Genomic DNA, 72089 nt, shown 5'->3' on the forward strand with positions numbered 1-72089 from the left:
GACTGTTTGAGACAACACTCCCATGGAGGAAAGTGCGCATGGTGACAGTTGTATTCAATCCCGAGGCAATATCTGTGTTTCATCCACACTTTGAAGGTACACAGATTACAGAATGCCTCCAGATGTGCATCGGAAACTACCACTGGCCTTCCAGGGAACGATCAAATCGTAGACTACTTGAGACAATACTCCCATGGAGGAAAGTGCGCATTGTGACTGTTGTATTCAATCCCGATGCAATTTCTGTGTTTCTACAACACCCTGATAGTCGACAGATTACAGAATGCCTCCAGATGTGCACCTGAAACTACTACTGGTCTTCCAGGGAACGATCAAAGCGTAGACTGTTTGAGACATAACTCCCATGGAGGAAAGTGGGCGTGGTAACTGTTGTAATTAATCTCTATGCAATATCTGTGTTTCAACAACACTCTTATAGTCCACAGATTACAGAATGCCTCCAGATGTGCATCGGAAGCTACTACTGGTCTTCCAGGGAACGATCAAAGCGTAGACTGTTTGAGACATTACTCCCATGGATGAAAGTGCGCATTGTGACTGTTGTATTCAATCCCAATGGAATTTCTGTGTTTCATCAATACTCTGAAAGTCCACTGACTACAGAATGCCTCCAGATGTGCCTCGGAAACTACTACTGGTCTTCAGTGAACGATCAAAGCGATGACAGTTTGAGACTTTATTCCCATCTAGGAAAGTGCGCATGGTGACTGTTGTATTCAATCCCGAGGCAATTTCTGTGTTTCAACAACACTTTGAAGGTCCACAGATTACAGAATGCCTCCAGATGTGCATCGGAAACTACTACTGGTCTTCCAGGGAACGATCAAATCGTAGACTATTTGAGGCATTACTCCCATGGAGGAAAGTGCGCATGGTGACTGTTGTACTCAATCCCGATGCAATTTCTGTGTTTCATCAACACTTCGAAGGACCACAGATTACAGAATGCCTCCAGATGTGCATCGGAACTACTACAGGTCTTTCAGGGAGCGATCAAAGCGTAGACTGTTTGAGACATTACTCCCACGGAGGAACGTGCGCATTGTGACTGTTGTATTCAATCCCGATGCAATTTCTGTGTTTCATCAACACTCTGATAGTCCACAGATTACAGAATGCATCCAGATGTGCATCGGAAAGTACTACTGGTCTTCCAGGAAACTATCAAAGCGTAGACTGTTTGAGACATTACTCCCATGGAGGAAAGTGCGCATGGTGACTGTTGTATTCAATACCGATGCAATGTCTGTGTTTCAACAACACTCTAATTGTCCACAGATTACAGAATGCCTCCAGATGTGCATCGGAATCTACTACTGGTCTTCCAGGGAACGGTCAAAGCGTAAACTGTTTGAGACTTTACTCAAATGGAGAAAAGTGCGCATGGTAAATTTTGTATTCAATGCCGAAGCAATATCTGTGTTTTATCAACACTTGAAGGTCCACAGATTACAGAATGCCTCCAGATGCACAACGGAAACTGCTACTGGTCTTCCAGGGATCGATCAAAGCGTAGACAGTTTGAGACATAACTCCCATGGAGGAAAGTGCGCTTGGTAACTCTTGTATTCAATCTCTATGCAATTTCTGTGTTTCAACAACACTCTGATAGTCCACAGATTACAGTAAACCTCCAGATGTGCATCGGATACTACTACTGGTCTTCCAGGAAACGATCAAAGGGTAGACTTTTTGAGAAATTACTCACATGGAGGAAAGTGCGCATGGTGTCTTTTGTATTCAGTACCGATGCAGTTTCTGTGTTTCAACAACACTCTGATAGTCCACAGATTACAGTAAACATCCAGATGTGCATCGGAAACTACTACTGGTCTTCCAGGGAACGAAAAAAGCGTAGTCTGTTTAAGACATTACTCCCATGGATGAAAGTGCGCATGGTGACTGTTGTATCCAATACCGATGCAATTTCAGTGTTTCAACAACACTCTGATAGTCCACAGATTACAGAATGCCTCTAGATGTGCATCGGAACCTACTACTGGTCTTCCAGGGAACGAAAAAAGCGTAGTCTGTTTGAGACGTTACTCGCATGGAGAAATGTTCGCACGGTGACTGTTGTATTCAATCCCGAGGCAATTTCTGTGTTCCATCAACACTTTGAAGGTCCACAGATTACAGAATGCCTCCAGATGTGCATCGGAAACTACCACTGGTCTTCTAGGGAACGATCAAAGCGTAGACCCTTTGATACATTGCTCCTATGGAGGAAAGTTGCATGGATACTGTTGTATTCAGTCCCGATGCAATTTCTGTGGTTCACCAACTTTCTGATAGTCCACAGATTACAGAATGCCTCCAGATGTGCATCGGAAACTACTACTTGTCTTCCAGGGAACGATCAAAGCGTAGACAGTTTGAGACATTACTCCCATGGAGGAAAGTGCGCATGGTGACAGTTGTATTTCATCCCGAGGCAATTTCTGTGTTTCATCAACACTCTGATAGTCCACTGATTACAGAATGCCTCCAGATGCGCCTCGGAAACTGCTACTGGTCTTCAGGGAACGATCAAAGCGATGACAGTTTGAGACATTACTCCCATGGGGGAATTAGCGCATGGTGACTGTTGTATTCAATCCCGATGCAATTTCTGTGTTTCATCAACTCCCTGATAGTCTACAGATTACAGAAAACCTCCAGATGTGCATTGGAAACTACTACTGGTCTTCCAGGGAACGATCAAAACGTAGACTGTTTGAGACATTACTCCCATGGAGAAAAGTGCGCATGTTGACAGTTGTATTCAATCCCGAGGCAATTTCTGTGTTTCATCCACACTTTGAAGGTCCACAGATTACAGAATGCCTCCAGATGTGCATCGGAAACTACCACTGCTCTGCCAGGGAACGATCAAATCTTAGACTATTTGAGACATTACTTCCATGGAGGAAAGTGCGCATGGTGACTGTTGTATTCAATCCCGATGCAATTTCTGTGTTTCATCAACACCCTGACAGTCCACAGATTACAGAATTCCTCCAGATGTGCATCGGAAACTACTACTGGTCTTCCAGGGAACGATCAAAACGTAGACTGTTTCAGACATTACTCCCATGGAGGAAAGTGCGCATGGTGACTGTTGTATTCATCCCGATGCAATTTCTGTGTTTCATCAACACTATGATAGTTCACAGATTACAGAAAACCTCCAGATGTGCATCGGAAACTACTACTGGACTTCAGGGAACGATCAAAGCGATGACAGTTTGAGACTTAATTCCCATCTAGGAAAGTGCGCATGGTGGCAGTTGTATTCAATCCCGAGGCAATTTCTGTGTTTCATCAACACTTTGAAGGTCCACAGATTACAGAATGCCTCCAGATGTGCATCGGAAACTACTACTGGTCCTCCAATGAACGATCAAATCGTAGACTATTTGAGGCATTATTCCCATGGAGGAAAGAGCACATTGTGACTGTTGTATTCAATCCCGATGCAGTTTCTGTGTTTCAACAACACTCTGATATTCCACAGATTACAGAATGCCTCCAGATGTGCATCGGAAACTACTACTGGTCTTCCAGGAAACGATCAAAGCGTAGACTGTTTGAGACATTACTCCTATGGAGGAAAGTGCGCATGGTGACTGTTGTATCCAATACCGATGCAATTTCTGTGTTTCAACAACACTCTGATAGTCCACAGATTACAGAATGCCTCCAGATGTGCATCGGAACCTACTACTGGTCTTCCAGGGAACGAAAAAAGCGTAGTCTGTTTGAGACGTTACTCGCATGGAGAAATGTTCGCACGGTGACTGTTGTATTCAATCCCGAGGCAATTTCTGTGTTCCATCAACACTTTGAAGGTCCACAGATTACAGAATGCCTCCAGATGTGCATCGGAAACTACCACTGGTCTTCTAGGGAACGATCAAAGCGTAGACCCTTTGATACATTGCTCCTATGGAGGAAAGTTGCATGGATACTGTTGTATTCAGTCCCGATGCAATTTCTGTGGTTCACCAACTTTCTGATAGTCCACAGATTACAGAATGCCTCCAGATGTGCATCGGAAACTACTACTTGTCTTCCAGGGAAAGATCAAAGCGTAGACAGTTTGAGACATTACTCCCATGGAGGAAAGTGCGCATGGTGACAGTTGTATTTCATCCCGAGGCAATTTCTGTGTTTCATCAACACTCTGATAGTCCACTGATTACAGAATGCCTCCAGATGTGCCTCGGAAACTGCTACTGGTCTTCAGGGAACGATCAAAGCGATGACAGTTTGAGACATTATTCCCATGGGGGAATGAGCGCATGGTGACTGTTGTATTCAATCCCGATGCAATTTCTGTGTTTCATCAACTCCCTGATAGTCTACAGATTACAGAAAGCCTCCAGATGTGCATTGGAAACTACTACTGGTCTTCCAGGGAACGATCAAAACGTAGACTGTTTGAGACATTACTCCCATGGAGAAAAGTGCGCATGTTGACAGTTGTATTCAATCCCGAGGCAATTTCTGTGTTTCATCCACACTTTGAAGGTCCACAGATTACAGAATGCCTCCAGATGTGCATCGGAAACTACCACTGGTCTTCCAGGGAACGATCAAATCTTAGACTATTTGAGACATTACTTCCATGGAGGAAAGTGCGCATGGTGACTGTTGTATTCAATCCCGATGCAATTTCTGTGTTTCTTCAACACCCTGATAGTCCACAGATTACAGAATGCCTCCAGATGTGCATCGGACACTACTACTGGTCTTCCAGGGAACGATCAAAACGTAGACTGTTTGAGACATTACTCCCATGGAGGAAAGTGCGCATGGTGACAGTTGTATTCAATCCCGGGGCAATTTCTGTGTTTCATCCACACTTTCAAGGTTCACAGATTACAGAATGCCTCCAGATGTGCATCGGAAACTACTACTGGTCTTCCAGGGAACGATCAAAGCGTAGACTTTTTGAGAAATTACTCCCATGGAGGAAAGTGCGTATGATGTCTGTTGTATTCAGTACCGATGCAGTTTCTGTGTTTCAACAACACTCTGATATTCCACAGATTACAGAATGCCTCCAGATGTGCATCGGAAACTACTACTGGTCTTCATGGGAACGATCAAAGCGTAGACTGTTTGAGACATTACTCCTATGGAGGAAAGTGAACATGGTGACTGTTGTATCCAATACCGATGCAATTTCTGTGTTTCAACAACACTCTGATAGTCCACAGATTACAGAATGCCTCCAGATGTGCATCGGAAACTACCACTGGTCTTCTAGGGAACGATCAAAGCGTAGACCCTTTGATACATTGCTCCTATGGAGGATAGTTCACATGGATACTGTTGTATTCAATCCCGATGCAATTTCTGTGGTTCACCAACTTTCTGATAGTCCACAGATTACAGAATGCCTCCAGATGTGCATCGGAAACTACTACTTGTCTTCCAGGGAACGATCAAAGCGTAGACTGTTTGAGACATTACTCCCATGGAGGAAAGTGCGCATGGTGACAGTTGTATTTCATCCCGAGGCAATTTCTGTGTTTCATCAACACTTTGAAGGTCCACAGATTACAGAATGCCTCCAGATGTGCATCGGAAACTACTACAGGTCTTCCAGGGAACGATCAAAGCGTAGACTGTTTGAGACATAACTCCCTTGGATGAAAGTGGGCGTGGTAACTGTTGTAATTAATCTCTATGCAATATCTGTGTTTCAACAACACTCTAATAGTCCACAAATTACAGAATGCCTCCAGATGTGCATCGGAAGCTACTACTGGTCTTCCAGGGAACGATCAAAGCGTAGACTGTTTGAGTCATTACTCCCATGGATGAAAGTGCGCATGGTGACTGTTGTATTCAATCCCGATGGAATTTCTGTGTTTCATCAAGACTCTGATAGTCCACTGATTACAGAATGCCTCCAGATGTGCCTCGGAAACTACTACTGGACTTCAGGGAACGATCAAAGCGATGACAGTTTGAGATTTATTTCCCATCTAGGAAAGTGCGCATGGTGGCATTTGTATTCAATCCCAAGGCAATTTCTGTGTTTCATCAACACTTTGAAGGTCCACAGATTACAGAATGCCTCCAGATGTGCATCGGAAACTACTACTGGTCTTCCAGGGAACGATCAAAGCGTAGACTTTTTGAGAAATTACTCCCATGGAGGAAAGTGCGTATGATGTCTGTTGTATTCAGTACCGATGCAGTTTCTGTGTTTCAACAACACTCTGATATTCCACAGATTACAGAATGCCTCCAGATGTGCATCGGAAACTACTACTGGTCTTCATGGGAACGATCAAAGCGTAGACAGTTTGAGACATTACTCCTATGGAGGAAAGTGAACATGGTGACTGTTGTATCCAATACCGATGCAATTTCTGTGTTTCAACAACACTCTGATAGTCCACAGATTACAGAATGCCTCCAGATGTGCATCGGAACCTACTACTGGTCTTCCAGGGAACGAAAAAAGCGTAATCTGTTTGAGACATTACTCCCATGGAGAAATGTGCGCACGGTGACTGTTGTATTCAATCACGAGGCAATTTCTGTGTTTCATCAACACTTTGAAGGTCCACAGATTACAGAATGCTTCCAGATGTGCATCGGAAACTACCACTGGTCTTCTAGGGAACGATCAAAGCGTAGACCCTTTGATACATTGCTCCTGTGGAGGATAGTTCACATGGATACTGTTGTATTCAATCCCGATGCAATTTCTGTGGTTCACCAACTTTCTGATAGTCCACAGATTACAGAATGCCTCCAGATGTGCATCGGAAACTACTACTTGTCTTCCAGGGAACGATCAAAGCGTAGACTGTTTGAGACATTACTCCCATGGAGGAAAGTGCACATGGTGACAGTTGTATTTCATCCCGAGGCAATTTCTGTGTTTCATCAACACTTTGAAGGTCCACAGATTACAGAATGCCTCCAGATGTGCATCGGAAACTACTACAGGTCTTCCAGGGAACGATCAAAGCGTAGACTGTTTGAGACATAACTCCCTTGGATGAAAGTGGGCGTGGTAACTGTTGTAATTAATCTCTATGCAATATCTGTGTTTCAACAACACTCTAATAGTCCACAAATTACAGAATGCCTCCAGATGTGCATCGGAAGCTACTACTGGTCTTCCAGGGAACGATCAAAGCGTAGACTGTTTGAGTCATTACTCCCATGGATGAAAGTGCGCATGGTGACTGTTGTATTCAATCCCGATGGAATTTCTGTGTTTCATCAAGACTCTGATAGTCCACTGATTACAGAATGCCTCCAGATGTGCCTCGGAAACTACTACTGGACTTCAGGGAACGATCAAAGCGATGACAGTTTGAGACTTAATTCCCATCTAGGAAAGTGCGCATGGTGGCAGTTGTATTCAATCCCGAGGCAATTTCTGTGTTTCATCAACACTTTGAAGGTCCACAGATTACAGAATGCCTCCAGATGTGCATCGGAAACTACTACTGGTCTTCCAATGAACGATCAAATCGTAGACTATTTGAGGCATTATTCCCATGGAGGAAAGAGCACATTGTGACTGTTGTATTCAATCCCGATGCAGTTTCTGTGTTTCAACAACACTCTGATATTCCACAGATTACAGAATGCCTCCAGATGTGCATCGGAAACTACTACTGGTCTTCCAGGAAACGATCAAAGCGTAGACTGTTTGAGACATTACTCCTATGGAGGAAAGTGCGCATGGTGACTGTTGTATCCAATACCGATGCAATTTCTGTGTTTCAACAACACTCTGATAGTCCACAGATTACAGAATGCCTCCAGATGTGCATCGGAACCTACTACTGGTCTTCCAGGGAACGAAAAAAGCGTAGTCTGTTTGAGACGTTACTCGCATGGAGAAATGTTCGCACGGTGACTGTTGTATTCAATCCCGAGGCAATTTCTGTGTTCCATCAACACTTTGAAGGTCCACAGATTACAGAATGCCTCCAGATGTGCATCGGAAACTACCACTGGTCTTCTAGGGAACGATCAAAGCGTAGACCCTTTGATACATTGCTCCTATGGAGGAAAGTTGCATGGATACTGTTGTATTCAGTCCCGATGCAATTTCTGTGGTTCACCAACTTTCTGATAGTCCACAGATTACAGAATGCCTCCAGATGAGCATCGGAAACTACTACTTGTCTTCCAGGGAAAGATCAAAGCGTAGACAGTTTGGGACATTACTCCCATGGAGGAAAATGCGCATGGTGACAGTTGTATTTCATCCCGAGGCAATTTCTGTGTTTCATCAACACTCTGATAGTCCACTGATTACAGAATGCCTCCAGATGTGCCTCGGAAACTGCTACTGCTCTTCAGGGAACGATAAAAGCGATGACAGTTTGAGACATTATTCCCATGGGGGAATGAGCGCATGGTGACTGTTGTATTCAATCCCGATGGAATTTCTGTGTTTCATCAACACTCTGATAGTCCACTGATTACAGAATGCCTCCAGATGTGCCTCGGAAACTACTACTGGTCTTCAGGGAACGATCAAAGCGATGACAGTTTGAGACTTTATTCCCATCTAGGAAAGTGCGCATGGTGACTGTTGTATTCAATCCCGAGGCAATTTCTGTGTTTCATCAAGACTTTGAAGGTCCACAGATTACAGAATGCCTCCAGATGTGCATAGGAAACTACTACTGGTCTTCTAGGGAACGATCAAAGCGTAGACCCTTTGAGACATTACTCCTATGGAGGAAAGTTGCATGGATACTGTTGTATTCAATCCCGATGCAATTTCTGTGGTTCACCAACTTTCTGATAGTCCACAGATTACATAATGCCTCCAGATGTGCATCGGAAACTACTACTTGTCTTCCAGGGAACGATCAAATCTTAGACTGTTTGAGACATTACTCCAATGGAGGAAAGTGCGCATGGCGACAGTTGTATTTAATCCCGAGGCAATTTCTGTGTTTCATCAACACTTTGAAGGTCCACAGATTACAGGATGCCTCCAGATGTGCATCGGAAACTACTACAGGTCTTCCAGGGAACGATCAAAGCGTAGACTACTTGAGACATTATTCCCATGGATGAAACTGCGCATGATGACTGTTGTATTCAATCCCAATGCAATTTCTGTGTTTCATCAACACTCTGATAGTCCACTGATTACAGAATGCCTCCTGATGTGCCTCGGAAACTACTACTGGTCTTCAGGGAACGATCAAAGCGATGACAGTTTGTGACATTACTCCCATGGACTAATGAGCGCATGGTGACTGTTGTATTCAATCCCGATGCAATATCTGAGTTTCGTCAACTCCCTGATAGTCTACAGATTACTGAATGCCTCCAGATGTGCATTGGAAACTACTACTGGTCTTCCAGGGAACGATCAAAACGTAGACTGTTTGAGACATTACTCCCATGGAGGAAAGTGCGCATGTTGACAGTTGTATTCAATCCCGAGGCAAGTTCTGTGTTTCATCCACACTTTGAAGGTCCACAGACTACAGAATGCCTCCATATGTGCATCGGAAACTACCACTGGTCTTCCAGGGAACGATCAAATCTTAGACTATTTGAGACATTACTCACATGGAGGAAAGTGCGCATGGTGACTGTTGTATTCAATCCCGATGCAATTTCTGTGTTTCATCAACACCCTGACAGTCCACAGATTACAGAATGCCTCCAGATGTGCATCGGAAACTACTACTGGTCTTCCAGGGAACGGTCAAAGCGTAGACTGTTTGAGACATCACTCCCATGGAGGAATGTGCGCATGGTGACTGTTGTATTCAATCCCGATTCAATTTCTGTGTTTCATCAACACCCTGATAGTCCACAGATTACAGAATGCCTCCAGATGTGCATCGGAAACTACTACTGGTCTTCCAGGGAACGATCAAAACGTAGACTGTTTGAGACATTACTCCCATGGAGGTAAGTGCGCATTGTGACTGTTGTATTCAATCCCGAAGCAATTTCTGTGTTTCATCAATACTTTGAAGGTCCACAGCTTACAGAATGCCTCCAGATGTGCATCGGAACTACTACAGGTCTTCCAGGGAACGATCAAATCGTAGACTATTTGAGGCATTACTCCCATGGATTAAAGAGCGCATTGTGACTCTTGTATTCAATCCCGATGCAATATCTGTGTTTCTACAACACTCTGATAGTCCACAGATTACAGAATTCTTCCAGATGTGAATCTGAAACTACTACTGGTCTTCCAGGGAACGATCAAAATGTAGACTGTTTGAGAGATTACTCCGATGGAGGAAAGTGCGCATGGTGACTGTTGTATTCAATCCCGATGCAATTTTTGTGTTTCATCAACACTATGATAGTCCACAGATTACAGTAAACCTCCAGATGTGCATCGGAAACTACTACTGGTCTTCCAGGGAACGGTCAAAGCGTAGACTGTTTGAGACTTTACTCAAATGGAGAAAATTGCGCATGGTAACTGTTGTATTCAATGCCGAGGCAATATCTGTGTTTCATCAACACTTTGAAGGTCCACAGATTACAGAATACCACCAGATGTGCATCGGAAACTACTACTGGTCTTCCAGGGATCGATCAAAGCGTAGACTTCTTGAGACGTAACTCCCATGGAGTTAAGTGCGCATGGTGACAGTTGTATTCAGTCCCGAGGCAATTTCTGTGTTTCATCAACACTTAAAGGTCCACAGATTACAGAATGCCTCCAGATGCGCAACGGAAACTGCTACTGGTCTTCCAGGGATCGATCAAAGCGTAGACTGTTTGAGACATAATTCCCATGGAGGAAAGTGCGCTTGGTAACTCTTGTATTCAATCTCTATGCAATTTCTGTGTTTCAGCTACACTCTGATAGTCCACAGATTACAGAATACCTCCAGATGTGCATCGGAAACAACTACTGGTCTTCCAGTGAACGATCAAAACGTAGACTGCTTGAGACATTACTCCCATGGAGGAAAGTGAGCATGGTGACTGTTGTATTCAATCCCGAGGCAGTTTCTGCGTTACATCAAGAGTTTGAATGTCCACAGATTACAGAATCACTGAAGATATGCATCGGAAACTACTACTGGTCTTCCAGGTAACGATCAAAGCTTAGACTGTTTGAGACATCACTCCCATGGAGAAATGTGCGCATGGTGACTGTTGTATTCAATACCGATGCAATTTCTGTGTTTCATCAACACACTGATATTCCACAGATTACAGAATGCCTCCAGATGTGCATCGGAAACTACTACTGGTCTTCCAGGGAACGATCAAAACGTAGACTGTTTGAGACATTACTCCCATGGAGGTAAGTGCGCAATGTGACTGTTGTATTCAATCCCGAAGCAATTTCTGTGTTTCATCAATACTTTGAAGGTCCACAGATTACAGAATGCCTCCAGATGTGCATCGGAAACTACCACTGGTCTTCCAGGGAACGATCAAATCGTAGACTACTTGAGACAATACTCCCATGGAGGAAAGTGCGCTTTGTGACTGTTGTAATCAATCCCGATGCAATTTCTGTGTTTCTACAACACCCTGATAGTCCACAGATTACAGAATGCCTCCAGATGTGCACCTGAAACTACTACTGGTCTTCCGGGGTACGATCAAAGCGTAGACTGTTTGAGACTTTACTCAAATGGAGAAAATTGCGCATGGTAACCGTTGTATTCAATGCCGAGGCAATATCTGTGTTTCATCAACACTTTGAAGGTCCACAGATTACAGAATACCACCAGATGTGCATCGGAAACTACTACTGGTCTTCCAGGGATCGATCAAAGCGTAGACTTCTTGAGACGTAACTCCCATGGAGTTAAGTGCGCATGGTGACAGTTGTATTCAGTCCCGAGGCAATTTCTGTGTTTCATCAACACTTAAAGGTCCACAGATTACAGAATGCCTCCAGATGCGCAACGGAAACTGCTACTGGTCTTCCAGGGATCGATCAAAGCGTAGACTGTTTGAGACATAATTCCCATGGAGGAAAGTGCGCTTGGTAACTCTTGTATTCAATCTCTATGCAATTTCTGTGTTTCAGCTACACTCTGATAGTCCACAGATTACAGAATACCTCCAGATGTGCATCGGAAGCTACTACTGGTCTTCCAGGGAACGATCAAAGCGTAGACTGTTTGAGACATTACTCCCATGGAAGAAAGTGCGCATGGTGACTGTTGTATTCAATCCCGATGGAATTTCTGTGTTTCATCAACACTCTGATATTCCACTGATTACAGAATGCCTCCAGATGTGCATCGGAAACTACTACTGGTCTTCAGGGAACGATCAAAGCGATGACAGTTTGAGACTTTATTCCCATCTAGGAAAGTGCGCATGGTGACAGTTGTATTCAATCCCGAGGCAATTTCTGTGTATCATCAACACTTTGAAGGTCCACAGATTACAGAATGCCTCCAGATGTGCATCGGAAACTACTACTGGTCTTCCAGGGAACGATCAAATCGTTGACTATTTGAGGCATTATTCCCATGGAGGAAAGAGCGCATTGTGACAGTTGTATTCAATCCCGATGCAATTTCTGTGTTTCTACAACACTCTGATAGTCCACAGATTACAGAATTCCTCCAGATGTGAATCTGAAACTACTACTGGACTTCCAGGGAACGATCAAAGCGTAGACTGTTTGAGACATTACTCCCATGGAGGAACGTGCGCATGGTGACTGTTGTATTCAATCCCGATGCAATTTCTGTGTTTCATCAACAATATGATAGTCAACAGATTACAGAAAACCTCCAGATGTGCATCGGAAACTACTACTGGTCTTCCAGGGAACGATCAAAGCGTAGACTTTTTGAGAAATTACTCCCATGGAGGAAAGTGCGTATGGTGTCTGTTGTATTCAGTACCGATGCAGTTTCTGTGTTTCAACAACACTCTGATATTCCACAGATTACAGAATGCTTCCAGACGTGCATCGGAAACTACTACTGGTCTTCCAGGAAACGATCAAAGCGTAGACTGTTTGAGACATTACTCCTATGGAGGAAAGTGAACATGGTGACTGTTGTATCCAATACCGATGCAATTTCTGTGTTTCAACAACACTCTGATAGTCCACAGATTACAGAATGCCTCCAGATGTGCATCGGAACCTACTACTGGTCTTCCAGGGAACGAAAAAAGCGTAGTCTGTTGGAGACATTACTCCCATGGAGAAATGTGCGCACGGTGACTGTTGTATTCAATCTCGAGGCAATTTCTGTGTTTCATCAACACTTTGAAGGTCCACAGATTACAGAATGCCACCAGATGTGCATCGGAAACTACCACTGGTCTTCTAGGGAACGATTAAAGCGTAGACCCTTTGATACATTACTCCTATGGAGGAAAGTGCACATGGATACTGTTGTATTCAATCCCGATGCAATTTCTGTGGTTCACCAACTTTCTGATAGTCCACAGATTACAAAATGCCTCCAGATGTGCATCGGAAACTACTACTTGTCTTCCAGGGAACGATCAAAGGGTAGACTGTTTGAGTCATTACTCCCATGGATGAAAGTGCGCATGGTGGCAGTTGTATTCAATCCCGAGGCAATTTCTGTGTTTCATCAACACTTTGAAGGTCCACAGATTACAGAATGCCTCCAGATGTGCATCGGAAACTACAACTGGTCTTCCAATGAACGACCAAATCGTAGACTATTTGAGGCATTATTCCCATGGAGGAAAGAGCACATTGTGACTGTTGTATTCAATCCCGATGCAGTTTCTGTGTTTCAACAACACTCTGATATTCCACAGATTACAGAATGCCTCCAGATGTGCATCGGAAACTACTACTGGTCTTCCAGGAAACGATCAAAGCGTAGACTGTTTGAGACATTACTCCTATGGAGGAAAGTGCGCATGGTGACTGTTGTATCCAATACCGATGCAATTTCTGTGTTTCAACAACACTCTGATAGTCCACAGATTACACAATTCCTCTAGATTTGAATCTGAAGCTACTACTGGTCTTCCAGGGAACGATCAAAGCGTAGATTGTTTGAGAGATTACTCCGATGGAGGAAAGTGCGCATGGTGACTGTTGTATTAAATCCCGATGCAATTTCTGTGTTTCATCAACACTATGATAGTCCACAGATTACAGTAAACCTCCAGATGTGCATCGGAAACTACTACTGGCCTTCCAGGAAACGATCAAAGCGTAGACTTTTTGAGAAATTACTCACATGGAGGAAAGTGCGCATGGTGTCTGTTGTATTCAGTACCGATGCATTTTCTGTGTTTCAACAACACTCTGATAGTCCACAGATTACAGAATGCCTCCAGATGTGAATCTGAAACTACTACTGCACTTCCAGGGAACGATCAAATCGTAGACTGTTTGAGACATTACTCCCATGGAGGAACGTGCGCATGGTGACTGTTGTATTCAATCCCGATGCAATTTCTGTGTTTCATCAACAATATGATAGTCCACAGATTACAGAAAACCTCCAGATGTGCATCGGAAACTACTACTGGTCTTCCAGGAAACGATCAAATCGTAGACTTTTTGAGAAATTACTCCCATGGAGGAAAGTGCGTATGGTGTCTGCTCTATTCAGTACCGAAGCAGTTTCTGTGTTTCAACAACACTCTGATAGTCCACAGATTACAGAATGCCTCCAGATGTGAATCGGAAACTACTACTGGTCTTCCACGAAACGATCAAAGCGTAGGTTGTTTGAGACATTACTCCTATGGAGGAAAGTGCGCATGGTGACTGTTGTATCCAATACCGATGCTATTTCTGTGTTTCAACAACACTCTGATGGTCCACAGATTACAGAATGCCTCCAGATGTGCATCGGAAACTACTACAGGTCTTCCAGGGAACGATCAAAGCGTAGACTACTTGAGACATTACTCCCATGGATGAAAGTGCGCATGGTGACTGTTGTATTCAATCCCGATGCAATTTCTGTGTTTCATCAACACTCTGATAGTCCACTGATTACAGAATGCCTCCAGATGTGCCTCGGAAACTACTACTGGTCTTCAGGGAACGATCAAAGCGATGACAGTTTGAGACATTACTCCCATGGAGGAATGAGCTCATGGTGACTGTTGTATTCAATCCCGATGCAATTTCTGTGTTTTATCAACACCCTGATAGTCCACAGATTACAGAATGCCTCCACATGTGCATCGGAAACTACAACTGGTCTTCCAGGGAACGATCAAAACGTAGACTGTTTGAGACATTACTCCTATGGAGAAAAGTGCGCATGGTGACAGTTGTATTCAATCCCGAGGCAATTTCTGTGTTTCATCCACACTTTCAAGGTACACAGATTACAGAATGCCTCCAGATGTGCATCGCAAACTACCACTGGTCTTCCGGGGAACGATCAAATCAGAGACTATTTGTGACATTACTCCCATGGTGGAAAGTGCGCATTGTGACTGTTGTATTCAATCCCGATGCAATTTATGTGTTTCTACAACACTCTGGTAGTCCACAGTTTCCAGAATGCTTCCAGATGTGCATCTGAAACTACTACTGGTCTTCAAGGAAACAATCAAAAAGTTGACTGTTTGAGACATTACTCCCATGGATGAAAGTGCGCATGGTGACAGTTGTATTCAATCCCGAGGCAATTTCTGTGTTTCATCAACACTTTGAAGGTCCACAGATTACAGAATGCCTACAGATGTGCATCGGAAACTACTACTGGTGTGCCAGGGAACGATCAAGTCGTAGCCTATTTGAGGCATTACTCCCATGGAGGAAAGAGCGCATTGTGACTGTTGTATTCAATCCCGATGCAATTTCTGTGTTTCATCAACACCCTGACAGTCCACAGATTACAGAATTCCTCCAGATGTGAATCTGAAACTACTACTGGACTTCCAGGGAACGATCAAAGCGTAGACTGTTTGAGACATTACTCCCATGGAGGAACGTGCGCATGGTGACTGTTGTATTCAATCCCGATGCAATTTCTGTGTTTCATCAACAATATCATAGTCCACAGATTACAGAAAACCTCCAGATGTGCATCGGAAACTACTACTGGTCTTCCAGGAAACGATCAAAGCGTGGACTTTTTGAGAAGTTACTCCCATGGAGGAAATGGCGTATGGTGTCTGCTGTATTCAGTACCGATGCAGTTTCTGTGTTTCAGCACCACTCTGATAGTCCACAGATTACAGAATGCCTCCATATTTGCATCGGAAACTACTACTGGTCTTCCAGGTAACGATTAAAGCGTAGACTGTTTGAGACATCACTCCCATGGAGGAATGTGCGCATGGTGACTGTTGTATTCAATCGCGATGCAATTTCTGTGTTTCATCAACACCCTGATAGTCCACAGATTACAGAATGCCTCCAGATGTGCATCGGAAACTACTACTGGTCTTCCAGGCAACGATCAAATCGTAGACTGTTTGAGACATTACTCCAATGGAGGTAAGTGCGCAATGTGACTTTTGTATTCAATCCCGAAGCAATTTCTGTGTTTCATCAATACTTTGAAGATCCACAGATTACATAATGCCTCCAGAAGTGCACGGAAACTACTACTGGTCTTCCAGGGAACGATCAAATCGTAGACTATTTGAGGCAATACTCCCATGGAGGAAAGAGCGCATTGTGACTGTTGTATTCAATCCCGATGCAATTTCTGTGTTTCTACAACACTCTGATAGTCCACAGATTACACAATTCCTCTAGATTTGAATCTGAAGCTACTACTGGTCTTCCAGGGAACGATCAAAGCGTAGATTGTTTGAGAGATTACTCCGATGGAGGAAAGTGCGCATGGTGACTGTTGTATTAAATCCCGATGCAATTTCTGTGTTTCATCAACACTATGATAGTCCACAGATTACAGTAAACCTCCAGATGTGCATCGGAAACTACTACTGGCCTTCCAGGAAACGATCAAAGCGTAGACTTTTTGAGAAATTACTCACATGGAGGAAAGTGCGCATGGTGTCTGTTGTATTCAGTACCGATGCATTTTCTGTGTTTCAACAACACTCTGATAGTCCACAGATTACAGAATGCCTCCAGATGTGAATCTGAAACTACTACTGGACTTCCAGGGAACGATCAAATCGTAGACTGTTTGAGACATTACTCCCATGGAGGAACGTGCGCATGGTGACTGTTGTATTCAATCCCGATGCAATTTCTGTGTTTCATCAACAATATGATAGTCCACAGATTACAGAAAACCTCCAGATGTGCATCGGAAACTACTACTGGTCTTCCAGGAAACGATCAAATCGTAGACTTTTTGAGAAATTACTCCCATGGAGGAAAGTGCGTATGGTGTCTGCTCTATTCAGTACCGAAGCAGTTTCTGTGTTTCAACAACACTCTGATAGTCCACAGATTACAGAATGCCTCCAGATGTGAATCGGAAACTACTACTGGTCTTCCACGAAACGATCAAAGCGTAGATTGTTTGAGACATTACTCCTATGGAGGAAAGTGCGCATGGTGACTGTTGTATCCAATACCGATGCTATTTCTGTGTTTCAACAACACTCTGATGGTCCACAGATTACAGAATGCCTCCAGATGTGCATCGGAAACTACTACAGGTCTTCCAGGGAACGATCAAAGCGTAGACTACTTGAGACATTACTCCCATGGATGAAAGTGCGCATGGTGACTGTTGTATTCAATCCCGATGCAATTTCTGTGTTTCATCAACACTCTGATAGTCCACTGATTACAGAATGCCTCCAGATGTGCCTCGGAAACTACTACTGGTCTTCAGGGAACGATCAAAGCGATGACAGTTTGAGACATTACTCCCATGGAGGAATGAGCTCATGGTGACTGTTGTATTCAATCCCGATGCAATTTCTGTGTTTTATCAACACCCTGATAGTCCACAGATTACAGAATGCCTCCACATGTGCATCGGAAACTACAACTGGTCTTCCAGGGAACGATCAAAACGTAGACTGTTTGAGACATTACTCCTATGGAGAAAAGTGCGCATGGTGACAGTTGTATTCAATCCCGAGGCAATTTCTGTGTTTCATCCACACTTTCAAGGTACACAGATTACAGAATGCCTCCAGATGTGCATCGCAAACTACCACTGGTCTTCCGGGGAACGATCAAATCAGAGACTATTTGTGACATTACTCCCATGGTGGAAAGTGCGCATTGTGACTGTTGTATTCAATCCCGATGCAATTTATGTGTTTCTACAACACTCTGGTAGTCCACAGTTTCCAGAATGCTTCCAGATGTGCATCTGAAACTACTACTGGTCTTCAAGGAAACAATCAAAAAGTTGACTGTTTGAGACATTACTCCCATGGATGAAAGTGCGCATGGTGACAGTTGTATTCAATCCCGAGGCAATTTCTGTGTTTCATCAACACTTTGAAGGTCCACAGATTACAGAATGCCTACAGATGTGCATCGGAAACTACTACTGGTGTGCCAGGGAACGATCAAGTCGTAGCCTATTTGAGGCATTACTCCCATGGAGGAAAGAGCGCATTGTGACTGTTGTATTCAATCCCGATGCAATTTCTGTGTTTCATCAACACCCTGACAGTCCACAGATTACAGAATTCCTCCAGATGTGAATCTGAAACTACTACTGGACTTCCAGGGAACGATCAAAGCGTAGACTGTTTGAGACATTACTCCCATGGAGGAACGTGCGCATGGTGACTGTTGTATTCAATCCCGATGCAATTTCTGTGTTTCATCAACAATATCATAGTCCAAAGATTACAGAAAACCTCCAGATGTGCATCGGAAACTACTACTGGTCTTCCAGGAAACGATCAAAGCGTGGACTTTTTGAGAAATTACTCCCATGGAGGAAATGGCGCATGGTGTCTGCTGTATTCAGTACCGATGCAGTTTCTGTGTTTCAACACCACTCTGATAGTCCACAGATTACAGAATGCCTCCATATTTGCATCGGAAACTACTACTGGTCTTCCAGGTAACGATTAAAGCGTAGACTGTTTGAGACATCACTCCCATGGAGGAATGTGCGCATGGTGACTGTTGTATTCAATCGCGATGCAATTTCTGTGTTTCATCAACACCCTGATAGTCCACAGATTACAGAATGCCTCCAGATGTGCATCGGAAACTACTACTGGTCTTCCAGGCAACGATCAAATCGTAGACTGTTTGAGACATTACTCCAATGGAGGTAAGTGCGCAATGTGACTTTTGTATTCAATCCCGAAGCAATTTCTGTGTTTCATCAATACTTTGAAGATCCACAGATTACATAATGCCTCCAGATGTGCACGGAAACTACTACTGGTCTTCCAGGGAACGATCAAATCGTAGACTATTTGAGGCAATACTCCCATGGAGGAAAGAGCGCATTGTGACTGTTGTATTCAATCCCGATGCAATTTCTGTGTTTCTACAACACTCTGATAGTCCACAGATTACACAATTCCTCTAGATTTGAATCTGAAGCTACTACTGGTCTTCCAGGGAACGATCAAAGCGTAGATTGTTTGAGAGATTACTCCGATGGAGGAAAGTGCGCATGGTGACTGTTGTATTAAATCCCGATGCAATTTCTGTGTTTCATCAACACTATGATAGTCCACAGATTACAGTAAACCTCCAGATGTGCATCGGAAACTACTACTGGCCTTCCAGGAAACGATCAAAGCGTAGACTTTTTGAGAAATTACTCACATGGAGGAAAGTGCGCATGGTGTCTGTTGTATTCAGTACCGATGCATTTTCTGTGTTTCAACAACACTCTGATGGTCCACAGATTACAGAATGCCTCCAGATGTGAATCTGAAACTACTACTGGACTTCCAGGGAACGATCAAATCGTAGACTGTTTGAGACATTACTCCCATGGAGGAACGTGCGCATGGTGACTGTTGTATTCAATCCCGATGCAATTTCTGTGTTTCATCAACAATATGATAGTCCACAGATTACAGAAAACCTCCAGATGTGCATCGGAAACTACTACTGGTCTTCCAGGAAACGATCAAATCGTAGACTTTTTGAGAAATTACTCCCATGGAGGAAAGTGCGTATGGTGTCTGCTCTATTCAGTACCGAAGCAGTTTCTGTGTTTCAACAACACTCTGATAGTCCACAGATTACAGAATGCCTCCAGATGTGAATCGGAAACTACTACTGGTCTTCCACGAAACGATCAAAGCGTAGATTGTTTGAGACATTACTCCTATGGAGGAAAGTGCGCATGGTGACTGTTGTATCCAATACCGATGCTATTTCTGTGTTTCAACAACACTCTGATGGTCCACAGATTACAGAATGCCTCCAGATGTGCATCGGAAACTACTACAGGTCTTCCAGGGAACGATCAAAGCGTAGACTACTTGAGACATTACTCCCATGGATGAAAGTGCGCATGGTGACTGTTGTATTCAATCCCGATGCAATTTCTGTGTTTCATCAACACTCTGATAGTCCACTGATTACAGAATGCCTCCAGATGTGCCTCGGAAACTACTACTGGTCTTCAGGGAACGATCAAAGCGATGACAGTTTGAGACATTACTCCCAAGGAGGAATGAGCTCATGGTGACTGTTGCATTCAATCCCGATGCAATTTCTGTGTTTTATCAACACCCTGATAGTCCACAGATTACAGAATGCCTCCACATGTGCATCGGAAACTACAACTGGTCTTCCAGGGAACGATCAAAACGTAGACTGTTTGAGACATTACTCCTATGGAGAAAAGTGCGCATGGTGACAGTTGTATTCAATCCCGAGGCAATTTCTGTGTTTCATCCACACTTTCAAGGTTCACAGATTACAGAATGCCTCCAGATGTGCATCGCAAACTACCACTGGTCTTCCGGGGAACGATCAAATCAGAGACTATTTGTGACATTACTCCCATGGTGGAAAGTGCGCATTGTGACTGTTGTATTCAATCCCGATGCAATTTATGTGTTTCTACAACACTCTGGTAGTCCACAGTTTCCAGAATGCTTCCAGATGTGCATCTGAAACTACTACTGGTCTTCAAGGAAACAATCAAAAAGTTGACTGTTTGAGACATTACTCCCATGGAGGAAAGTGCGCATGGTGACTGTTGTACTCAATCCCGATGCAATTTCTGTGTTTCATCAACACTTCGAAGGTCCACTGATTACAGAGTGCCTCCAGATGTGCATCGGAACTACTACAGGTCTTTCAGGGAACGATCTAAGCGTAGACTGTTTGAGACATTACTCCCAAGGAGGAACATGCGCATTGTGACTGTTGTATTCAATCCCGATGCATTTTCTGTGTTTCATCAACACTCTGATTGTCCACACATTACAGAATGCCTCCAGATGTGCATCGGAATCTACTACTGGTCTTCCAGGGAACGGTCAAAGCGTAGACTGTTTGAGACTTTACTCAAATGGAGAAAAGTGCGCATGGTAACTGTTGTATTCAATGCCGAGGCAATATCTGTGTTTCATCAACACGTTTAATGTCCACAGATTACAGAATACCTCCAGATGTGCATCGGAAACTACTACTGGTCTTCCAGGGATCGATCAAAGCGTAGACTGTTTGAGACATAACTCCCATGGAGTTAAGTGCGCATGGTGACAGTTGTATTCAGTCCCGAGGCAATTTCTGTGTTTCATCAACACTTGAAGGTCCACAGATTACAGAATGCCTCCAGATGCGCAACGGAAACTGCTACTGGTCTTCCAGGGATCGATCAAAGCGTAGACTGTTTGAGACATAACTCCCATGGAGGAAAGTGCGCTAGGTAACTCTTGTATTCAATCTCTATGCAATTTCTGTGTTTCAACAACACTCTGATAGTCCACAGATTACAGAATACCTCCAGATGTGCATCGGAAACAACTACTGGTCTTCCAGTGGACGATCAAAACTTAGACTGCTTGAGACATTACTCCCATGGAGGAAAGTGAGCATGGTGACTGTTGTATTCAATCCCGAGGCAGTTTCTGTGTTACATCAACACTTTGAATGTCCACAGATTACAGCATCACTTAAGATATGCATCGGAAACAACTACTGGCCTTCCAGGGAACGATCAAATCGTAGACAATTTGAGGCATTACTCCCATGGAGGAAAAAGCGCAATGTGACTGTTGTATTCAATCCCGATGCAATTTCTGTGTTTCTACAACACTCTGATAGTCCACAGATTACAGAGTTCCTCCAGATGTGAATCTGAATCTACTACTGGTCTTCCAGGGAACGAAAAAAGCGTAGTCTGTTTGAGACATTACTCCCATGGAGAAAAGTGCGCACGATGATTGTTGTATTCAATCCCGAGACAATTTCTGTGTTTCATCAACACTTTGAAGGTACACAGCTTACAGAATGCCTCCAGATGTGCATCGGAATCTACTACTGGTCTTCCAGGGAACGATCAAAGCGTAGACCCTTTGAGACATTACTCCGATGGAGGGAAGTTGCATGGATACTGTTGTATTCAATCCCGATGCAATTTCTTTGGTTCACCAACATTCTGCTAGTCCACAGATTACAGAATGCCTCCAGATGTGCATCGGAAACTACTACTGGTCTTCCAGGGAACGATCAAAACGTAGACTGTTTGAGACATTACTCCCATGGAGGAAAGTGCGCATGGTGACAGTTGTATTCAATCCCGAGGCAATTTCTGTGTTTCATCCACACTTTGAAGTTCCACAGATTACAGAATGCGTCCAGATGTGCATCGGAAACTACCACTGGTCTTCCAGGGAAGGATCAAGTCGTAGACTATTTGAGACATTACTCCCATGGTGGAAAGTGCGCATTGTGACTCTTGTATTCAATCCCGATGCAATTTCTGTGTTTCATCAACACTATGACAGTCCACTGATTACAGAATGCCTCCAGATGTGCCTCGGAAACTACTACTGGTCTTCAGGGAACGATCAAAGTGATGACAGTTTGAGACATTACTCCAATGGAGGAATGAGCGCATTGTGACTGTTGTATACAATCCCGATGCAATTTCTGTGTTTCAACAACACTCTGATAGTCCACAGATTACAGAATGCCTGCTGATGTGCATCGGAATTTACTACTGGTCTTCCAGGGAACGAAAAAAGCGTAGACTGATGGAGAAATTACTCCCATGGAGGGAAGTGGGCGTGGTGACTGTTGTACTCAAACCCGAGGCAATATCTGTGTTTCATCAACACTTTGAAGGTCCACAGATTACAGAATGCCTCCAGATGTGCATCGGAAACTACTACTGGTCTTCCAGGAAACGGTCAAAGCGTAGACTGTTTGAGACATTACTCCCATGGAGGAAAGAGCGCATTGTGACTATTGTATCTAATTCCGATGCAATTTCTGTGTTTCAACATCACTCTGATAGTCCACAGATTGCAGAATGCCTCCAGATGTGCCTCGGAATCTACTACTGGTCTTCCAGGGAACGAAAAAATCGTTGTCTGTTTGAGGCATTACTCCCATGGAGGAAAGTGCGCATGGTGTCTGTTGTATTCAGTACCGATGCAGTTTCTGTGTTTCAACAACACTCTGAATGTCCACAGATTACAGAATGCCTCCAGATGTGCATCGGAATTTACTACTGGTCTTCCAGGGAACGAAAAAACGTAGACTGATGGAGACATTACTCCCATGGAGGAAAGTGCGCATGGTGACTGTTGTATTCAAACCCGATGCAATTTCTGTGTAACATCAACTCTCTGTTAGTCCACAGATTACAGAATGCCTCCAGATGTGTATCGGAAACTACTACTGGTCTTCCAGGAAACGATCAAAGCGTAGACTGTTTGAGACATTACTCCCATGGAGGAAAGTGCGCATGGTGACTGTTGTATCCAATACCGATGCAATTTCTGTGTTTCAACAACACTCTGATAGTGCACAGATTACAGAATGCCTCCAGATGTGCATCGGAATCTACTACTGGTCTTCCAGGAAACGAAAAAAGCGTAGTCTGTTTGAGACATTACTCCCATGGAGAAAAGTGAGCACGGTGACTGTTGTATTCAATCCCGAGGCAATTTCTGTGTTTCATCAACACTGTGAAGGTCCACAGATTACAGAATGCCTCCAGATGTGCATCGGAAACTACTACTGGTCTTCCAGGGAACGATCAAAGCGTAGACTACTTGAGACATTACTCCCATGGATGAAAGTGCGCATGGTGACTGTTGTATTCGATCCCGATGCAATTTCTGTGTTTCTCAACACTCTGATAGTCCACTGACTACAGAATGCCTCCAGATGTGCCTCGGAAACTACTACTGGTCTTCAGGGAACGATCAAAGCGATGACAGTTTGAGACATTACTCCCATGGAGGAATGAGCGCATGGTGACTGTTGTATACAATCCCGATGCAATTTCTGTGTTTCATCAACACCCTGATAGTCCACAGATTACAGAATGCCTCCAGATGTTCATCGGAAACTACTACTGGTCTTCCAGGGAACGATCAAAACGTAGACTGTTTGAGATATTACTCCAATGGAGGAAAGTGCGCATGGTGACAGTTGTATTTAATCCCGAGGCAATTTCTTTGTTTCATCCACACTTTGGAGGTCCACAGATTACAGAATGCCTCCAGATGTGCATCGGAAACTACCACTGGTCTTACAGGGAACGATCAAATCGTAGACTATTTGAGACATTACTCCCAGGGAGGAAAGTGCTCATGGTGACTGTTGTATTCAATCCCGATGCAATTTCTGTGTTTCAACAAAACTCTTATAGTCCACAGATTAGAGAATGCCTCCAGATGTGCGTCGGAAACTACTACTGGTCTTCCAGTGGACGATCAAATAGTAGACTGCTTGAGACATTACTCCCATGGAGGAAAGTGAGCATGGTGACTGTTGTATTCAATTCCGAGGCAGTTTCTGTGTTACATCAACACTTTGAAGGTCCACAGATTACAGAATCACTAAAGATATGCATCAGAAACTACGACTGGTCTTCCAGGTAACAATTAGAGCGTAGACTGTTTGAGACATCACTCCCATGGAGGAAAGAGCGCATGGTGACTGTTGTATTCAATCCCGATGCAATTTCTGTGTTTCATCAACACCCTGATATTCCACAGATTACAGAATGCCTCCAGATGTGCATCGGAAACTACTACTGGTCTTCCAGGGAACGATCAAAACGTAGACTGTTTGAGACATTACTCCCATGGAGGAAAGTGCGCATGATGACAGTTGTATTCATTCCCGAGGCAATTTCTGTGTTTCATCCACACTTTGAAGGTCCACAGATTACAAAATGCCTCCCGATGTGCATCGGAAACTACCACTGGTCTTCCAGGGAGCGATTAAATCGTAGACTATTTGAGACATTACGCCCTTGGTGGAAAGTGCGCATTATGACTGTTGTACTCAATCCCGATGCAATTTCTGTGTTTCTACAACACTCTGATAGTCCACAGATTACAGAATACCTCCAGATGTGCATCTGAAACTACTACTGGTCATCCAGGGAACGATCAAAGCGTAGACTTTTTGAGACATTACTCCCATGGAGGAAAGTGCGCATGGTGACTGTTGTATTCAGTACCGATGCAATTTCTGTGTTTCAACAACACTCTGATAGTCCACAGATTACAGAATGCCTCTAGATGTGCATCGGAATCTATTACTGGTCTTCCAGGGAACGATCAAACATAGAGTGTTTGAGACATTACTCCCATGGAGGAAAGTGCGCATTGTGACAGTTGTATTCAATCCCGAAGGCAATTTCCGTGTATCATCAACACTTTGAAGTTCCACAGATTACAGAATGCCTCCAGATGTGCATCGGAAACTACTACTGGTCCTCCAGGGAACGATCAAATCGTAGACTATTTGAGGCATTACTCCCATGGAGGAAAGTGCGCCTTTGTGAATGTTATACTCAATCCCGATGCAATTTCTGTGTTTCTACAACACTCTGATAGTCCACAGATTACAGAATACCTCCAGATGTGCATCGGAAATTACTACTGGTCTTCCAGGGAACGATCAAAGCGTAGACTGTTTGAGACATTACTCCCATGGAGGAACATGCGCATGGTGACTGTTGTATTCAATCCCGATGCAATTTCTGTGTTTCATCAACACTATCATAGTCCACTGATTACAGAATGCCTCCAGATGTGCCTCGGAAACTACTACTGGTCTTAAGGGAACGATCAAAGCGATGACAGTTTGAGACATTACTCCCATGGAGGAATGAGCGCATGGTGACTGTTGTATACAATCCCGATGCAACTTCTGTGTTTCATCATCACCCTGATAGTCCACAGATTACAGAAAGCCTTCAGATGTTCATCGGAAACTACTCCTGGTCTTCCAGGGAACGATCAAATCGTAGACTGTTTGAGACATTACTCCCATGGAGGAAAGTGCGCATGGTGAGAGTTGTATTCAATCCCGAGGCAATTTCTTTGTTTCATCCACACTTTGGAGTTCCACAGATTACAGAAAGCCTCCAGATGTGCATCGGAAACTACCACTGGTCCTCCAGGGAACGATCAAATCGTAGACTATTTGAGACATTACTCCCATGGAGGAAAGTGCGCATGGTGACTGTTGTATTCTATCCCGATGCAATTTCTGTGTTTCTCAACACTCTGATAGTCCTCTGACTACAGAATGCCTCCAGATGTGCATCGGAAACTACTACTGGTCTTCCAGGGAACGATCAAAGAGTAGACTACTTGAGACATTACTCCCATGGATGAAAGTGTGCATGGTGGCTGTTGTATTCAATCCCGATGCAATTTCTGTGTTTCTCAACACTCTGATAGTCCACTGACTACAGAATGCCTCCAGATGTGCCTCGGAAACTACTACTGGTCTTCAGGGAACGATCAAAGCGATGACAGTTTGAGACATTACTCCCATGGAGGAATGAGCGCATGGTGACTGTTGTATACAATCCCGATGCAATTTCTGTGTTTCATCAACACCCTGATAGTCCACAGATTACAGAATGCCTCCAGATGTGCATCGGAAACTACTACTGGTCTTCAAGGGAACGATCAAAACGTAGACTGTTTGAGACATTACTCCCATGGAGGAAAGTGCGCATGGTGTCTGTTGTATTCAGTACCGATGCAGTTTCTGTGTTTCAACAACACTCTGATAGTCCACAGATTACAGAATGCCTCCAGATGTGCATCGGAATTTACTACTGGTCTTCCAGGGAACGAAAAAACGTAGACTGATGGAGACATTACTCCCATGGATGAAAGTGCGCATGGTGACTGTTGTATTCAAACCCGAAGCAATCTCTGTGTAACATCAACTCTCTGTTAGTCCACAGATTACAGAATGCCTCCAGATGTGCATCGGAATCTACTACTGGTCTTCCAGGGAACGAAAAAAGCGTAGACTGATGGAGACATTACTCCCATGGAGAAAAGTGCGCACGGTGACTGTTGTATTCTATCCCGAGGCCATTTCTGTGTTTCATCAACACTTTGAAGGTCCACAGATTACAGAATGCCTCCAGATGAGCATCGGAAACTACTACTGGTCTTCCAGTGAACGATCAAAGCGTAGACCCTTTGAGACATTACTCCTATGAAGGAAAGTCGCATGGATACTATTGTATTCAATCCCGATGCAATTTCTGTGGTTCACCAACATTCTGATAGTCCACAGATTACAGAATTCCTCCAGATGTGCATCGGAAACTACTAATTGTCTACCAGGGAGCGATCAAAGCGTAGACTGTTTGAGACATTACTCCCATGGAGGAAGGTGCGCATGGTGACTGTTGTATTCAATCCCGAGGCAATATCTGTGTTTCATCAACACTTTGAAGGTCCACAGATTACAGAATGCTTAAAGATGTGCATCGGAAACTACTACTGGTGTTCCAGGGAACGATCAAAGCGTAGAATACTTGAGACATTACTCCCATGGATGAAAGTGCGCATGGTGACTGTTGTATTCAATCCCGTTGCGATTTCTGTGTTTCATCAACACTCTGATAGTCCACTGGTTACAGAATGCCACCAGATATGCCTCGGAAACTACTACTGGTCTTCAGGGAACGATCAAAGCGATGACCGTTTGAGACATTACTCCCATGGAGGAATGAGCGCATGGTGTCTGTTGTATTCAAATCCGATACAATTTCTGTGTTTCGTCAACTCCCTGATAGTCCACAGATTACAGAATGCCTCCAGATGTGCATCGGAAACTACTACTGGTCTTCCAGGGAACGATCAAAACGTAGACTGTTTGAGACATTACTCCCGTGGATGAAAGTACGCATGGTGACTGTTGTATTCAATCCAAATGCAATTTCTGTATTTCATCAACACTCTGATAGTCCACAGATTACAGAATGCCTCCAGATGTGCATCGGAAACTACTACTGGTCTTCCAGGGAACGATCAAAGCGTAGACCCTTTGAGACATTACTCCAATGGAGGAAAGTGCGCATGGAGACTGTTGCATACAATCCAGATGCAATTTCTGTGTTTCATCCACACTTTGGAGGTCCACAGATTACAGAATCACTAAAGATATGCATCGGAAACTACTACTGGTCTTCCAGGGAACGATCAAATCGTAGACTATTTGAGGCATTACTCCCATGGAGGAAAGTGCGCATGGTGACTGTTGTATTAAATCCCGATGCTCTATCTGTATTTCATCAACACTTTGAATGTCCACAGATTACAGAATGCCTTCAGATGTGCATCAGAAACTACTGCTGGTATTGCAGGGATCGATCAAAGCTTAGACTGTTTGGGACATTACTCCCATGGAGGAAAGTGCGCATGGTGGCTGTTGTATTCAATCCCGATGCAATTTCTGTGTTTCATCAACACTATGATAGTCCACAGATTACAGAATGCCTCCAGATGTGCATCGAAAACTACCACTGGTCTTCCATGGAACGATCAAATCGTAGACTTTTTGAGACATTATTCCCATGGTGGAAAGTGCGCATGGTGACTGTTGTATTCAGTACCGATGCAATTTCTGTGTTTCAACAACACTCTGATAGTCCAGAGTTTACAGAATGCCTCCAGATGTGCATCGGTATCTACTACTGGTCTTCCATGGAACGAAAAAAGCGTAGACTGATGGAGACATTACTCCCATGGAGGAAAGTGCGCATGGTGACTGTTGTATTCAATCCCGATGCAATTTCTGTGTTTCTACAACACTCCGATAGTCCACAGATTACAGAATACCTCCAGATGTTCATCTGAAACTAATACTGGTCTTCCAGTGAACGATCAAAGCGTAGACCCTTTGAGACATTACTCCAATGGAGGAAAGTGCGCATGGTGACTGTTGTATTCAATCCCGATCAATTTCTGTGTTTCATCCACACTTTGGAGGTCCACAGATTACAGAATCACTAAAGATATGCATCGGAAACTACTACTGGTCTTCCAGGGAACGATCAAATCGTAGACTATTTGAGGCATTACTCCCATGGAGGAAAGTGCGCATGGTGACTGTTTTATTAAATCCCGATGCTATTTCTGTATTTCATCAACACTTTGAATGTCCACAGATTACATAATGCCTTCAGATGTGCATCACAAACTACTGCTGGTTTTGCAGGGATCGATCAAAGCTTAGACTGTTTGAGACATTACTCCCATGGAGGAAAGTGCCCATGGTGACTGTTGTATTCAACCCCGATGCAATTTCTGTGTTTCATCAACACTTTGAAGGTCCACAGATTACAGAATGCCTCCAGATGTCCATCGGAAATTACTTCTGGTCTTCCAGGGAACGATCAAAACGTAGACTGTTTGAGACATTACTCCCATGGGAGAAAGCTGAATGGTGACTGTTGTAATCAATCCCGATGCAATTTTTGTGTTTCATCAACACTTTGAAGGTCCACAGATTACAGTATGCCTCCAGATGTGCATCGGAATCTACTACTGGTCTTCCAGGGAACGAAAAAAGCGTAGACTGATGGAGACATTACACCCATGGAGAAAAGTGCGCACGGTGACTGTTGTATTCAATCCCGAGGCCATTTCTGTGTTTCATCAACACTTTGAAGGTCCACAGACTACAGAATGCCTCCAGATGTGCATCGGAAACTACTACTGGTCTTCCAGTGAACGATCAAAGCGTAGACCCTTTGAGACATTACTCCTATGGAGGAAAGTCGCATGGATACTATTGTATTCAATCCCGATGCAATTTCTGTGGTTCACCAACATTCTGATAGTCCACAGATTACAGAATGCCTCCAGATGTGCATCGGAAACTACTAATTGTCTACCAGGGAGCGATCAAAACGTAGACTGTTTGAGACATTACTCCCATGGAGGAAGGTGCGCATGGTGACTGTTGTATTCAATCCCGAGGCAATTTTTGTGTTTCATCAACACTTTGTAGGTCCACAGATTACAGAATGCTTAAAGATGTGCATCGGAAACTACTACTGGTCTTCCAGGGAACGATCAAATCGTAGACTATTTGAGGCATTACTCCCATGGAGGAAAGTGCGCATGGTGACTGTTTTATTAAATCCCGATGCTATTTCTGTATTTCATCAACACTTTGAATGTCCACAGATTACATAATGCCTTCAGATGTGCATCACAAACTACTGCTGGTTTTGCAGGGATCGATCAAAGCTTAGACTGTTTGAGACATTACTCCCATGGAGGAAAGTGCCCATGGTGACTGTTGTATTCAACCCCGATGCAATTTCTGTGTTTCATCAACACTTTGAAGGTCCACAGATTACAGAATGCCTCCAGATGTCCATCGGAAATTACTTCTGGTCTTCCAGGGAACGATCAAAGCGTAGACTGTTTGAGACATTACTCCCATGGAGGAACGTGTGCATGGTGTCTGTTGTATTCAATCCCGATGCAATTTCTGTGTTTCATCAGCACTATGATAGTCCACAGATTACAGAATGCCTCCAGATGTGCATCGGAAACCTCTACTGGTCTTCCAGGAAACGATCAAAGCGTAGACTTTTTGAGACATTATTCCCATGGAGGAAAATGCGCATGTGACTGTTGTATCCAATACCGATGCAATTTCTTTGTTTCAACAACACTCTGATAGTCCACAGACTACAGAATGCCTCCAGATGTGCATCGGAATCTACTACTGGTCTGCCAGGGAACGAAAAAAGCGTAGTCTGTTTGAGACATTACTCCCATTGAAAAAAGTGCGCACGGTGACTGTTGCATTTAATCTCGAGTCAATTTCTATGTTTCATCAACACTTTGAAGGTCCACAGATTACAGAATGCCTCCAGATGTGCATCGGAAACTACTACTGGACTTCCAGTGAGCGACCAAAGAGTAGACTGCTTGAGACATTACTCCCATGGAGGAAAGTGAGAATGGTGACTGTTGTATTCAATCCCGAGGCAGTTTCTGTGTTACATCAACACTTTGAATGTCCACAGATTACAGAATCACTAAAGATATGCATCGGAAACTACTACTGGTCTTCCAGGTAACGATCAAAGCGTAGACTGTTTGAGACATCACTCCCATGGAGGAATGAGCTCATGGTGACTGTTGTATTCAACCCCGATGCAATTTCTGTGTTTCATCAACACCCTGATAGTCCACAGATTACAGACTGCCTCCAGATGTGCATCGGAAACTACTACTGGTCTTCCAGGGAACGATCAAAACATAGACTGTTTGAGACATTACTGCCATGGAGGAAAGTGCGCATGGTGACAGTTGTATTCAATCCCGATGCAATTTTTGTGTTTCATCAACACTTTGAAGGTCCACAGATTACAGAATGCCTCCAGATGTGCATCGGAAATTACTACTGGTCTTCCAGGGAACGATCAAAGCGTAGACTGTTTGAGACATTACTCAGATGGAGGAACGTGCGCATGGTGACTGTTGTATTCAATCCCGATGCAATTTCTGTGTTTAATCAACACTATGATAGTCCACAGATTACAGAATGCCTCCAGATGTGCGTCGGAAATTACTACTGGTCTTCCAGGAAACGATCAAAGCGTAGACTTTTTGAGACATTACTCCCATGGAGGAAAGTGCGCATGGTGACTGGTGTACTCAGTACCGATGCAATTTCTGTGTTTCAACAACACTATGATAGTCCACAGATTACAGAATGCCTCCAGATGTGCAAAGGAATCTACTACTGGTCTTCCAGGGAACGAAAAAATCGTAGACTGATGGAGGCATTACTCCCATGGAGGAAAGTGCGCATGGTGACTGTTGTATTCAAACCCGATGCTATTTCTGTATAACATCAACACTCTGATAGTCCACAGATTACCGAATGCCTCCAGATGTGAATCGGGATCTACTACTCGTCTTAAAGGGAACGGTCAATGCGTAGACTGTTTGAGACATTACTCCCATGGAGGAAAATGCGCATGGTGACTGTTGTATTCAATCCCGATGCAATTTCTGTGTATCAACAACACTCTGATAGTCCACAGATTACAGAATGGCTCCTGATGTGCATCGGAATCTACTACTGGTCTTCCAGGGAACGAAAAAAGCGTAGTCTGTTTGAGACATTACTCCCATGGAGAAAAGTGCGCACGGTGACTGTTGTATTCAATCCCGAGGCCATTTCTGTGGTTCATCAACACTTTGAAGGTCCACAGATTACAGAATGCCTCCAAATGTGCATCGGAAACTACTACTGGTCTTAAAGGGAACGATCAACTCGTAGACCCTGTGAGACATTACTCCTATGGAGGAAAGTCGCATGGATACTGTTGTATTCAAACCCGATGCAATTTCTGTGGTTCACCAACATTCTGATAGGCCACAGATTACAGAATGCCTCCAGATGTGCATCGAAAACTACTAATTGTCTTCCAGGGAACGATCAAATCGTAGACTGTTTGAGACATTACTCCCATGGAGGAAGGTGCGCATGGTGACTGTTGTATTCAATCCCGATGCAATTTCTGTGTTTCATCAACACTCTGATAGTCCACTGATTACAGAATGCCACCAGATATGCCTCGGAAACTACTGCTGGTCTTCAGGGAACGATCAAAGCGATGACAGTTTGAGACATTACTCCCATGGAGGAATGAGCGCATGGTGTCTGTTGTATTCAAACCCGATGCAATTTCTGTGTTTCATCAACTCCCTGATAGTCCACAGATTACAGAATGCCTCCAGATGTGCATCGGAAACTACTACTGGTCTTCCAGGGAACGATCAAATCGTAGACTGTTTGAGACATTACTAACGTGGATGAAAGTGCGCATGGTGACTGTTGTATTCAATCCCGACGCAATTTCTGTGTTTCATCAACACTCTGATAGTCCACAGATTACAGAATGCCTCCAGATGTGCATCGGAAACTACTACTCGTCTTCCAGGGAACGATCAAAGAGTAGACCCTTTGAGACATTACTCCTATGGAGGAAAGTGCGCATGGTGACTGTTGTATTCAATCCCGATGCAAATTCTGTGTTTCATCCACACTTTGGAGGTCCACAGATTACAGAATCACTAAAGATATGCATCGGAAACTACTACTGGTCTTCCAGGTAACGATCAAAGCGTAGACTGTTTGAGACATTACTCCCATGGAGGAAAGTGCGCATGGTGACTGCTGTATTCAATCCCGGTGCAATTTCTGTGTTTCAACAAAACTCTTATAGTCCACAGATTAGAGAATGCCTCCTGACGTGCATCGGAAACTACTACTTTTCTTCCAGTGAACGACCAAAGGATAGACTGCTTGAGACATTACTCCCATGGAGGAAAGTGAGCATGGTGACTGTTGTATTCAATCCCGAGGCAGTTTCTGTGTTACATCAACACTTTGAAGGTCCACAGATTACAGAATCACTAAAGATATGAATCGGAAACCACTACTGGTCTTCCAGGTAACGATCAAAGCGTAGACTGTTTGAGATATCACTCCCATGGAGGAATGAGCGCATGGTTACTGTTGTATTCAATCCCGATGCAATTTCTGTGTTTCATCAACACACTGATAGTCCACAGATTACAGAATGCCTCCAGATGTGCATCGGAAACTACTACTGGTCTTCCAGGGAACGATCAAAACGTAGACTGTTTGAGACATTACTCCCATATAGGAAAGTGCGCATGGTGACAGTTGTATTCAATCCCGCATCAATTTCTGTGTTTTATCCACACTTTGAAGGTCCACTGATTACAGAATGCCTCCCAGATGTGCATCGAAAACTACCACTGGTCTTCCAGGGAACGATCAAAGCGTAGACTGATGGAGACATTACTCCCATGGAGGAAAGTTGCATGGATACTGTTGTATTCAATCCCGATGCAATTCCTGTGGTTCACAACATTCTGATAGTCCGCAGATTACAGAATGCCTCCGGATGTTCATCGGAAACTACTACTTGTCTTCCAGGGAACGATCAAAGCGTAAACTGTTTGAGACATTACTCCCATGGAGGAAAGTGCGCATGGTGACTGTTGTATTCAATCCCGCCGCAATTTCTGTGTTTCATCAACACTTTGAAGGTCCACAGATTACAGAATGCCTCCAGATGTGCATCGGAAACTACTACTGGTCTTCCAGGGAACGATCAAAGCGTAGACTGCTTGAGACATTACTCCCATGGAGGAAAGTGAGCTTCGTGACTGTTGTATTCAATCCCGAGGCAGTTTCTGTGTTACATCAACACTTTGAATGTCTACAGATTACAAAATCACTAAAGATATGAATCGGAAACTACTATTGGTCTTCCAGGTAACGATCGAAGCATTGACTGTTTGAGACATCACTCCCATGGAGGAATGAGCGCATGGTTACTGTTGTATTCAATCCCGATGCAATTTCTGTGTTTCATAAACACCCTGATAGTCCACAGAATACAGAATGCCTCCAGATGTGCATCGAAAACTACTACTGGTCTTAGAGGGAACGATCAAACCGTAGACTGTTTGAGACATTACTCCCATATAGGAAAGTGCGCATGGTGACAGTTGTATTCAATCCCGCATCAATTTCTGTGTTTCATCCACACTTTGAAGGTCCACTGATTACAGAATGCCTCCAGATGTGCATCGAAAACTACCACTGGTCTTCCAGGGAACGATCAAAGCGTAGACTGATGGAGACATTACACCCATGGAGGAAAGTGCGCATGGTGACTGTTGTATTCAAACCCGATGCAATTTCTGTGTAACATCAACACTCTGTTAGTCCACAGATTACAGAATGCCTCCAGATGTGCATCGGAAACTACTAGTGGTCTTCCAGGGAACGATCAAAGCGTAGACCCTTTGAGACATTACTCCTATGGAGGAAAGTTGCATGGATACTGTTGTATTCAATCCCGATGCAATTCCTGTGGTTCACCAACATTCTGATAGTCCGCAGATTCCAGAATGCCTCCAGATGTTCATCGGAAACTACTACTTGTCTTCCAGGGAACGATCAAAGCGTAAACTGTTTGAGACATTACTCCCATGGAGGAAAGTGCGCATGGTGACTGTTGTATTCAATCCCGATGCAATTTCTGTGTTTCATCAACACTCTGATACTCCTCAGATTACAGAATGCCTCCAGATGTGCATCGGAAACTACTACTGGTCTTCCAGGGAACGATCAAAGCGTAGACCCTTTGAGACATTACTCCTATTGAGGAAAGTGCGCATGGTGACTGTTGTATTCAATCCCGATGCAATTTCTGTGTTTCATCCACACTTTGGAGGTCCACAGATTACAGAATCACTAAAGATATGCATCGGAAACTACTACTGGTCTTCCAGGTAACGATCAAAGCGTAGACTGATGGAGACATTACTCCCATGGAGGAAAGTTGCATGGATACTGTTGTAAACAATCCCGATGCAATTCCTGTGGTTCACCAACATTCTGATAGTCCGCAGATTACAGAATGCCTCCAGATGTTCATCGGAAACTACTACTTGTCTTCCAGGGAACGATCAAAGCGTAAACTGTTTGAGACATTACTCCCATGGAGGAAAGTGCGCATGGTGACTGTTGTATTCAATCCCGACGCAATTTCTGTGTTTCATCAACACTTTGAAGGTCCACAGATTACAGAATGCCTCCAGATGTGCATCGGAAACTACTACTGGTCTTCCAGGGAACGATCAAAGCGTAGACTGCTTGAGACATTACTCCCATGGAGGAAAGTGAGCTTCGTGACTGTTGTATTCAATCCCGAGGCAGTTTCTGTGTTACATCAACACTTTGAATGTCCACAGATTACAAAATCACTAAAGATATGAATCGGAAACTACTATTGGTCTTCCAGGAAACGATCGAAGCGTTGACTGTTTGAGACATCACTCCCATGGAAGAATGAGCGCATGGTTACTGTTGTATTCAATCCCGATGCAATTTCTGTGTTTCATAAACACCCTGATAGTCCACAGATTACAGAATGCCTCCAGATGTGCATCGGAAACTACTACTGGTCTTAGAGGGAACGATCAAACCGTAGACTGTTTGAGACATTACTCCCATATAGGAAAGTGCGCATGGTGACAGTTGTATTCAATCCCGCATCAATTTCTGTGTTTCATCCACACTTTGAAGGTCCACTGATTACAGAATGCCTCCAGATGTGCATCGAAAACTACCACTGGTCTTCCAGGGAACGATCAAAGCGTAGACTGATGGAGACATTACACCCATGGAGGAAAGTGCGCATGGTGACTGTTGTATTCAATCCCGCAACAATTTCTGTGTTTCATCCACACTTTGAAGGTCCACTGATTACAGAATGCCTCCAGATGTGCATCGGAAACTACTACTGGTCTTCCAGGGAACGATCAAAGCGTAGACCCTTTGAGACATTACTCCTATTGAGGAAAGTGCGCATGGTGACTGTTGTATTCAATCCCGATGCAATTTCTGTGTTTCATCCACACTTTGGAGGTCCACAGATTACAGAATCACTAAAGATATGCATCGGAAACTACTACTGGTCTTCCAGGTAACGATCAAAGCGTAGACTGTTTGAGACATTACTCCCATGGAGGAAAGTGCGCATGGTGACTGCCGTATTCAATCCCGGTGCAATTTCTGTGTTTCAACAAAACTCTTATAGTCCACAGCTTAGAGAATGCCTGCAGATGTGCATCGGAAACTACTACTTTTCTTCCAGTGAACGACCAAAGAGTAGACTGCTTGAGACATTACTCCCATGGAGGAAAGTGAGCATGGTGACTGTTGTATTCAATCCCGAGGCAGTTTCTGTGTTACATCAACACTTTGAAGGTCCACAGATTACAGAATCACTAAAGATATGAATCGGAAACCACTACTGGTCTTCCAGGTAACGATCAAAGCGTAGACTGTTTGAGATATCACTCCCATGGAGGAATGAGCGCATGGTTACTGTTGTATTCAATCCCGATGCAATTTCTGTGTTTCATCAACACACTGATAGTCCACAGATTACAGAATGCCTCCAGATGTGCATCGGAAACTACTACTGGTCTTCCAGGGAACGATCAAAACGTAGACTGTTTGAGACATTACTCCCATATAGGAAAGTGCGCATGGTGACAGTTGTATTCAATCCCGCATCAATTTCTGTGTTTTATCCACACTTTGAAGGTCCACTGATTACAGAATGCCTCCCAGATGTGCATCGAAAACTACCACTGGTCTTCCAGGGAACGATCAAAGCGTAGACTGATGGAGACATTACTCCCATGGAGGAAAGTTGCATGGATACTGTTGTATTCAATCCCGATGCAATTCCTGTGGTTCACAACATTCTGATAGTCCGCAGATTACAGAATGCCTCCGGATGTTCATCGGAAACTACTACTTGTCTTCCAGGGAACGATCAAAGCGTAAACTGTTTGAGACATTACTCCCATGGAGGAAAGTGCGCATGGTGACTGTTGTATTCAATCCCGCCGCAATTTCTGTGTTTCATCAACACTTTGAAGGTCCACAGATTACAGAATGCCTCCAGATGTGCATCGGAAACTACTACTGGTCTTCCAGGGAACGATCAAAGCGTAGACTGCTTGAGACATTACTCCCATGGAGGAAAGTGAGCTTCGTGACTGTTGTATTCAATCCCGAGGCAGTTTCTGTGTTACATCAACACTTTGAATGTCTACAGATTACAAAATCACTAAAGATATGAATCGGAAACTACTATTGGTCTTCCAGGTAACGATCGAAGCATTGACTGTTTGAGACATCACTCCCATGGAGGAATGAGCGCATGGTTACTGTTGTATTCAATCCCGATGCAATTTCTGTGTTTCATAAACACCCTGATAGTCCACAGAATACAGAATGCCTCCAGATGTGCATCGAAAACTACTACTGGTCTTAGAGGGAACGATCAAACCGTAGACTGTTTGAGACATTACTCCCATATAGGAAAGTGCGCATGGTGACAGTTGTATTCAATCCCGCATCAATTTCTGTGTTTCATCCACACTTTGAAGGTCCACTGATTACAGAATGCCTCCAGATGTGCATCGAAAACTACCACTGGTCTTCCAGGGAACGATCAAAGCGTAGACTGATGGAGACATTACACCCATGGAGGAAAGTGCGCATGGTGACTGTTGTATTCAAACCCGATGCAATTTCTGTGTAACATCAACACTCTGTTAGTCCACAGATTACAGAATGCCTCCAGATGTGCATCGGAAACTACTAGTGGTCTTCCAGGGAACGATCAAAGCGTAGACCCTTTGAGACATTACTCCTATGGAGGAAAGTTGCATGGATACTGTTGTATTCAATCCCGATGCAATTCCTGTGGTTCACCAACATTCTGATAGTCCGCAGATTCCAGAATGCCTCCAGATGTTCATCGGAAACTACTACTTGTCTTCCAGGGAACGATCAAAGCGTAAACTGTTTGAGACATTACTCCCATGGAGGAAAGTGCGCATGGTGACTGTTGTATTCAATCCCGATGCAATTTCTGTGTTTCATCAACACTCTGATACTCCTCAGATTACAGAATGCCTCCAGATGTGCATCGGAAACTACTACTGGTCTTCCAGGGAACGATCAAAGCGTAGACCCTTTGAGACATTACTCCTATTGAGGAAAGTGCGCATGGTGACTGTTGTATTCAATCCCGATGCAATTTCTGTGTTTCATCCACACTTTGGAGGTCCACAGATTACAGAATCACTAAAGATATGCATCGGAAACTACTACTGGTCTTCCAGGTAACGATCAAAGCGTAGACTGATGGAGACATTACTCCCATGGAGGAAAGTTGCATGGATACTGTTGTAAACAATCCCGATGCAATTCCTGTGGTTCACCAACATTCTGATAGTCCGCAGATTACAGAATGCCTCCAGATGTTCATCGGAAACTACTACTTGTCTTCCAGGGAACGATCAAAGCGTAAACTGTTTGAGACATTACTCCCATGGAGGAAAGTGCGCATGGTGACTGTTGTATTCAATCCCGACGCAATTTCTGTGTTTCATCAACACTTTGAAGGTCCACAGATTACAGAATGCCTCCAGATGTGCATCGGAAACTACTACTGGTCTTCCAGGGAACGATCAAAGCGTAGACTGCTTGAGACATTACTCCCATGGAGGAAAGTGAGCTTCGTGACTGTTGTATTCAATCCCGAGGCAGTTTCTGTGTTACATCAACACTTTGAATGTCCACAGATTACAAAATCACTAAAGATATGAATCGGAAACTACTATTGGTCTTCCAGGAAACGATCGAAGCGTTGACTGTTTGAGACATCACTCCCATGGAAGAATGAGCGCATGGTTACTGTTGTATTCAATCCCGATGCAATTTCTGTGTTTCATAAACACCCTGATAGTCCACAGATTACAGAATGCCTCCAGATGTGCATCGGAAACTACTACTGGTCTTAGAGGGAACGATCAAACCGTAGACTGTTTGAGACATTACTCCCATATAGGAAAGTGCGCATGGTGACAGTTGTATTCAATCCCGCATCAATTTCTGTGTTTCATCCACACTTTGAAGGTCCACTGATTACAGAATGCCTCCAGATGTGCATCGAAAACTACCACTGGTCTTCCAGGGAACGATCAAAGCGTAGACTGATGGAGACATTACACCCATGGAGGAAAGTGCGCATGGTGACTGTTGTATTCAATCCCGCAACAATTTCTGTGTTTCATCCACACTTTGAAGGTCCACTGATTACAGAATGCCTCCAGATGTGCATCGGAAACTACTACTGGTCTTCCAGGGAACGATCAAAGCGTAGACCCTTTGAGACATTACTCCTATTGAGGAAAGTGCGCATGGTGACTGTTGTATTCAATCCCGATGCAATTTCTGTGTTTCATCCACACTTTGGAGGTCCACAGATTACAGAATCACTAAAGATATGCATCGGAAACTACTACTGGTCTTCCAGGTAACGATCAAAGCGTAGACTGTTTGAGACATTACTCCCATGGAGGAAAGTGCGCATGGTGACTGCCGTATTCAATCCCGGTGCAATTTCTGTGTTTCAACAAAACTCTTATAGTCCACAGCTTAGAGAATGCCTGCAGATGTGCATCGGAAACTACTACTTTTCTTCCAGTGAACGACCAAAGAGTAGACTGCTTGAGACATTACTCCCATGGAGGAAAGTGAGCATGGTGACTGTTGTATTCAATCCCGAGGCAGTTTCTGTGTTACATCAACACTTTGAAGGTCCACAGATTACAGAATCACTAAAGATATGAATCGGAAACTACTAATGGTCTTCCAGGTAACGACCAAAGCGTAGACTGTTTGAGACATCACTCCCATGGAGGAATGAGCGCATGGTTACTGTTGTATTGAATCCCGATGCAATTTCTGTGTTTCATCAACACCCTGATAGTCCACAGATTACAGAATGCCTGCAGATGTGTATCGCAAACTACTACTGGTCTTCCAGGGAACGATCAAAACGTAGACTGTTTGAGACATTACTCTCATGGAGGAAAGTGCGCATGGTGACAGTTGTATTCAATCCCTAATCAATTTCTCTGTTTCATCCACAATTTGAAGGTCCACTGATTACAGAATGCCTCCAGATGTGCATCGGAAACTACTACTGGTCTTCCATTGAACGATCAAAACGTAGACTGTTTGAGACATTACTCCCATATAGGAAAGTGCGCATGGTGACAGTTGTATTCAATCCCGCAACAATTTCTGTGTTTCATCCACACTTTGAAGGTCCACTGATTACAGAATGCCTCCAGATGTGCATCGAAAACTACCACTGGTCTTAAAGGGAACGATCAAAGCGTAGACTGATGGAGACATTACTCCCATGGAGGAAAGTGCGCATGGTGACTGTTGTATTCAAACCCGATGCAATTTCTGTGTAACATCAACACTCTGTTAGTCCACAGATTACACACTGCCTCCAGATGTGCATCGGAAACTACTAGTGGTCTTGCAGGGAACGATCAAAGCGTAGACCCTTTGAGACATTACTCCTATGGAGGAAAGTTGCATGGATACTGTTGTATTCAATCCCGATGCAATTCCTGTGGTTCACCAACATTCTGATAGTCCGCAGATTACAGAAAGCCTCCAGATGTTCATCGGAAACTACTACTTGTCTTCCAGGGAACGATCAAAGCGTAAACTGTTTGAGACATTTCTCCCATGGAGGAAAGTGCGCATGGTGACTGTTGTATTCAATCCCGATGCAATTTCTGTGTTTCATCAACACTCTGATAGTCCACAAATTTCAGAATGCCTCCAGATGTGCATCGGAAATTACTACTGGTCTTCCAGGGAACGATCAAAGCGTAGACCCTTTGAGACATTACTCCTATGGAGGAAAGTGAGCATGGTGACTGTTGTATTCAATCCTGATGCAATTTCTGTGTTTCATCCACACTTTGGAGGTCCACAGATTACAGAATCACTAAAGATATGCATCGGAAACTACTACTGGTCTTCCAGGTAACGATCAAAGCGTAGACTGTTTGAGACATTACTCCCATGGAGGAAAGTGCGCATGGTGACTGCTGTATTCAATCCTGGTGCAATTTCTGTGTTTCAACAAAACTCTTATAGTCCACAGATTAGAGAATCACTAAAGATATGAATCGGAAACTACTACTGGTCTTCCAGGTAACGACCAAAGCGTAGACTGTTTGAGACATCACTCCCATGGAGGAATGAGCGCATGGTTACTGTTGTATTGAATCCCGATGCAATTTCTGTGTTTCATCAACACCCTGATAGTCCACAGATTACAGAATGCCTCCAGATGTGCATCGGAAACTACTAGTGGTCTTCCAGGGAACGATCAAAGCGTAGACCCTTTGAGACATTACTCCTATGGAGGAAAGTTGCCTGGATACAGTTGTATTCAATCCCGATGCAATTCCTGTTTTTCACCAACATTCTGATTGTCCGCAGATTACAGAATGCCTCCAGATGTTCATCGGAAACTACTACTTGTCTTCCAGGGAACGATCAAAGCGTAAACTGTTTGAGATATTACTCCCATGGAGGAAAGTGCGCATGGTGACTGTTGTATTCAATCCCGATGCAATTTCTGTGTTTCATCAACACTTTGAAGGTCCACAGTTTACAGAATGCCTCCAGATGTGCATCGGAAACTACTACTGGTCTTACAGGGAACGATCAAAACGTAGACTGTTTGAGACATTACTCCCATGGAGGAAAGTGCGCATGGTGACAGTTGTATTCAATCCCGAGGCAATTTCTTTGTTACATCCACACTTTAAAGGTCCACAGATTACAGAATGCCTCCAGATGTGCATCGGAATCTACTACTGGTCTGCCAGGGAACGAAAAAGCGTAGTCTGTTTGAGACATTCCTCCCATGGAAAAAACTGCGCACGGTTACTGTTGTATTTAATCCCGAGTCAATTTCTGTGTTTCATCAACACTTTGAAGGTCCACAGATTACACAATGCCTCCAGATGTGCATCGGAAACTACTACTTGTCTTCCAACGAACGATCAAAGTTTAGACTGTTTGGGACATTACTCCCATGGAGGAAAGTGCGCATGGTGACTGTTTTATTCAATCCCGAGGCAATGTCTCAGTTTCATCAACACTTTGGAGGTCCACAGATTACAGAATGCCTCCAGATGTGCATCGGAAACTACTACTGGTCTTCCAGGGAACGATCAAAACGTAGACTGTTTGAGACATTACTCCCATGGAGGAAAGTGCGCATGGTGACTGTTGTATTCAATCCCGATGCAATTTCTGTGTTTCTACAACACTCTGATGGTCCACAGATTACAGAAGAACTCCAGATGTGCATCTGAAACTACTACCGGTCTTCCAAGGAACGATCAAATCGTAGACGTTTTGAGACATTACTCCCATGGAGGCAAGTGCGCATGGTGACTGTTGTATTCAGTACCGATGCATTTTCTGTGTTTCAACAACACTCTGATAGTCCACAGATTACAGAATAACTCCAGATGTGCATCTGAAACTACTACTTGTCTTCCAGGGAACGGTAAAAGCGTAGACTGTTTGAGACATTACTCCCATGGAGGAAAGTGAGCATGGTGACTGTTGTATTCAATCCCATGGCAGTTTATGTGTTACATCAACACTTTGAAGGTCCACAGATTACAGAACCACTAAGGATATGCATCGGAAACTACTACTGGTCTTCCAGGTAACGATCAAAGCGTAGACTGTTTAAGATATCACTCCGATGGAGGAATGAGCGCATGGTGACTGTTGTATTCAATCCCGTTACAATTTCTGTGTTTCACCAACACCCTCATAGTCCACAGATTACAGAATGCGTCCAGATGTGCATCTGAAACTACTACTGGTCTTCAGGGAACGATCAAAGCGATGACAGTTTGAGACATTACTCCCATGGAGGAACGTGCGCATGGTGACTGTTGTATCCAATCCCGATGCAATTTCTGTGTTTCATCAACACTATGATAGTCCACAGATTACAGAATGCCTCTAGATGTGCTTCGGAAACTACTACTGGTCTTTCAGGAAATGATCAAAACGTAGAGTGTTTGAGACATTACTCCCATGGAGGAAAGTGCGCATGGTGACAGTTGTATTCAATCCCGAAGGCAATTTCTGTGTTTCATAAACACTTTGAAGGTCCACAGATTACAGAATGCCTCCAGATGTGCATCGGAAACTACTACTGGTCTTCTAGGGAACGATCAAATCGTAGACTGTTTGAGGCATTACTCCCATGGAGGAAAGTGCGCATTGTGAATGTTGTATTCAATCCCGATGCAATTTCTGTGTATCTACAACACTCTGATAGTCCACAGATTACAGAATACCTCCAGATGTGAATCTGAAACTACTACTGGTCTTCCAGGGAACGATCAAAGCGTAGACTTTTTGAGACATTACTGCCATGGAGGAAAGTGCGCATGGTGACTGTTGTATTCAGTACCGATGCAATTTCTGTGTTTCAACAACACTCTGGTAGTCCACAGATTACAGAATGCCACCAGATGTGCATCGGAAACTACTACTGGTCTTCCAGGGAATGATCAAAACGTAGAGTGTTTGAGACATTACTCCCATGGAGGAAATTGCGCATGGTGACAGTTGTATTCAATCCAGAAGGCAATTTCTGTGTTTCATCAACACTTTGAAGGTCCACAGATTACAGAATGCCTCCAGATGTGCATCGGAAACTACTACTGGTCTTCTAGGGAACGATCAAATCGTAGACTGTTTGAGGCATTACTCCCATGGAGGAAAGTGCGCATTGTGAATTTTGTATTCAATCCCGATGCAATTTCTGTGTTTCTACAACACTCTGATAGTCCACAGATTACAGAATATCTCCAGATGTGAATCTGAAACTACTACTGGTCTTCCAGGGAACGATCAAAGCGTAGACTGTTTGAGACATTACTCCCATGGAAGAACGTGCGCATGGTGACTGTTGTATTCAATCCCGATGCAATTTCTGTGTTTCAACAACACTATGATAGTCCACAGATTACAGAATGCCTCCTGATGTGCTTCGGAAACTACTACTGGTCTTCCAGGAAACGATCAAAGCGTAGACTTTTTGAGACATTACTCCCATGGAGGAAAGTGCGCATGGTGACTGTTGTATTCAGTACCGATGCAATTTCTGTATTTCAACAACACTCTGATAGTCCACAGATTACAGAATGCCTCCAGATGTGCATCGGAATCTACTACTGGTCTTCCAGGGAACGAAAAAAGCGTAGACTACGTGTGACATTACCCCCATGGATGAAAGTGCGCATGGTGAATGTTGTATTAAATCCCGATGCAATTTCTGTGTTTCATCAACATTCTGATAGTCCACTGATTACAGAATGCCTCCAGATGTGCCTCGGAAGCTACTACTGGTCTTCCGGGAACGATCAAAGCGATGACAGTTTGAGACATTACTCCCATGGAGGAAAGTGAGCATGGCGACTGTTGTATTCAATCCCGAGGCAGTTTCTGTGTTACATCAACACTTTGAAGGTCCACAGATTACAGAACCACTAAAGATATGCATCGGGATCTACAACTGGTCTTCCAGGTAACGATCAAAGCGTAGACTGTTTGAGACATCACTCCCATGGAGGAATGAGCGCATGGTGACTGTTGTATTCAATCCCGATGCAATTTCTGTATTTCATCAACACCCTGATAGTCCACAGATTACAGAATGCCTCCAGATGTGCATCGGAAACTACTACTGGTCTTCCAGGGAACGATCGAAACGTAGACTGTTTGAGACATTACTCCCATGGAGGAAAGTGCGCATGGTGACAGTTGTATTCAATCCCGAGGCAATTTCTGTGTATCATCCACACTTTGAAGGTCCACAGATTACAGAATGCCTCCAGATGTGCATCGGAAACTACTACTGGTCTTCCAGCGAACGATCAAATCGTAGACTATTTGAGACATTACTCCCATGGAAGAAAGTGCGCATTGTGACTGTTGTATTCAATCCCGATGCAATTTCTGTGTTTCTATAACACTCTGATAGTCCACAGATTACAGAATACCTCCAGATGTGCATCTGAAACTACTACTGGTCTTCCAGTTAACGATCAAAGCGTAGACTTTTTGAGACATTACTCCCATTGAGGAAAGTGCGCATGGTGACTGTTGTATTCAGTAGCGATGCAATTTCAGTGTTTCAGCAACACTCTGATAGTCCACAGATTACAGAATGCCTCCAGATGTGCATCGGAATCTACTACTGGTCTTACAGGGAATGATCAAAACGTAGAGTGTTTGAGACATTATTCCCATGGAGGAAAGTGCGCATGGTGACAGTTGTATTCAATCCCGAAGGCAATTTCTGTGTTTCATCAACACTATGATAGTCCACAGATTACAGAATGCCTCCAGATGTGCTTCGGAAACTACTACTGGTCTTCCAGGAAACGATCAAAGCGTAGACATTTTGAGACATTACTCCCATGGAGGAAAGTGCGCATGGTGCCTATTGTATTCAGTACCGATGCAATTTCTGTGTTTCAATAACACTCTGATAGTCCACAAATTTCAGAATGCCTCCAGATGTGCATCGGAATCTACTACTGGTCTTCCAGGGAACGAAAAAAGCGTAGACTACGTGAGACATTACCCCATGGATGAAAGTGCGCATGGTGACTGTTGTATTCAGTACCGATGCAATTTCTGTGTTTCAACAACACTCTGATAGTCCACAGATTACAGAATGCCTCCAGATGTGCATCGGAATCTACTACTGGTCTTCCAATGAACGAAAAAAGCGTAGACTACGTGAGATATTACCCCATGGATGAAAGTGCGCATGGTGACTGTTGTATTCAATCCCGATGCAATTTCTGTGTTTCATCAACATTCTGATAGTCCACTGATTACAGAATGCCTCCAGATGTGCCTCGGAAACAACTACTGGTCTTCAGGGAACTATCAAAGCGATGACAGTTTGAGACATTACTCCCATGGAGGAAATTGAGCATGGCGACTGTTGTATTCAATCCCGAGGCAGTTTCTGTGTTACATCAACACTTTGAAGGTCCACAGATTACAGAACCATTAAAGTTATGCATCGGGAACTACAACTGGTCTTCCAGGTAACGATCAAAGTGTAGACTGTTTGAGACATCACTCCCATGGAGGAATGAGCGCATGGTGACTGTTGTATTCAATCCCGATGCAATTCCTGTGATTCATCAACACCCTGATAGTCCACAGATTACAGAATGCCTCCAGATGTGCATCGGAAACTACTACATGTCTTCCAGGGATCGATCGAAACGTAGACTGTTTGAGACATTACTCCCATGCAGGAAAGTGCGCATGGTGACAGTTGTATTCAATCCCGAGGCAATTTCTGTGTTTCATCAACACTTTTAAGGTCTACAGATTACAGTATGCCTCGAGATGTGCATCGGAAACTACTACTGGTCTTCCAGGGAACGATCAAATCGTAGACTATTTGAGGCATTACTCCAATGGAGGAAAGTGCGCATTGTGAATGTTGTATTCAATCCCGATGCAATTTCTGTGTTTCTACAACACTCTGATAGTCCACAGATTACAGAGTACCTCCAGATGTGCATCGGAAACTACTACTGGTCTTCAGGGAACGATAAAAGCGATGACAGTTTGAGACATTACTCCCATGGAGGAATGTGCGCATGTTGACTTTTGTGTTCAATCCCGATGCAATTTCTGTGTTTCATCAACACTTTGAAGGTACACAGATTACAGAATGCCTTCAGATGTGCATCGGAAATTACTACTGGTCTTCCAGGGAACGATCAAAGCGTAGACTGTTTGAGACATTACTCCCATGGAGGGACGAGCGCATGGTGACTGTTGTATTCAATCCCGATGCAATTTCAGTGTTTCATCAACACTATGATAGTCCACAGATTACAGAATGCCTCCAGATGTGCTTCGGAAACTACTACTGGTCTTCCAGGAAACGATCAAAGCGTAGACTTTTTGAGACATTACTCCCATGGAGGAAAGTGCGCATGGTGACTGTTGTATTCTGTACCGATGCAATTTCTGTGTTTCAACAACACTCTGATAGTCCACAGATTACAGAATGCCTCCAGATGTGCATCGGAATCTACTACTGGTCTTCCAGGGAACGAAAAAAGCGTAGACTACGTGAGACATTTCCCCCATGGATGAAAGTGCTCATGGTGACTGTTGTATTCAATCCCGATGCAATTTCTGTGTTTCATCAACATTCTGATAGTCCACTGATTGCAGAATGGCTCCAGATGTGCATCGGAATCTACTACTGGTCTTCCAGGGAATGATCAAAACGTAGAGTGTTTGAGTCATTACTCCCATTTAGGAAAGTGCGCATAGTGACTGTTGTATTCAATCCCGAAGCAATTTCTGTGTTTCATCAACACCCTGATAGTCCACAGATTACAGAATGCTTCCAGATGTGCATCGTAAACTACTGCTGGTCTTCCAGGTAACGATCAAAGCGTAGACTACGTGAGACACTACTCCCATGGATGAAAGAGCGCATGGTGACTGTTGTATTCAATCCCGATGCAATTTCTGTGTTTCATCAACACTCTGATTGTCCACTGATTACAGAATGCCTCCAGATGTGCATCGGAAACTACTACTGGCCTTCCAGGGAACGATCAAAGCGTAGACAGCTTGAGAAATTACTCCCATAGATTAAAGTGAGCAAGGTGACTGTTGTATTCAATCCCGAGGCAGTTTCTGTGTTACATCAACACTTTGAAGGTCCACAGATTACAGAATCACTAAAGATATGCATCGGAAACTACTACTGGTCTTCCAGGTAACGATCAAAGCGTAGACTGTTTGAGGAATTACTCCCATTTAGGAAAGTGCGCATAGTGACTGTTGTATTCAATCCCGAAGCAATTTCTGTGTTTCATCAACACCCTGATAGTCCACAGATTACAGAATGCTTCCAGATGTGCATCGTAAACTACTACTGGTCTTCCAGGTAACGATCAAAGCGTAGACTACGTGAGACATTACTCCCATGGATGAAAGAGCGCATGGTGACTGTTGTATTCAATCCCGATGCAATTTCTGTGTTTCATCAACACTCTGATTGTCCACTGATTACAGAATGCCTCCAGATGTGCATCGGAAACTACTACTGGTCTTCCAGGGAACGATCAAAGCGTAGACAGCTTGAGAAATTACTCCCATAGATTAAAGTCAGCAAGGTGACTGTTGTATTCAATCCCGAGGCAGTTTCTGTGTTACATCAACACTTTGAAGGTCCACAGATTACAGAATCACTAAAGAAATGCATCGGAAACTACTACTGGTCTTCCAGGGAACGATCAAAACGTAGACTGTTTGAGACATTACTCCCATGGAGGAACGTGCGCATGGTGACAGTTGTATTCAATCCCGAGGCAATTTCTGTGTTTCATGCACACTTTGAAGGTGCACAGATTACAGAATGCCTCCAGATGTGCATCGGAAACTACCACTGGTTTTCCAGGGAACGATCAAATCGTAGACTGTTTGAGACATTACTCCCATGGAGGAAACTGCGCATTGTGACTGTTGTATTCAATCCCGATGCAATTTTTGTGTTTCTACAACACTCTGATAGTCCATAGATTACAGAATACCTCCAGATGTGCATCTGAAACTACTACCGGTCATCCAGGGAACAATCAAGCGTAGACCGTTTGAGACATAACTCCCATGGAGGAAAGTGCGCGTGGTAACTGTTGTATTCAATCTCTATGCATTATCTGTGTTTCAACAACACTCTGATAGTCCACAGATTACAGTATGCCTCCAGATGTGCATCGCAAGCTACTACTGGTCTTTCAGGGAACGATCAAAACGTAGAGTGTTTGAGACATTACTCCCATGGAGGAAAGTGCGCATGGTGACAGTTGTATTCAATCCCGAGGCAATTTCTGTGCTTAATCAACACTTTGAAGGTCCACAGACTACAGAATGCCTCCAGATGTGCATCGGAAACTACTACTGGTCTTCCAGGGATCGATCAAAGCGTAGACCCTTTGAGACATTACTCCTATGGAGGAAAGTTGCATGGATACTGTTGTATTCAATCCCGATGCAATTTCTGTGGTTCACCAACATTCTGATTGTCCACAGATTACATAATGCCTCCAGATGTGCATCGGAAACTACTACTTGTCTTTCAGGGAACGATCAAAGCGTAGACTGTTTGATACATTACTCCCATGGAGGAGAGTGCGCATGGTGAATGTTGTATTCCATCCCGAGGCAATTTCTGTGTTTCATCAACACTTTGAAGGTCCACTGATTACAGAATGCCTCCAGATGTGCCTCGGAAACTACTACCGGTCTTCAGGGAACGATCAAAGCGATGACAGTTTGAGACATTACTCCCATGGAGGAGAGTGCGCATGGTGACTGTTGTATTCCATCCCGAGGCAATTTCTGTGTTTCATCCACACTTTGAAGGTCCAAAGATTACAGAATGCCTCCAGATGTGCATCGGAAACTACCACTGGTCTTCCAGGGAACGATCAAATCGTAGAGTGTTTGAGACATTACTCCCGTGGAGGAAAGTGCGCATGGTGACAGTTGTATTCAATCCCGAGGCAATTTCTGTGCTTCATCAACACTTTGAACGTCCACAGATTACAGAATGCCTCCAGATGTGCATCGGAAACTACTACTGGTCTTAAAGGGAACGATCAAAACGTAGAGTGTTTGAGACATTACTCCTATGGAGGAAAGTCGCATGGATACTGTTGTATTCAATCCCCATGCAATTTCTGTGGTTCAGCAACATTCTGATAATCCACAGATTACAGAATGCCTCCAGATGAGCATCGGAAACTACTACTGGCCTTCCAGGAAACGATCAAATCGTAGACTGTTTGAGACATTACTCCCATGGGGGAAGGTGCGCATGGTGAATGTTGTATCCAATACCGATGCAATTTCTGTGTTTCAACAACACTCTGATAGTCCACAGATTACAGAATGCCTCCAGATGTGCTTAGGAGTCTACTACTGGTCTTCCAGGGAACGATCAAAGCGTAGACTGTTTGAGACATTACTCCCATGGAGGAAAGTGCGCATGGTGACTGTTGTATTCAATCCCGAGGCAATTTCTGTGTTTCATCAACACTTTGAAGGTCCACAGATTACAGAATGCCTCCAGTTGTGCATCGGAAACTACTACTGGTCTTCCAGGGAACGATCAAAGCGTAGACTACTTGAGACATTACTCCCATGGAGGAAAGTGCGCATGGTGACTGTTGTATTCAGTAACGATGCAATTTCTGTGTTTCAACAACACTCTGATAGTCCACAGATTACAGAATGCCTCTAGATGTGCATCGGAATATATTACTGGTCTTCCAGGGAACGATCAAAACGTAGAGTGTTTGAGACATTACTCCCATGGAGGAAAGTGCCATGGTGACAGTTGTATTCAATCCCGAAGGCAATTTCTGTGTTTAATCAACACTTTGAAGGTCCACAGGTTACAGAATGAATCGAGATGTGCATCGGAAACTAATACTCGTCTTCCAGGGAACGAAATAAGCGTAGACTGATGGAGCCATTACTCCCATATAGGAAAGTGCGAATGGTTACTGTTGTATTCAGTAACGATGCAATTTCTGTGTATCATCAACACTCTGATAGTCCACAGATTACAGAATGCCTCCAGATGTGCATCGGAATCTACTACTCGTCTTAATGGGAACGGTCAAAGCGTAAACTGTTTCATACAGTACTCCCATGGAGGAAAGTGCGCATGGTGACTGTTGTAATCATTCCCGATGCAATTTTTGTGTTTCATCAACACTTTGAAGGTCCACAGATTACAGAATGCCTCCAGATGTGCATCGGAAATTACTACTGGTCTTGCAGGGAACGATCAAAGCGTAGACTGTTTGAGACATTACTCCCATGGAGGAACGTGCGCATGGTGACAGTTGTATTCAATCCCGAGGCAATTTCTGTGTTTCATGCACACTTTGAAGGTGCACAGATTACAGAATGCCTCCAGATGTGCATCGGAAACTACCACTGGTTTTCCAGGGAACGATCAAATCGTAGACTATTTGAGACATTACTCCCATGGAGGAAACTGCGCATTGTGACTGTTGTATTCAATCCCGATGCAATTTTTGTGTTTCTACAACACTCTGATAGTCCATAGATTACAGAATACCTCCAGATGTGCATCTGAAACTACTACGGGTCATCCAGGTAACAATCAAGCGTAGACTGTTTGAGACATAACTCCCATGGAGGAAAGTGCGCGTGGTAACTGTTGTATTCAATCTCTATGCATTATCTGTGTTTCAACAACACTCTGATAGTCCACAGATTACAGTATGCCTCCAGATGTGCATCGCAAGCTACTACTGGTCTTTCAGGGAATGATCAAAACGTAGAATGTTTGAGACATTACTCCCATGGAGGAAAGTGCGCATGGTGACAGTTGTATTCAATCCCGAGGCAATATCTGTGCTTAATCAACACTTTGAAGGTCCACAGACTACAGAATGCCTCCAGATGTGCATCGGAAACTACTACTGGTCTTCCAGGGATCGATCAAAGCGTAGACCCTTTGAGACATTACTCCTATGGAGGAAAGTTGCATGGATACTGTTGTATTCAATCCCGATGCAATTTCTGTGGTTCACCAACATTCTGATTGTCCACAGATTACATAATGCCTCCAGATGTGCATCGGAAACTACTACTTGTCTTTCAGGGAACGATCAAAGCGTAGACTGTTTGATACATTACTCCCATGGAGGAGAGTTCGCATGGTGAATGTTGTATTCCATCCCGAGGCAATTTCTGTGTTTCATCAACACTTTGAAGGTCCACTGATTACAGAATGCCTCGAGATGTGCCACGGAAACTACTACCGGTCTTCAGGGAACGATCAAAGCGATGACAGTTTGAGACATTACTCCCATGGAGGAGAGTGCGCATGGTGACTGTTGTATTCCATCCCGAGGCAATTTCTGTGTTTCATCCACACTTTGAAGGTCCAAAGATTACAGAATGCCTCCAGATGTGCATCGGAAACTACCACTGGTCTTCCAGGGAACGATCAAATCGTAGAGTGTTTGAGACATTACTCCCGTGGAGGAAAGTGCGCATGGTGACTGTTGTATTCAATCCCGATGCAATTTCTGTGTTTCTACAACACTCTGATAGTCCACAGATTACAGAATACCTCCAGATATGAATCTCAAACTACTACTGGTCTTCCAGGGAACGATCAAAGCGTAGACTGTTTGAGACATTACTCCCATGGAGGAAAGTGCACATGGTGACTGTTGTATTCAATCCCGATGCAATTTCTGTGTTTCATCAACACTATGATAGTCCATAGATTACAGAATGCCTCCAGATGTGCATCGGAATCCACTACTGGTCTTCCAGGGAACGAAATAAGCGTAGACTGATGGAGACATTACTAACATATAGGAAAGTGCGCATGGTTACTGTTGTATTCAAACCCGATGCAATTTCTGTGTAACATCAACACTCTGATAGTCCACAGATTACAGAATGCCTCCAGATGTGCATCGGAATCTACTACTCGTCTTAATGGGAACGGTCAAAGCGTAAACTGTTTCATACATTACTCCCATGGAGGAAAGTGCGCATGGTGACTGTTGTAATCATTCCCGATGCAATTTTTGTGTTTCATCAACACTTTGAAGGTTCACAGATTACAGAATGCCTCCAGATGTGCATCGGAAATTACTACTGGTCTTGCAGGGAACGATCAAATCGTAGACTATTTGAGACATTACTCTCAAGGAGGAAAGTGCGCATGGTGATTGTTGTATTCAATCTCGATGCAATTTCTGTGTTTCAACAAAACCCTTATAGTCCACAGATTAGAGAATGCCTCCAGATGTGCGTCGTAAACTACTACTGGTCTTAAAATGAACGATCAAAGATTGGACTGCTTGAGACATTATTCCCATGGAGGAAAGTGAGCATGGTGACTGTTGTATTCAATCCCGAGGCAGTTTCTGTGTTACATCAACGCTTTGAAGGTCCACATATTACAGAATCACTAAAGATATGCATCGGAAACTACTAATGGTCTTCTAAGTAACGATCAAAGCGTAGACTGTTTGAGACATCACTGCCATGGAGGTATGAGCGCATTGTGACTGTTGTATTCAATCCTGATGCAATTTCTGTGCTTCATCAACACTTTGAAAGTCCACAGATTACAGAATGCCTCCAGATGTGCATCGTAAACTAATACTGGTCTTCCAGGGAACGATCAAATCGTAGACTATTTGAGGCATTACTCCCATGAAGGAAAGTGCGCATTGTGAATGTTGTATTCAATCCCGATGCAGTTTCTGTATTTCTACAACACTCTGATAGTCCACAGATTACAGAATACCTCCAGATGTGAATCTGAAACTAATACTGGTCTTCCAGGGAACGATCAAAGCTTAGACTGGTTGAAACATTACTCCCATGGAGAAAAGTGCGCATGGTGACTGTTGTATTCAATCCCGATGCAATTTCTGTGTTTCATCGACACTTTGAAGGTCCACAGATTACAGAATGCCTCCAGATGTGCATCGAAAATTACTACTGGTCTTCCAGGGAACGATCAAAGCGTAGACTGTTTGAGACATTACACCCATGGAGGAAAGTGTGCATGGTGTCTGTTGTATTCAATCCCGATGTAATTTCTGTGTTTCATCAACACTAAGATAGTCCACAGATTACAGATTGCCTCCAGATGTGCATCGGCAACCACTACTGGTCTTCCAGGAAACGATCAAAGCGTAGACTTTTTGAGACATTACTCCCATGGAGGAAAGTGCGAATGGTGACTGTTGTATTAAGTACCGATGCAATTTCTGTGTTTCAACAACACTCTGATGGTCCACAGATTACAGAATGCCTCCAGACGTGCATCGGAAACTAGTACTGGTCTTTCAGGGAACGAAAAAAGCGTTGACTGATGGAGACATTACTCCCATGGAGGAAAGTGCGCATGGTGACTGATGTAACCAATACCGATGCAATTTCTGTGTTTCAACAACACTCTGATAGTCCACAGATAACAGAATGCCTCCAGATGTGCATCGGAATCTACTACTGGTCTGCCAGGGAACGAAAAAAGTGTAGTCTGTTTGAGACATTCCTCCCATGGAAAAAACTGCGCACGGTTACTGTTGTATTTAATCCCGAGTCAATTTCTGTGTTTCATCAACACTTTGAAGGTCCACAGATTACACAATGCCTCCAGATGTGCATCGGAAACTACTACTTGTCTTCCAACGAACGATCAAAGTTTAGACTGTTTGGGACATTACTCCCATGGAGGAAAGTGCGCATGGTGACTGTTTTATTCAATCCCGAGGCAATTTCTCAGTTTCATCAACACTTTGGAGGTCCACAGATTACAGAATGCCTCCACATGTGTATCGGAAACTACTACTGGTCTTCCAGGGAACGATCAAATCGTAGACTACTTTAGACATTACTCCCTTGGATGAAAGTGCGCATGGTGTCTGTTGTATGCAATCCCGATGCAATTTCTGTGTTTCATCAACACTTTGAAAGTCCACAGATTACAGAATGCCTCCAGATGTGCATCGGAAACTAATACTGGTCTTCCAGGGAACGATCAAAGCGTAGACTGTTTGAGACATCACTCCCATGGAGGAATGAGCGCATGGTGACTGTTGTAGTCAATCCCGAAGCAATTTCGGTGTTTCATCAATTCCCTGATAGTCCACAGATTACAGAATGCCTCCAGATGTGCATCGGAAACTACTACTGGTCTTCCAGGGAACGATCAAAACGTAGACTGTTTGAGACATTACTCCCATGGAGGAAAGTGCGCATGGTGACTGTTGTATTCAATCCCGAGGCAATTTCTGTGCTTCATCCACACTTTGAAGGTCCACAGATTACAGAATGCCTCCAGATGTGCATCGGAAACTACCACTGGTCTTCCAGGGAACGATCAAATCGTAGACTATTTGAGACATTACTCCAATGGAGGAAAGTGCGCATTGTGACTATTGTATTCAATCCCGATGCAATTTCTGTGTTTCTACAACACTCTGATGGTCCACAGATTACAGAAGAACTCCAGATGTGCATCTGAAACTACTACCGGTCTTCCAAGGAACGATCAAATCGTAGACGTTTTGAGACATTACTCCCATGGAGGCAAGTGCGCATGGTGACTGTTGTATTCAGTACCGATGCATTTCCTGTGTTTCAACAACACTCTGATAGTCCACAGATTACAGAATAACTCCAGATGTGCATCTGAAACTACTACTTGTCTTCCAGGGAACGGTACAAGCGTAGACTGTTTGAGACATTACTCCCATGGAGGAAAGTGAGCATGGTGACTGTTGTATTCAATCCCATGGCAGTTTATGTGTTACATCAACACTTTGAAGGTCCACAGATTACAGAACCACTAAGGATATGCATCGGAAACTACTACTGGTCTTCCAGGTAACGATCAAAGCGTAGACTGTTTAAGATATCACTCCGATGGAGGAATGAGCGCATGGTGACTGTTGTATTCAATCCCGTTACAATTTCTGTGTTTCACCAACACCCTGATAGTCCACAGATTACAGAATGCGTCCAGATGTGCATCTGAAACTACTACTGGTCTTCAGGGAACGATCAAAGCGATGACAGTTTGAGACATTACTCCCATGGAGGAACGTGCGCATGGTGACTGTTGTATCCAATCCCGATGCAATTTCTGTGTTTCATCAACACTATGATAGTCCACAGATTACAGAATGCCTCTAGATGTGCTTCGGAAACTACTACTGGTCTTTCAGGAAATGATCAAAACGTAGAGTGTTTGAGACATTACTCCCATGGAGGAAAGTGCGCATGGTGACAGTTGTATTCAATCCCGAAGGCAATTTCTGTGTTTCATAAACACTTTGAAGGTCCACAGAACACAGAATGCCTCCAGATGTGCATCGGAAACTACTACTGGTCTTCTAGGGAACGATCAAATCGTAGACTGTTTGAGGCATTACTCCCATGGAGGAAAGTGCGCATTGTGAATGTTGTATTCAATCCCGATGCAATTTCTGTGTATCTACAACACTCTGATAGTCCACAGATTACAGAATACCTCCAGATGTGAATCTGAAACTACTACTGGTCTTCCAGGGAACGATCAAAGCGTAGACTTTTTGAGACATTACTGCCATGGAGGAAAGTGCGCATGGTGACTGTTGTATTCAGTACCGATGCAATTTCTGTGTTTCAACAACACTCTGGTAGTCCACAGATTACAGAATGCCTCCAGATGTGCATCGGAAACTACTAATGGTCTTCCAGGGAATGATCAAAACGTAGAGTGTTTGAGACATTACTCCCATGGAGGAAATTGCGCATGGTGACAGTTGTATTCAATCCAGAAGGCAATTTCTGTGTTTCATCAACACTTTGAAGGTCCACAGATTACAGAATGCCTCCAGATGTGCATCGGAAACTACTACTGGTCTTCTAGGGAACGATCAAATCGTAGACTGTTTGAGGCATTACTGCCATGGAGGAAAGTGCGCATGGTGACTGTTGTATTCAATCCCGATGCAATTTCTGTGTTTAAACAACACTATGATAGTCCACAGATTACAGAATGCCTCCTGATGTGCTTCGGAAACTACTACTGGTCTTCCAGGAAACGATCAAAGCGTAGACTTTTTGAGACACTACTCCCATGGAGGAAAGTGCGCATGGTGACTGTTGTATTCAGTACCGATGCAATTTCTGTATTTCAACAACACTCTGATAGTCCACAGATTACAGAATGCCTCCAGATGTGCATCGGAATCTACTACTGGTCTTCCAGGGAACGAAAAAAGCGTAGACTACGTGTGACATTACCCCCATGGATGAAAGTGCGCATGGTGAATGTTGTATTAAATCCCGATGCAATTTCTGTGTTTCATCAACATTCTGATAGTCCACTGATTACAGAATGCCTCCAGATGTGCCTCGGAAGCTACTACTGGTCTTCCGGGAACGATCAAAGCGATGACAGTTTGAGACATTACTCCCATGGAGGAAAGTGAGCATGGCGACTGTTGTATTCAATCCCGAGGCAGTTTCTGTGTTACATCAACACTTTGAAGGTCCACAGATTACAGAACCACTAAAGATATGCATCGGGATCTACAACTGGTCTTCCAGGTAACGATCAAAGCGTAGACTGTTTGAGACATCACTCCCATGGAGGAATGAGCGCATGGTGACTGTTGTATTCAATCCCGATGCAATTTCTGTATTTCATCAACACCCTGATAGTCCACAGATTACAGAATGCCTCCAGATGTGCATCGGAAACTACTACTGGTCTTCCAGGGAACGATCGAAACGTAGACTGTTTGAGACATTACTCCCATGGAGGAAAGTGCGCATGGTGACAGTTGTATTCAATCCCGAGGCAATTTCTGTGTATCATCCACACTTTGAAGGTCCACAGATTACAGAATGCCTCCAGATGTGCATCGGAAACTACTACTGGTCTTCCAGCGAACGATCAAATCGTAGACTATTTGAGACATTACTCCCATGGAAGAAAGTGCGCATTGTGACAGTTGTATTCAATCCCGATGCAATTTCTGTGTTTCTATAACACTCTGATAGTCCACAGATTACAGAATACCTCCAGATGTGCATCTGAAACTACTACTGGTCTTCCAGTTAACGATCAAAGCGTAGACTTTTTGAGACATTACTCCCATGGAGGAAAGTGCGCATGGTGACTGTTGTATTCAGTACCGATGCAATTTCAGTGTTTCAGCAACACTCTGATAGTCCACAGATTACAGAATGCCTCCAGATGTGCATCGGAATCTACTACTGGTCTTACAGGGAATGATCAAAACGTAGAGTGTTTGAGACATTATTCCCATGGAGGAAAGTGCGCATGGTGACAGTTGTATTCAATCCCGAAGGCAATATCTGTGTTTCATCAACACTATGATAGTCCACAGATTACAGAATGCCTCCAGATGTGCTTCGGAAACTACTACTGGTCTTCCAGGAAACGATCAAAGCGTAGACATTTTGAGACATTACTCCCATGGAGGAAAGTGCGCATGGTGACTATTGTATTCAGTACCGATGCAATTTCTGTGTTTCAATAACACTCTGATAGTCCACAAATTTCAGAATGCCTCCAGATGTGCATCGGAATCTACTACTGGTCTTCCAGGGAACGAAAAAAGCGTAGACTACGTGAGACATTACCCCATGGATGAAAGTGCGCATGGTGACTGTTGTATTCAGTACCGATGCAATTTCTGTGTTTCAACAACACTCTGATAGTCCACAGATTACAGAATGCCTCCAGATGTGCATCGGAATCTACTACTGGTCTTCCAATGAACGAAAAAAGCGTAGACTACGTGAGATATTACCCCATGGATGAAAGTGCGCATGGTGACTGTTGTATTCAATCCCGATGCAATTTCTGTGTTTCATCAACATTCTGATAGTCCACTGATTACAGAATGCCTCCAGATGTGCCTCGGAAACAACTACTGGTCTTCAGGGAACTGTCAAAGCGATGACAGTTTGAGACATTACTCCCATGGAGGAAATTGAGCATGGCGACTGTTGTATTCAATCCCGAGGCAGTTTCTGTGTTACATCAACACTTTGAAGGTCCACAGATTACAGAACCATTAAAGTTATGCATCGGGAACTACAACTGGTCTTCCAGGTAACGATCAAAGTGTAGACTGTTTGAGACATCACTCCCATGGAGGAATGAGCGCATGGTGACTGTTGTATTCAATCCCGATGCAATTCCTGTGTTTCATCAACACCCTGATAGTCCACAGATTACAGAATGCCTCCAGATGTGCATCGGAAACTACTACATGTCTTCCAGGGAACGATCGAAACGTAGACTGTTTGAGACATTACTCCCATGCAGGAATGTGCGCATGGTGACAGTTGTATTCAATCCCGAGGCAATTTCTGTGTTTCATCAACACTTTGAAGGTCTACAGATTACAGTATGCCTCGAGATGTGCATCGGAAACTACTACTGGTCTTCCAGGGAACGATCAAATCGTAGACTATTTGAGGCATTACTCCAATGGAGGAAAGTGCGCATTGTGAATGTTGTATTCAATCCCGATGCAATTTCTGTGTTTCTACAACACTCTGATAGTCCACAGATTACAGAGTACCTCCAGATGTGCATCGGAAACTACTACTGGTCTTCAGGGAACGATAAAAGCGATGACAGTTTGAGACATTACTCCCATGGAGGAATGTGCGCATGTTGACTTTTGTGTTCAATCCCGATGCAATTTCTGTGTTTCATCAACACTTTGAAGGTACACAGATTACAGAATGCCTTCAGATGTGCATCGGAAATTACTACTGGTCTTCCAGGGAACGATCAAAGCGTAGACTGTTTGAGACATTACTCCCATGGAGGGACGAGCGCATGGTGACTGTTGTATTCAATCCCGATGCAATTTCAGTGTTTCATCAACACTATGATAGTCCACAGATTACAGAATGCCTCCAGATGTGCTTCGGAAACTACTACTGGTCTTCCAGGAAACGATCAAAGCGTAGACTTTTTGAGACATTACTCCCATGGAGGAAAGTGCGCATGGTGACTGTTGTATTCTGTACCGATGCAATTTCTGTGTTTCAACAACACTCTGATAGTCCACAGATTACAGAATGCCTCCAGATGTGCATCGGAATCTACTACTGGTCTTCCAGGGAACGAAAAAAGCGTAGACTACGTGAGACATTTCCCCCATGGATGAAAGTGCTCATGGTGACTGTTGTATTCAATCCCGATGCAATTTCTGTGTTTCATCAACATTCTGATAGTCCACTGATTGCAGAATGGCTCCAGATGTGCATCGGAATCTACTACTGGTCTTCCAGGGAATGATCAAAACGTAGAGTGTTTGAGTCATTACTCCCATTTAGGAAAGTGCGCATAGTGACTGTTGTATTCAATCCCGAAGCAATTTCTGTGTTTCATCAACACCCTGATAGTCCACAGATTACAGAATGCTTCCAGATGTGCATCGTAAACTACTGCTGGTCTTCCAGGTAACGATCAAAGCGTAGACTACGTGAGACATTACTCCCATGGATGAAAGAGCGCATGGTGACTGTTGTATTCAATCCCGATGCAATTTCTGTGTTTCATCAACACTCTGATTGTCCACTGATTACAGAATGCCTCCAGATGTGCATCGGAAACTACTACTGGCCTTTTAGGGAACGATCAAAGCGTAGACAGCTTGAGAAATTACTCCCATAGATTAAAGTGAGCAAGGTGACTGTTGTATTCAATCCCGAGGCAGTTTCTGTGTTACATCAACACTTTGAAGGTCCACAGATTACAGAATCACTAAAGATATGCATCGGAAACTACTACTGGTCTTCCAGGTAACGATCAAAGCGTAGACTGTTTGAGACATTACTCCCATTTAGGAAAGTTGCGCATAGTGACTGTTGTATTCAATCCCGAAGCAATTTCTGTGTTTCATCAACACCCTGATAGTCCACAGATTACAGAATGCTTCCAGATGTGCATCGTAAACTACTACTGGTCTTCCAGGTAACGATCAAAGCGTAGACTACGTGAGACATTACTCCCATGGATGAAAGAGCGCATGGTGACTGTTGTATTCAATCCCGATGCAATTTCTGTGTTTCATCAACACTCTGATTGTCCACTGATTACAGAATGCCTCCAGATGTGCATCGGAAACTACTACTGGTCTTCCAGGGAACGATCAAAGCGTAGACAGCTTGAGAAATTACTCCCATAGATTAAAGTCAGCAAGGTGACTGTTGTATTCAATCCCGAGGCAGTTTCTGTGTTACATCAACACTTTGAAGGTCCACAGATTACAGAATCACTAAAGATATGCATCGGAAACTACTACTGGTCTTCCAGGGAACGATCAAAACGTAGACTGTTTGAGACATTACTCCCATGGAGGAACGTGCGCATGGTGACAGTTGTATTCAATCCCGAGGCAATTTCTGTGTTTCATGCACACTTTGAAGGTGCACAGATTACAGAATGCCTCCAGATGTGCATCGGAAACTACCACTGGTTTTCCAGGGAACGATCAAATCGTAGACTGTTTGAGACATTACTCCCATGGAGGAAACTGCGCATTGTGACTGTTGTATTCAATCCCGATGCAATTTTTGTGTTTCTACAACACTCTGATAGTCCATAGATTACAGAATACCTCCAGATGTGCATCTGAAACTACTACCGGTCATCCAGGGAACAATCAAGCGTAGACCGTTTGAGACATAACTCCCATGGAGGAAAGTGCGCGTGGTAACTGTTGTATTCAATCTCTATGCATTATCTGTGTTTCAACAACACTCTGATAGTCCACAGATTACAGTATGCCTCCAGATGTGCATCGCAAGCTACTACTGGTCTTTCAGGGAACGATCAAAACGTAGAGTGTTTGAGACATTACTCCCATGGAGGAAAGTGCGCATGGTGACAGTTGTATTCAATCCCGAGGCAATTTCTGTGCTTAATCAACACTTTGAAGGTCCACAGACTACAGAATGCCTCCAGATGTGCATCGGAAACTACTACTAGTCTTCCAGGGATCGATCAAAGCGTAGACCCTTTGAGACATTACTCCTATGGAGGAAAGTTGCATGGATACTGTTGTATTCAATCCCGATGCAATTTCTGTGGTTCACCAACATTCTGATTGTCCACAGATTACATAATGCCTCCAGATGTGCATCGGAAACTACTACTTGTCTTTCAGGGAACGATCAAAGCGTAGACTGTTTGATACATTACTCCCATGGAGGAGAGTGCGCATGGTGAATGTTGTATTCCATCCCGAGGCAATTTCTGTGTTTCATCAACACTTTGAAGGTCCACTGATTACAGAATGCCTCCAGATGTGCCTCGGAAACTACTACCGGTCTTCAGGGAACGATCAAAGCGATGACAGTTTGAGACATTACTCCCATGGAGGAGAGTGCGCATGGTGACTGTTGTATTCCATCCCGAGGCAATTTCTGTGTTTCATCCACACTTTGAAGGTCCAAAGATTACAGAATGCCTCCAGATGTGCATCGGAAGCTACCACTGGTCTTCCAGGGAACGATCAAATCGTAGAGTGTTTGAGACATTACTCCCGTGGAGGAAAGTGCGCATGGTGACAGTTGTATTCAATCCCGAGGCAATTTCTGTGCTTCATCAACACTTTGAACGTCCACAGATTACAGAATGCCTCCAGATGTGCATCGGAAACTACTACTGGTCTTAAAGGGAACGATCAAAACGTAGAGTGTTTGAGACATTACTCCTATGGAGGAAAGTCGCATGGATACTGTTGTATTCAATCCCCATGCAATTTCTGTGGTTCAGCAACATTCTGATAATCCACAGATTACAGAATGCCTCCAGATGAGCATCGGAAACTACTACTGGCCTTCCAGGAAACGATCAAATCGTAGACTGTTTGAGACATTACTCCCATGGGGGAAGGTGCGCATGGTGAATGTTGTATCCAATACCGATGCAATTTCTGTGTTTCAACAACACTCTGATAGTCCACAGATTACAGAATGCCTCCAGATGTGCTTAGGAGTCTACTACTGGTCTTCCAGGGAACGATCAAAGCGTAGACTGTTTGAGACATTACTCCCATGGAGGAAAGTGCGCATGGTGACTGTTGTATTCAATCCCGAGGCAATTTCTGTGTTTCATCAACACTTTGAAGGTCCACAGATTACAGAATGCCTCCAGTTGTGCATCGGAAACTACTACTGGTCTTCCAGGGAACGATCAAAGCGTAGACTACTTGAGACATTACTCCCATGGAGGAAAGTGCGCATGGTGACTGTTGTATTCAGTAACGATGCAATTTCTGTGTTTCAACAACACTCTGATAGTCCACAGATTACAGAATGCCTCTAGATGTGCATCGGAATATATTACTGGTCTTCCAGGGAACGATCAAAACGTAGAGTGTTTGAGACATTACTCCCATGGAGGAAAGTGCCATGGTGACAGTTGTATTCAATCCCGAAGGCAATTTCTGTGTTTAATCAACACTTTGAAGGTCCACAGGTTACAGAATGAATCGAGATGTGCATCGGAAACTAATACTCGTCTTCCAGGGAACGAAATAAGCGTAGACTGATGGAGCCATTACTCCCATATAGGAAAGTGCGCATGGTTACTGTTGTATTCAGTAACGATGCAATTTCTGTGTATCATCAACACTCTGATAGTCCACAGATTACAGAATGCCTCCAGATGTGCATCGGAATCTACTACTCGTCTTAATGGGAACGGTCAAAGCGTAAACTGTTTCATACATTACTCCCATGGAGGAAAGTGCGCATGGTGACTGTTGTAATCATTCCCGATGCAATTTTTGTGTTTCATCAACACTTTGAAGGTCCACAGATTACAGAATGCCTCCAGATGTGCATCGGAAATTACTACTGGTCTTGCAGGGAACGATCAAAGCGTAGACTGTTTGAGACATTACTCCCATGGAGGAACGTGCGCATGGTGACAGTTGTATTCAATCCCGAGGCAATTTCTGTGTTTCATGCACACTTTGAAGGTGCACAGATTACAGAATGCCTCCAGATGTGCATCGGAAACTACCACTGGTTTTCCAGGGAACGATCAAATCGTAGACTATTTGAGACATTACTCCCATGGAGGAAACTGCGCATTGTGACTGTTGTATTCAATCCCGATGCAATTTTTGTGTTTCTACAACACTCTGATAGTCCATAGATTACAGAATACCTCCAGATGTGCATCTGAAACTACTACCGGTCATCCAGGGAACAATCAAGCGTAGACTGTTTGAGACATAACTCCCATGGAGGAAAGTGCGCGTGGTAACTGTTGTATTCAATCTCTATGCAATATCTGTGTTTCAACAACACTCTGATAGTCCACAGATTACAGTATGCCTCTAGATGTGCATCGCAAGCTACTACTGGTCTTTCAGGGAATGATCAAAACGTAGAATGTTTGAGACATTACTCCCATGGAGGAAAGTGCGCATGGTGACAGTTGTATTCAATCCAGAGGCAATTTCTGTGCTTAATCAACACTTTGAAGGTCCACAGACTACAGAATGCCTCCAGATGTGCATCGGAAACTACTACTGGTCTTCCAGGGATCGATCAAAGCGTAGACCCTTTGAGACATTACTCCTATGGAGGAAAGTTGCATGGATACTGTTGTATTCAATCCCGATGCAATTTCTGTGGTTCACCAACATTCTGATTGTCCACAGATTACATAATGCCTCCAGATGTGCATCGGAAACTACTACTTGTCTTTCAGGGAACGATCAAAGCGTAGACTGTTTGATACATTACTCCCATGGAGGAGAGTTCGCATGGTGAATGTTGTATTCCATCCCGAGGCAATTTCTGTGTTTCATCAACACTTTGAAGGTCCACTGATTACAGAATGCCTCGAGATGTGCCACGGAAACTACTACCGGTCTTCAGGGAACGATCAAAGCGATGACAGTTTGAGACATTACTCCCATGGAGGAGAGTGCGCATGGTGACTGTTGTATTCCATCCCGAGGCAATTTCTGTGTTTCATCCACACTTTGAAGGTCCAAAGATTACAGAATGCCTCCAGATGTGCATCGGAAACTACCACTGGTCTTCCAGGGAACGATCAAATCGTAGAGTGTTTGAGACATTACTCCCGTGGAGGATAGTGCGCATGGTGACTGTTGTATTCAATCCCGATGCAATTTCTGTGTTTCTACAACACTCTGATAGTCCACAGATTACAGAATACCTCCAGATATGAATCTCAAACTACTACTGGTCTTCCAGGGAACGATCAAAGCGTAGACTGTTTGAGACATTACTCCCATGGAGGAAAGTGCACATGGTGACTGTTGTATTCAATCCCGATGCAATTTCTGTGTTTCATCAACACTATGATAGTCCATAGATTACAGAATGCCTCCAGATGTGCATCGGAATCCACTACTGGTCTTCCAGGGAACGAAATAAGCGTAGACTGATGGAGACATTACTAACATATAGGAAAGTGCGCATGGTTGCTGTTGTATTCAAACCCGATGCAATTTCTGTGTAACATCAACACTCTGATAGTCCACAGATTACAGAATGCCTCCAGATGTGCATCGGAATCTACTACTCGTCTTAATGGGAACGGTCAAAGCGTAAACTGTTTCATACATTACTCCCATGGAGGAAAGTGCGCATGGTGACTGTTGTAATCATTCCCGATGCAATTTTTGTGTTTCATCAACACTTTGAAGGTTCACAGATTACAGAATGCCTCCAGATGTGCATCGGAAATTACTACTGGTCTTGCAGGGAACGATCAAAGCGCAGACTGTTTGAGACATTACTCCCATGGAGGAACGTGAGCATGGTGACTGTTGTATTCAATCCTGATGCAATTTCTGTGTTTAATCAACACTATGATAGTCCACAGATTACAGAATGCCTCCAGATGTGCATCGGAAACTACTACTGGTCTTCCAGGAAACGATCAAAGCGTAGACTTTATGAGACATTACTCCCATGGAGGAACGAGCGCATGGTGACAGTTGTATTGAATCCCGAGGCAATTTCTGTGTTTCATGCATACTTTGAAGGTCCACAGATTACAGAATGCCTCCAGATGTGCATCGGAAACTACCACTGGTTTTCCAGGGAACGATCAAATCGTAGACTATTTGAGACATTACTCCCATGGAGGAAAGTGCGCATTGTGACTGTTGTATAAAATCCCGATGCAATTTCTGTGTTTCTACAACACTCTGATAGTCCACAGATTACAGAATACCTGAAGATGTGCATCTGAAACTACTACCAGTCTTCCACGGAACGATCAAAGCGTAGACTGTTTGAGACATTACTCCCATAGAGGAAAGTGCGCATGGTGACTGTTGTATTAAATCCCGATGCAATTTCTGTGTTTCATCAACACTTTGAAGGTCCACAGATTTCAGAATGCCTCCAGATGTGCATCGGAAACTACTACTGGTCTTCCAGGGAACGATCAAAGCGTAGACTACTTGAGACATTACTCCCATGGATGAAAGTGCGCATGGTGACTGTTGTATTCAATCCCGATGCAATTTCTGTGTTTCATCAACACTCTGATAGTCCACTGATTACAGAATGCCTCCAGATGTGCCTCGGAAACTACTACCGGTCTTCAGGGAACGATCAAAGCGATGACAGTTTGGACATTACTCCCATGGAGGAAAGTGCACATGGTCAATGTTGTATTTAATCCCGATGCAATTTCTGTGTTTCAACAAAACTCTTATAGTCGACAGATTACAGAATGCCTCCAGATGTGCGTCGCAAACTACTACTGGTCTTCCAGTGAACGATCAAAGCGTAGACTGCTTGAGACCTTACTCCCATGGAGGAACGTGAGCATGGTGACTGTTGTATTAAATCCCGATGCAATTTGTGTGTTTCATCCCCACTTTGAAGGTCCACAGATTACAGAATGCCTCCAGATGTGCATCGGAAACTACTACTGGTCTTCCAGGGAACGATCAAAGCGTAGACTGTTTGAGACATTACTCCCATGGAGGAACGTGCGCATGGTGACTGTTGTATTTAATCCCTCTGCAATTTCTGTGTTTCATCAACACTATGATAGTAAACAGATTACAGAATGCCTCAAGATGTGCATCGGAAACTACTACTGGTCTTCCAGGAAACGATCAAAGCGTAGACTTTTTGAGACATTACTCCCAAGGAGGAAAGTGCGCATGGTGACTGTTGTATTCAGTACCGATGCAATTTCTGTGTTTCAACAACACTCTGATAGTCCACAGATTACCGAATGCCTCCAGATGTGCATCGGAAACTACTACTGGTCTTCCAGGGAACGATCAAAGCGTAGACTACTTGAGACATTACTCCCATGGAGGAAATTGCGCATGGAGACAGTTGTATTCAATCCCGAAGGCAATTTCTGTGTTTCATCAACACTTTGAAAGTCCACAGATTACAGAATGCCTCCAGATGTGCATCGGAAACTACTACTGGTCTTCCAGGGAACGATCAAATTGTAGACTATTTGAGGCATTACTCCCATGGAGGAAAGTGCGCATTGTGAATGTTGTATTCAATCCCGATGCAATTTCTGTGTTTCTACAACAGTCTGATAGTCCACAGATTACAGAATACCTCCAGATGTGAATCTGCAACTACTACTGGTGTTCCAGGGAACGATCAAAGCGTAGACTGTTTGAGACATTACTCCCATGGATGAAAGTGCGCATGGTGACTGTTGTATTCAATCCCGATGGAATGTCTGTGTTTCATCAACAGTTTGAAGGTCCACAGATTACAGAATGCCTCCAGATCTGCATCGGAAACTACTACTGGTCTTCCAGGGAACGATCAAAGCGTAGACTGTTTGAGACATTACTCCCATGGAGGAACGTGCGCATGGTGACTGTTGTATTCATTCCCGATGCAATATCTGTGTTTCATCAACACTATGATAGTCCACAGATTACAGAATGCCTCCAGATGTGCTTCGGAAACGACTAATGGTCTTCCAGGAAACGATCAAAACGTAGACTTTTTGATACATTACTCCCATGGAGGAAAGTGCGCATGGTGACTGTTGTATTCAGTACCGATGCAATTTCTGTGTTTCAACAAAACTCTGATAGTCCATAGATTACGGAATGCCTCCAAATGTGCATCGGATTCTACTACTGATCTTCCAGGGAACGAAAAAAGCGTAGACTGATGGAGACATTACTCCCTTGGAGGTAAGTGCGCATGGTTACTGTTGTATTCAAACCCGATGCAATTTCTGTGTTTCAACAACACTCTGATAGTCCACAGATTACAGAATGCATTTAGATGTTCATCGGAATCTACTACTGGTCTTCCAGGGAACGAGAAAAGCGTAGTCTGTTTGAGACATTACTCCCATGGAGAAAAGTGCCCACGGTGACTGTTGTATTAAATCCCGAGGCAATTTCTGTGTTTCATCAACACTTTGAAGGTCCACAGATTAAAGAATGCCTCCAGATGTGAATCTGAAAATACTACTGGTCTTCCAGGAATCGATCAAAGCGTAGGCTGTTTGAGACATTACTCCCATGGAGGAAAGTGCGCATGGTGACTGTTGTACTCAATCCCGAGGCAATTTCTGTGTCTCATCAACACTTTGAAGGTCCACAGATTACAGACTGCCTCCAGATGTGCATCGGAAACTACTACTGGTCTTCCAGGGAACGATCAAAGCGTAGACTGTTTGAGACATTACTCCCATAGAGGAACATGCGCATGGTGACTGTTGTATTCAATCCCGATGCAATTTCTGTGTTTCATCAACACTATGATAGTCCACAGATTACAGAATGCCTCCAGATGTGCATCGGAAACTACTACTGGTCTTCTAGGAAACGATCAAAGCGTAGACTTTTTGAGACATTACTCCCATGGAGGAAAGTGCGCATGGTGACAGTTGTATTCAGTACCGATGCAATTTCTGTGTTTCTACAACACTTTGATAGTCCACAGATTACAGAATGCCTCCAGATGTGCATCGGAATCTACTACTGGTCTTCCAGGGAACGAAAAAAGCGTAGACTGATGGAGACATTACCCCCATGGAGGAGAGTGCGCATGGTGACTGTTGTATTCAAACCCGATGCAATTTCTGTGTAACATCAACACTCTGATAGTCCACAGATTACAGAATGCTTCCAGATGTGCATCGGAATCTACTACTGGCCTTCCAGGGAACGAAAAAAAGCGTAGTCTCTTTGAGACATTACTCCCATAGAGATAAGTGCGCACGGTGACTGTTGTATTGAATCCCGAGGCAATTTCTGTGTTTCATAAACTCTTTGAAGGTCCACAGATTACAGAATGCCTCCAGATGTGCATCGGAAACTACTACTGGTCTTCCAGGGAACGATCAAAGCGTAGACTGTTTGAGACACTACTCCCATGGAGGAAAGTGCGCATGGTGACTGTTGTATTCAATCCCGAGGCAATTTCTGTGTTTCATCAACACTTAGAAGGTCCACAGATTACAGAATGCCTCCAGATGTGCATCGGAAACTACTACTGGTCTTCCAGGAAACGATGAAAGCGTAGACTTTTTGAGACATTACTCCAATGGAGGAAAGTGCGCATGGTGACTGTTGTATTCAGTACCGATGCAATTTCTGTGTTTCAACAACACTCTGATAGTCCACAGATTACAGAATGCCTCCAGATGTGCATCGGACAGTACTACTGGTATTCCAGGGAACGAAAAAAGCGTAGACTGATGGAGACATTACTCCCATGGAGGAAAGAGCGCATGGTGACTGTTGTATTCAAACCCGATGCAATTTCTGTGTAACATCAACACTCTGATAGTCCACAGATTACAGAATGCCTCCAGATGTGCATCGGAATCTACTACTCGTCTTAAAGGGAACGGTCAAAGCGTAGACTGTTTGAGACATTACTACCATGGAGGAAAGTGCGCATGGTGACTGTTGTATTCAATCCCGATGCAATTTCTCTGTTACATCAATACTCTGATAATCCACAGATTACATAATGCCTACTGATGTGCATCGGAAACTACTGCTGGTCTTCCAGGAAACGATCAAAGCGTATACTTTTTGAGACATTACTCCCATGGAGGAAAGTGCGCATGGTGACTGTTGTATCCTATACCTATGCAATTTCTATGTTTCAACAACACCCTGATAGTCCACAGATTACAGAATGCCTCCAGATGTGCATCGGAATCTACTACTGGTCTTCCAGGGAACGAAAAAAGCGTAGTCTGTTTGAGACATTACTCCCATGGAGAAAAGTGCTCTTGGTGACTGTTGAATTCAATCCCGAGGCAATTTCTGTGTTTCATCAACACTTTGAAGGTCCAGAGATTACAGAATGCCTCCAGATGTGAATCTGAAACTACTACTGGTTTTCCAGGAAACGATGAAAGCGTAGACTGTTTGAGACATTACTCCCATGGAGGAAAGTGCGCATGGTGAATGTTGCATTCAGTACCGATGCAATTTCTGTGTTTCAACAACACTCTGATAGTCCACAGATTACAGAATGCCTCCAGATGTACATCGGAATCTACTACTGGTCTTCCAGGGAACGAAAAAAGCGTAGACTGATGGAAACATTACTCCCATGGAGGAAAGTGCGCATGGTGACTGTTGTATTCAAACCCGATGCAATTTCTGTGTAACATCAACACTCTTATAGTCCACAGATTACAGAATGCCTCCAGATGTGCATCGGAATCTACTACTCGTCTTAAAGGGAACGGTCAAAGCGTAGACTGTTTGAGACATTACTCCCATGGAGGAAAGTGCGCATGGTGACTTTTGTATTCAATCCCGATGCAATTTCTCTATTACATCAACACTCTGACAATCCACAGATTACAAAATGCCTCCAGATGTGCATCGGAAACTACTACTGGTCTTCCAGGAAACGATCAAAGCGTTGACTGTTTGAGACATTACTCCCATGGAGGATAGTGCGCATTGTGACTGTTGTATCCAATACCGATGCAATTTCTGTGTTTCAACAACACTCTGCTAGTCCACAGATTACAGAATGCCTCCAGATGTGCATCGGAATCTACTACTGGTCTTCCAGGGAACGAAAAAACGTAGTCTCTTTGAGACATTACTCCCATGGGGATAAGTGCACATGGTGACTGTTGTATTCAATCCCGAGGCAATTTCTGTGTTTCATCAACACCTTGAAGGTCCACAGATTACAGAATGCCTCCAGATGTGCATCGGAAACTACTACTGGTCTTTCAGGGAACGATCAAAGCGTAGACTGTTTGATACATTACTCCCATGGAGGAGAGTTCGCATGGTGAATGTTGTATTCCATCCCGAGGCAATTTCTGTGTTTCATCAACACTTTGAAGGTCCACTGATTACAGAATGCCTCGAGATGTGCCACGGAAACTACTACCGGTCTTCAGGGAACGATCAAAGCGATGACAGTTTGAGACATTACTCCCATGGAGGAGAGTGCGCATGGTGACTGTTGTATTCCATCCCGAGGCAATTTCTGTGTTTCATCCACACTTTGAAGGTCCAAAGATTACAGAATGCCTCCAGATGTGCATCGGAAACTACCACTGGTCTTCCAGGGAACGATCAAATCGTAG

Source organism: Schistocerca gregaria, chromosome 10 (genome assembly GCF_023897955.1).
Source record: "Schistocerca gregaria isolate iqSchGreg1 chromosome 10, iqSchGreg1.2, whole genome shotgun sequence".
NCBI classification, from domain to species: Eukaryota; Metazoa; Arthropoda; class Insecta; order Orthoptera; family Acrididae; genus Schistocerca; species Schistocerca gregaria.